This window comes from Procambarus clarkii, chromosome 49 (assembly GCF_040958095.1).
Source record: "Procambarus clarkii isolate CNS0578487 chromosome 49, FALCON_Pclarkii_2.0, whole genome shotgun sequence".
Taxonomy (NCBI): domain Eukaryota; kingdom Metazoa; phylum Arthropoda; class Malacostraca; order Decapoda; family Cambaridae; genus Procambarus; species Procambarus clarkii.
Genome location: NC_091198.1, coordinates 18,410,047 through 18,480,691, shown reverse-complemented (window position 1 = coordinate 18,480,691; position 70,645 = coordinate 18,410,047). Strand labels below are relative to the sequence as shown.

At 43.5% G+C, this 70,645-nt stretch overlaps 5 protein-coding genes across 10 annotated transcripts; 1 reads left to right on the top strand and 4 right to left on the bottom strand.

The window, feature by feature from the left end:
• Positions 1–442: 442 nt before the first annotated feature.
• On the bottom strand, positions 443–20,385 carry LOC123763151 (involucrin). Of its 6 annotated transcripts, none has more exons than XM_045750116.2 (7): positions 20,076–20,385; positions 4,500–6,972; positions 3,707–3,833; positions 3,030–3,288; positions 2,630–2,746; positions 2,080–2,250; positions 443–1,240 (listed from the first exon to the last, which is right to left on the bottom strand). In XM_045750116.2, the coding sequence occupies exons 1-2, from the start codon at positions 20,201–20,203 to the stop codon at positions 5,244–5,246; spliced, it is 1,857 nt and encodes a 618-aa protein (XP_045606072.2). In that variant the 5' UTR covers positions 20,204–20,385; the 3' UTR covers positions 443–1,240; positions 2,080–2,250; positions 2,630–2,746; positions 3,030–3,288; positions 3,707–3,833; positions 4,500–5,243. The 6 variants fall into 6 exon arrangements, with proteins under 6 accessions (XP_045606072.2, XP_045606071.2, XP_045606076.1 ...); XM_045750115.2 differs by having other exon boundaries at positions 3,030–3,157; XM_045750120.2 differs by having other exon boundaries at positions 3,030–3,157; positions 20,025–20,185.
• A 6,762-nt stretch (positions 20,386–27,147) lies between these two features.
• On the bottom strand, positions 27,148–32,844 carry LOC123763420 (uncharacterized). The gene is made up of 6 exons (XM_069303053.1): positions 32,061–32,844; positions 31,710–31,739; positions 31,101–31,161; positions 30,561–30,744; positions 30,161–30,232; positions 27,148–28,903 (listed from the first exon to the last, which is right to left on the bottom strand). The coding sequence occupies exons 1-6, from the start codon at positions 32,178–32,180 to the stop codon at positions 28,690–28,692; spliced, it is 681 nt and encodes a 226-aa protein (XP_069159154.1). The 5' UTR covers positions 32,181–32,844; the 3' UTR covers positions 27,148–28,689.
• A 952-nt stretch (positions 32,845–33,796) lies between these two features.
• LOC123763150 (NECAP-like protein CG9132) lies at positions 33,797–46,439 on the top strand. Its single transcript, XM_045750114.2, has 5 exons — positions 33,797–33,954; positions 34,778–34,983; positions 36,800–36,990; positions 39,325–39,605; positions 39,746–46,439. The coding sequence occupies exons 1-5, from the start codon at positions 33,869–33,871 to the stop codon at positions 39,789–39,791; spliced, it is 810 nt and encodes a 269-aa protein (XP_045606070.1). The 5' UTR covers positions 33,797–33,868; the 3' UTR covers positions 39,792–46,439.
• A 621-nt stretch (positions 46,440–47,060) lies between these two features.
• LOC123763419 (uncharacterized) lies at positions 47,061–51,374 on the bottom strand. The gene is made up of 3 exons (XM_045750573.2): positions 51,248–51,374; positions 50,672–50,766; positions 47,061–50,382 (listed from the first exon to the last, which is right to left on the bottom strand). The coding sequence occupies exons 1-3, from the start codon at positions 51,270–51,272 to the stop codon at positions 49,954–49,956; spliced, it is 549 nt and encodes a 182-aa protein (XP_045606529.1). The 5' UTR covers positions 51,273–51,374; the 3' UTR covers positions 47,061–49,953.
• Positions 51,375–54,936: 3,562 nt separating this feature from the next.
• Positions 54,937–68,212, bottom strand: LOC123763149 (nicotinamide phosphoribosyltransferase). The gene is made up of 12 exons (XM_045750113.2): positions 67,920–68,212; positions 64,297–64,367; positions 63,618–63,780; positions 63,071–63,199; positions 62,117–62,236; positions 61,272–61,352; positions 60,450–60,612; positions 59,901–60,058; positions 56,992–57,106; positions 56,775–56,857; positions 56,368–56,553; positions 54,937–55,404 (listed from the first exon to the last, which is right to left on the bottom strand). The coding sequence occupies exons 1-12, from the start codon at positions 67,968–67,970 to the stop codon at positions 55,270–55,272; spliced, it is 1,455 nt and encodes a 484-aa protein (XP_045606069.2). The 5' UTR covers positions 67,971–68,212; the 3' UTR covers positions 54,937–55,269.
• Positions 68,213–70,645: the final 2,433 nt, after the last annotated feature.

The window sequence follows — 70,645 nt, the reverse complement described above, 5'->3', positions numbered from 1 at the left end:
GACTGTAGGACCCTTAAAAGATGAGACTAAAAGTTATGTACGATGAAAGAGCAACAAACACTGAATAAAGCAGTGTTCACTGGCTACTCAAGGGACTTCCAGTGAATATAGTAAACAGTTACTACAAAAAAAAAAGTTAAAAGGAAAAGAAAACCGCGTGAAAGAATGGCAAAGAAATGACAGGCACATGGAATAAATGGCAGCTTACTAGAATGCATAAAACATTGATTTAAAGAAAGCAAAGGTCTTAAATAGGAAGGATTCTGACTGGAGAAATGTGATGGGGGGGGGGGTCATTTTGGATCCAAGCCTTTGTCATTATACTTCAATGACATGACAAAGTATACAAGTTGGTGCTTTCATCACAAAGTGCACAATTGTTATTTTTATGGTGTAATGCACCTTACTACTTAATAGATAAGAGTATTATAAAAATCACACGACGTTTGATTTGATTTATTTGAAAAAAATAATTCTTGTTTTCATAATTAACAAGTAATATCAAATAGTGTTCACTTTGATATAGACATTGAAGCTGGCAATAGACATGCAGTCAAGAGCATGATGGGGTGGTTGTGTACCATTATCTGTTATAATATATGTGAATGTAGTTCGATATAATAATTGACCTTTTCAACAGTAATTCCAATCTGCATGTAGCAAATGGACTACATTCATGTTATCATTCCGTTCATGTTCACCTCAAAATCTCTTGCCAAGATGGATTTCATGTTATTCTTTTGATCAATTCTTCCATCTTTTAAAGTCGTCAGGTTGGCCCGTGACAACTTAGTCCTAAGTTGGTTGGATTCCTGCACATCTGGATTTGTGGCAAAATTCCTTTGTTGCCCAGATTTCTTGTCAGTTCTTACAACAGCATCCTGTGTTCATTGACTGAATTCAGTTATCATCTTTATGTCTAATATTATCTCTAGTTGGATGTTGTCCACGTGCAAGATGTGTAAGAGGATGCAGCTGGCGTTCGTGTGTAGTGATGGGCGCGGGAGTCACTACCAGCCGGTGTCGGGGAGCTGGAGCACGCATGCCACCATGCACGCTGGAGCACGCAGGGCACAGCCCCGGGAGTCTGGGTGCACGTCACGCTGTCAAGTACCATGGCGTCACCACCCATCACAGGCAATATCAACTCCCGACAAATATCAGGTCCAAACTCTGTACCGTCCAGCTGACACTAATGGATCGTCCGCCACTGCCCAATCCACCTAACTTGCCTTGCACCCTGTGTCAAATGAAAGAAAATTATGAGTATATGATTAAAGTTAAGCAATTTTAATGTTTTAAATTGTTACCTATATCAGAGTTATCGAGGAGGGTATGATTACTAAGCAAGTACCCACTCCATAGTTCTGGGGAATAGCTGGAAAAACTGTCCTCATGTATTTTCATGCATGGAGAACATATGCTGTAAATGCAGACGACAAGGCACAAAAACGTGACTGAAGATATGATCAAACCACGTCAGAAAATTAAGAAACTACGTCGTTTTGGTCCCTCCTGGACCATCACAGAGATGCTCTTACCTTTATGTACACCCTCAGTACCCACTCTTTAACTCTTCTCCTAAGTAGAAAGCTGCCTCGTATGGATCAATTCCTTCGGCAGTTTCAGCTTATTGAAGATTCCTCTAGACCAAATACCGACTCTTTCCAGGATGCAATCTACAGTAGCTGCCTAATTCCAGGTTGTTGTTGTTTTAGATTCAGCTACTCTAAACCAAAACTTCCAATTAGCACGGGCTATGGTGAGCCCGTAGTGGACTTATCTGGCACAGGGGCAACGCTGTAACTGTGTAATTCCAGAGTACCTGTTCACTTATAGGTGAAAGGAAGCATGCCCATCCGACTGTCCTGCCGTGGGAGTCGAACCCAGGACCTCCACTTACTCTCTTCTAAACCCCCAGCCTCCAAAATACCACCAGGAGCTACAATGTCTCCAGAAGAACATTAAAGTCTTACCTATTAGAGACAGGAGGCATTAAATTTGTATGCCAAAATAAAATTATTTAATTACAATATATAATTAAAAAATAAACACTTTTGTAAAGCTCATAAGACTCACATTAACTTGTATAATTGTGTAGTTGAGGGCGAGGAGGTGTGCCCATCTGCCCGGGTGACCCGGAGACGACCAGCTGCCGTAGCCCCCTGAGCGTGCCCTGCTCTGAGCAGGTCGAGTCCCCGTAGTGCTCCTGGGTGTAGGACAGATGCCCCATCTGCGATACCCATACACCTGCAAGTGAACAGGTGCTTAGTGGCTGTGGTACTGACAGGAGTGTTGCCCAGTCACTGACGTACGGACAGGAAGGTTGTCCAGTGACTGGCAACGACAGGAAGTAAAACCAATGACTGGAACAGCTGTCTGGATATGTCGCACAGAGAGCAGCTAAAACTAGCTGTAGGGAAAGTTATCACTCACCACAACGGCTGCAGGGAGGGTAGTCTAAGTGAAGGAGTTAGTGGGAACGTCTTAAACATGGTCTTAGAATTGTCGTATGTAAGGTAATAAGCCTCCAATAAGCGTGATGGAGGTGACATGGGTGAGGTACTGGGCATATTGGAGGTGTGTCGTTAATGAGCTGTTAATTAAGTGTCTGGGAACATGTACGTACGTGTGGTGTAGTCCGACGACCCTCCTGGTGCAGGGACAGGCAGTGGGGCAGAAGGAGCGGCCGCTACGCCACGTACCCGTTCACCTCCACGGCGAGAGGGGCGGGCACCGGCGCCGCCTGCAGGAGACACACACAACGTCAACTAGATCGTCTAGGATGACACACCAGCGTCGGAAGTTACTTCTTTAGTGATAAAAGCCAGTTCATTTACAGAACGTTTAAATTAAACGTCACAATATTAATTATAACAGTCTTGAGCCTCTATAGATTTCCGACTCTTACCAGCTATTTAAAAACAGGATGTGACGAAAATTAGAACATTTTAGAACACATTCTTGTTCTTAGTATGTGTGAAGAGTAGACGTACAGAACAGAATCAAGTTGTACCAGTCCAACTTACAGAGATCAGATTACGTCTCCTGGCCAACGGGGCAAGCACTTGGTGTGACTGAGCCATGGCCACTCACTGGGTGTGGCCGCATAAGTGTAGCAACGCCTCCAGGTAGCTATAGAGTTCTCTGCTGTGCCCTGTCCAGTAGAACTTATAATGATAACTGGGGAAACCTTACCAGCGTCAATGTGAATTTCAGTTTGCATGAAAGGCTTGTAGTATAGTTTACCAAAAAGTGGCTAACGACTCAAGCTTCTGTTTAACATTCCTGTTGGTGCAAATGGCGGTCAGAAATGCAAATGGGTTTGATAAGACGGGTCTATATGGCAAGATATATACTTTTTATTTATTTATTTAAATATATACAAGAGTTCTTACATTCAGCCACTAGCACGTATAGCGTTTTGGGTAAGTCCTTAATCCAAATTATTTTACCCGGAATATGACCCGCCAAATTGTTTAACAACCAGGTACCCATTCACTGCTGGGTGAACAGAGGCTACAGTTAAGGATTGGCGCCCAGTCAATCCAGAATACGAACCCAGGCCAAAGCGCTTGCGAAGCGTGAAGGAACGTCGTCGTTCCTTCAGAGAGACCAAACTCTCACTGCAACATGACAACGTTGGCATAATTGTCCTGCCAATGCCAAGAGTTGCTACAGTGTCTGGTGAGGAGGTGGTCCTTACCTGAAGGCGTCGTGCTCCGGGAGAAGGTGGCTGAAGGTGCCCCTTGATAGCAAGGCTGGCCAAGCAGAACATACCCAGGCCTCACCACATCCCGGCCATCCACCGACGGATCCCCAAGCTACTCCACCTGGAACAACACCTACTCATTACCGGAACACTTTCTTAGTTAGCCTAATCACTTAGAATTGTTCAAAAACTGCTCTAAATTCGCTCCGTGTTAGCTAAAGTACTGCTGAAATTGAAATAAGTTTATTGAGGTAAAATACACACAAAGGGATGAGGTAGCTCAAGCTATTTTCACCCCGTACAGTACAACGTGTTCATACATATATAGACTCACATCACAAACAATAAACATATTGCCGAACATTCTGAGAGATAAACATATACGTTTCCTATACTGCTGAAGGGTTCTGAAAATTACGTATTTTTAAAAGTTTGTGCTGAGTAAATCTTAATAAACAATCAAAGCTTTCTAATCCAGTCAACTTGGATTGGTCGAATTGTGAACATATGTCTGGACATAGACTTTGATTAATATTAAATTATCGTATAAACGGAAAGTGAATACAGTATTTTGGGGTTTGTGTAAAGCCAAAATCTACCATCGCCTGCGCCGGTTTGTGTAAAAATCTGGTTGAAATAGGATTTTATAATATTTTTTATTATATTAAAATATTTATCATTATTTGCTGTGTGAATTAATATTACTACTAGTTGAAGGTTGTGTATGTTCAAAAACATGAATTATTTTAGAGTGCATAAATATACTGGAGTGAAGCCTGAGACTTACCACATGGTGCGAGACGAGGTTTCGGGCTCTCGCGCTGCAACTGGAGGAAGATAAGTTTCAGGCCGGAAGCGCTGTCAACTCTTGACTCAAACACTTCGATGTTATTATTAAGTATTAAGATATATTTTGGTCACATTATTTGACTAAAATTAAATTCAGTCTTGTGTTTTTAGTAACTAGACGTGCAAGATGTTCACTCCGTGGTTCCGGACGAGCCCTGTAGCCTTAGTGCCTTGAGACCCTCTCCATCACATCATCTTGATTAAACTCCTTGTATACAATCTTCTTGTGACTTCCCAGTAGTGCTAAAGAACCTACGGTGAGGTATGCTACTCATCTCACTGACTCACTGACTTCAGCAGTCACTAGTTGATAGTAGAACTTCTTTGATGACTCAAAAATCCTTATCTTCGTAACTCCACTTGTACCTTGCACTCCATCGTCGTAAGCATTATCATATACATCTGCGTGAAACGTTTGACTAAATATAATGCACAGTTTAAGACACGTCGAAAAATACGAGTTAAGTGCGTTAAATGGACATGGATTGACAGTGTGCGGTACAGTGTTCTCTACAGTTCATGTACAACAGTTTACGTACGAGGAATAAATACGAGTCACGGAAGAACAGTAGAACAGCTGTAGTTTGTTTGTGATAGCAAGTGGTCAGAATACCTGGAGTACGTCAATATGTATTCTTATGTGCGACTCCGAAGTGAATATTGTGAAAGTTGCGAAATGTGCTCAGTGAGTCTGCTCTAGGGCCAGCCTCGAGCTTGCAGGACCTAGGATTTTGCTGGTTGGGCCCTTAGCTAACGAGGAAAGACCCTTGTAACTAGTAGCGTGACTCAAGTGTTCTGTTACTGGGCCTCTGTTCAGGTTACTGGGACCTTTGTTAATCCCCGAAGGACCGGTCCGTCTGTCTGAGGGACCAAGGTTTATCTCTGCAGGACCTCTGCTAAGGCAACTGGGGCCCTTCGTTAGCTCGCTAGGACCTTTATTTACATGGCTCGGGCCTTTATGTAGCCAGGCTGGGCCCTTATTTAGGTTTCCAGGGCCTTTCTGTTGCCCTGCAGGACCATGGTGGAGCAGTGATGGTCCCACATTTACCCCAGATGGCCCTTTGCTGAGCCCTAAAGATTTTCGACGTGGTTGTGGATAGAACTGTTTGACTCTATGGTCTTCTGTGGCAACACTACTGAAACTGAAAGATCGAACTCTGTCGACACACTCTTCAACTCTCTTGACCTCGTGTTGGACGTCTGCAACTATCTCCTCCCCTGGACCCTCGACGCTGGCGTCTTGCTGAGCAACAGATGACTCGCTAGCTAATGCTTCAGCCCCTCCCTCCTCGCTCTCTTGTATTTCTTCTTCTGTGGGACTTAAAACATTCTGAAGGAGTTTATTGATGTTATTAAAGGATTCTTTGTCGCTGTCTTCCTCTGAACGTTCGGGTACCTTTTTGACTCGTTGTTTTTCCTGCTGTTCTTGTTCGAGTTTTTTCTGCTTTCGTTCAGCTTCTAACTGTTTCTGCTCTTTTAATTGTTGATTGAACTGATGTTGTTCCTGCTGTAGTTGATGCTGCTGCTGTTGCAATTGAATAAATTGTTGTTGGATTTGATACAGTTGTTGTTGTATAGGGTGCTGCTGCTGTACCTGATGGTATTGTAGTTGTTGTCGTTGTATGTTATGTTGCTCCAACAACTGTTGTTGCACCTGTTGCTGCTGATAAATTAGCTGACGATAGTGTACTTGGTTTTTCTGTATTTGAACAAACCTTTTTTGTTGCTTCAGTAGATCCTCATACTGTATTCTCTGTTGTCTTTGTAAGCTCTCACATTGCTTTCTTTGCTGCTGAGATAGTATCTGCTGCTGCTGTTGTAATTGTTGCTGATGTTGTAGTAAGCTCTGCTGCTGCTGTTGAAATTGCAGCTGTCGTTTCTGAAACTGCTGTTGCTGCTTCTGCTTCTGCCGCCAGTGTGCTACGGTTGCCTGTGGGTCTAAGCTGCTCTCCTCGGCATCAACAGCACCTTGTAAATACAGCACAATATCGCCCAGGTCAGTCTTGCTTGGGGTACTGGAGGAGGAGGACGAGGTGGGCGTGGTTGTTTCCTTCAGAAGCTTCTGTCTGTTTCTCGATGCTTGGATCGTCTTGAAGAATACGCTCCCTGTCGGTGTCTTCGAGCGATGCTGTGGTGAGAGGGAGCGCGAAGGCCCTTGAGGGCGAGGGCTGGATGGGTAAGAGGTCTGAGTAGGCCGAGGAGACAGGGAGCGAGAGGGTCCTTGGGGACGGGGATGAAGGCTATGAGTGGGTTGGGTTGGGACAGGGTCACTCTCCTGGGTTCTCTGGGGCACCCAGGGGTCTTCAAGCTTCTCCGGAGACTTCTTAGCCTTTCGGGATTGGCGGTATTTCCCTGGGCCACGTGGGTCCTCACCCCCACTCATCAATACGTTCTCGCCGTGTTCCGCTCGTCTGTACAATAACAAAGAAAGGTCCCGGACTAAAAATTCAGGCATAAATATAAGTCTTAGGCTTGTGTAAGATCTATTGTGAATGTGTCTCAATGCAAGCTATTTCCGTTCACATTTTTGAGTCAAAACGTTAACAACTGTTCAAAGACGATTAATGAAAACATTACTCAGATGATTGATTACAATAATTCATAAGGAAATGTATTTAAAAATATTATTTTTCTCGGTCATCTGTAAATACGATAATGACAGCTCTGACCATGATGAAGAAATGTATAATTTACTTAAATTACACAATTAAACGGATTAACATCGTAAGTAATATGTGTATGGAACATAATTACAATTTGACGAAAAAATTCAGACGAAGTAAAGCAAGAAATGTCCGTACATACGACAAAGCCTGGTCAACAAAAAGCAAACATACAATGTCGCAGCAAATTATATTATTTTGAAGTGATATGTTCCATGGAGCTACAATTATCAGGACGGATTATTTTATCTTACCTCTGAGCTGCATATATATATATATATATATATATATATATATATATATATATATATATATATATATATATATATATATATGTCGTACCTAATAGCCAGAACGCACTTCTCAGCCTACTATTCAAGGCCCGATTTGCCCAATAAGCCAAGTTTTCATGAATTAATGTTTTTTCGTCTACCTAACCTACCTAACCTAACCTAACCTAGCTTTTTTTGGCTACCTAACCTAACATTACCTATAAATATAGGTTAGGTTAGGTTAGGTAGGGTTGGTTAGGTTCGGTCATATATCTACGTTAATTTTAACTCCAATAAAAAAAATTGACCTCATACATAGAGAAAAGGGTTGCTTTATCATTTCATAAGAAACAAATTATAGTAAATATATTAATTCAGGAAAACTTGGCTTATTAGGCAAATCGGGCCTTGAATAGTAGGCTGAGAAGTGAGTTCTGGCTACTAGGTACGACATATATATATATATATATATATATATATAAATATATATATATATATATATATATATATATATGTATATATATATATATATGTATATATATATATATATGTATATATATATATATATATGTATATATATATATATATATATATATATATATATATATATATATATATATATATATATATGTATATATATATATATGTATATATATATATATATGTGTATATATAACATCTTACCAATCCATAGGTCGGTTACAGCCCCGCTCCTGTGCCAGGTAAGTCCACTACGGGCTCACCATAGCCCGTGCTACTTTGGAACTTTTATTCTAAGTAGCTGGATCTAAAACAACAACAACAATCCTTAGGATATATTGCCTTCATGCTGGTCTCTCGGAGATCATGTCTCTCTCTCTCTCTGCTTCTGCCGGCTGAGTAGACAGCGCTCGGAATTCGTAGTCCTAAGGATCCAGGTTCGATCCCCGGCACAGGCAGAAACAAATGGGCAGAGTTTTTTTCTTACTCTGATGCCCCCTGTTCACCTAGTAGTAAATAGGTACCTGGGAATTAGACAACTGCTACGGACTGCTTCCTTGGTGTAATTACCTAAGTGTAATTACGTAAGTGTAGTTAGAGGATGAGAGCTATGCTCGTGGCAGAGCGTAGTAAGAAAGAATTTAAGTGTGTGGAAAAAAAATAAAATATAAATAGTTAATTGACGGTTGAGAGGCGGGCCCAAAGAGCCAGAGCTCAACCCCCGCAAGCACAACTAGGTATCATAATATACCTTACAGTAATGAAAAACACAGTTAATATACGCAGGCGATGAGTCACAATAACGTGGCTGAAGTATGTTGAGCAGACCACACACTAGAAGGTGAAGGGACGACGACGTTTCGGTCCGTCCTGGACCATTCTCAAGTCGATTGTGAGAATGACACAATCGACTTGAGAATGGTCCAGGACGGACCGAAACGTCGTCGTCCCTTCAATTTCTAGTGTGTGGTCTGGTCAACAGTTAATATATGTGTCCTGCGCAGCCCCACCAGTGTTGACGGCGGCTGTCACCGCCACGTCACTGGGGCCAAGTTAGCACTGACGGAACTTACTAGTCTACCAGGAGAAAAACTAAAGTGTTGAGGAGGTAACAACGTGAAGAGCTTGTAGAGTGGTTCCATGGTACCACACCCGAGTGGTTCCATGGTACCACACCCGAGTGGTTCCATGGTACCACACCCGAGTGGTTCCACTTGTAGAGTGGTTCCATGGTACCACACCCGAGTGGTTCCACTTGTAGAGTGGTTCCATGGTACCACACCCGAGTGGTTCCACTTGTAGAGTGGCTCCATGGTACCACATTCGAGTGGTTCCATGGTACTACACCCGAGTGGTTCCACTTGTAGAGTGGTTCCATAGTACCACACCCGAGTGGTTCCATGGTACCACACCCGAGTGGTTCCATGGTACCACACCCGAGTGGTTCCACTTGTAGAGTGGTTCCATGGTACCCACCTGAGTGGTTCCACTTGTAGAGTGGTTCCATGGTACCCACCCGAGTGGTTCCACTTGTAGAGTGGTTCCATGGTACCCACCCGAGTGGTTCCACCTGTAGAGTGGTTCCACTTGTAGCGTGGTTCCATGGTACCCACCCGAGTGGTTCCACTTGTAGAGTGGTTCCATGGTACCCACCCGAGTGGTTCCACTTGTAGAGTGGTTCCATGGTACCCACCTGAGTGGTTCCACTCGTAGAGTGGTTCCACAGCCGACCAAGGTGTGACTGGCGGCGCCGGCCTGGGTCTTCCCACTCACATAATCAATATACACGAATTCTTTAGCCCGGCGCCAGCCACCGGGGCGGCTCGTACAACTTTTATTTACTAAGTTTAAATACTATTCTTATTAAGCACTATCTACTATTTTTGCTAAGCTCTACTTATAAATGCTTGATTCAATTGATATTTAAGTGAGATGGAGAAGGAGTACAATGCCCGGCCTCTCAGCTTAGCTGAGAGACCGGGCATTGTACCCAGCTGGGAGGCCGGGCATTGTGCTTAGCTGGGAGGCCGGGCATTGTGCTTAGCTGGGAGACCGGGCATTGTGCTTAGCTGGGAGGCCGGGCATTGTGCTTAGCTGAGAGGCCGGGCATTGTACCCAGCTGGGAGGCCGGGCATTGTACCCAGCTGGGAGGCCGGGCATTGTGCTTAGCTGGGAGGCCGGGCATTGTGCTTAGCTGAGAGGCCGGGCATTGTGCTTAGCTGAGAGGCCGGGCATTGTGCTTAGCTGAGAGGCCGGGCATTGTGCTTAGCTGAGAGGCCGGGCATTGTACCCAGCTGGGAGGCTGGGCATTGTGCTTAGCTGAGAGGCCGGGCATTGTACCCAGCTGGGAGGCCGGGCATTGTGCTTAGCTGGGAGGCCGGGCATTGTGCTTAGCTGAGAGGCCGGGCATTGTACCCAGCTGGGAGGCCGGGCATTGTACCCAGCTGGGAGGCCGGGCATTGTGCTTAGCTGGGAGGCCGGGCATTGTGCTTAGCTGAGAGGCCGGGCATTGTACCCAGCTGGGAGGCCGGGCATTGTACCCAGCTGGGAGGCCGGGCATTGTACCCAGCTGGGAGGCCGGGCATTGTGCTTAGCTGGGAGGCCGGGCATTGTGCTTAGCTGAGAGGCCGGGCATTGTACCCAGCTGGGAGGCCGGGCATTGTGCTTAGCTGGGAGGCCGGGCATTGTGCTTAGCTGAGAGGCCGGGCATTGTACCCAGCTCGGAGGCCGGGCATTGTGCTTAGCTGAGAGGCCAGGCATTGTACCCAGCTGGGAGGCCGGGCATTGTACCCAGCTGGGAGGCCGGGCATTGTACCCAGCTGGGAGGCCGGGCATTGTACCCAGCTGGGAGGCCGGGCATTGTGCTTAGATGAGAGGCCGGGCATTGTGCTTAGCTGGGAGGCCGGGCATTGTGCTTAGCTGAGAGGCCGGGCATTGTACCCAACTGAGAGGCCGGACATTGTACCCAGCTGAGAGGCCGGGCATTGTGCTTAGCTGGGAGGCCGGGCATTGTGCTTAGCTGGGAGGCCGGGCATTGTGCTTAGCTGGGAGGCCGGGCATCGTACCCAGCTGGGAAGCCGGGCATTGTGCTTAGCTGAGAGGCCGGGCATTGTGCTTAGCTGAGAGGCCGGGCATTGTGCTTAGCTGGGAGGCCGGGCATTGTGCTTAACTGAGAGGCCGGGCATTGTACCCAGCTGGGAGGCCAGGCATTGTACCCAGCTGGGAGGCCGGGCATTGTACCCAGCTGGGAGGCCGGGCATTGTGCTTAGCTGGGAGGCCGGGCATTGTGCTTAGCTGGGAGGCCTGGCATTGTGCTTAGCTGAGAGGCCGGGCATTGTGCTTAGCTGGGAGGCCGGGCATTGTGCTTAGCTGGGAGGCCGGGCATTGTGCTTAGCCGGGAGCCCGGGCATTGTACCCAGCTGGGAGGCCGGGCATTGTCCTTAGCTGAGAAGCCGGGCATTGTACCCAGCTGGGAGGCCGGGCATTGTACCCAGCTGGGAGGCCGGGCATTGTACCCAGCAGGGAGGCCGGGCATTGTGCTTAGCTGGGAGGCCGGGCATTGTGCTTAGCTGGGAGGCCGGGCATTGTGCTTAGCTGAGAGGCCGGGCATTGTACCCAGCTGGGAGGCCAGGCATTGTGCTTAGCTGAGAGGCCGGGCATTGTACCCAGCTGGGAGACCGGGCATTGTATCCAGCTGGGAGGCCGGGCATTGTACCCAGCTGGGAGGCCGGGCATTGTGCTTAGCTGGGAGGCCGGGCATTGTGCTTAGCTGAGAGGCCGGGCATTGTACCCAGCTGGGAGGCCGGGCATTGTGCTTAGCTGGGAGGACGGGCATTGTGCTTAGCTGAGAGGCCGGGCATTATGCTTAGCTGGGAGGCCGAGCATTGTGCTTAGCTGGGAGGCCGGGCATTGTGCTTAGCTGGGAGGCCGGGCATTGTACTCAGCTGGGAGGCCGGACATTGTGCTTAGCTGGGAGGCCGGGCATTGTGCTTAGCTGAGAGGCCGGCATTGTACCCAGCTGGGAGGCCGGGCATTGTACCCAGCTGGGAGGCCGGGCATTGTGCTTAGCTGAGAGGCCGGGCATTGTGCTTAGCTGAGAGGCCGGGAATTGTACCCAACTGAGAGGCCCGGCATTGTGCTTAGCTGGGGGGTCGGGCATTGTGCTTAGCTGGGAGGCCGGGCATTGTACCCAGCTGGGAGGCCGGGCATTGTGCTTAGCTGAGAGGCCGGGCATTGTACCCAGCTGGGAGGCCGGGCATTGTGCTTAGCTGAGAGGCCGGGCATTGTACCTAGCTGGGAGGCCGGGCATTGTACCCAGCTGGGAGGCCGGGCATTGTGCTTAGCTGGGAGGCCGGGCATTGTGCTTAGCTGGGAGGTCTGGCATTGTGCTTAGCTGAGAGGCCGGGCATTGTGCTTAGCTGGGAGGCCGGGCATTAATTGTGCTTAGCCGGGAGGCCGGGCATTGTGCCCAGCTGGGAGGCCGGACATTGTACCCAGCTAGGAGGCCGGGCATTGTACCCAGCTGGGAGGCCGGGCATTGTACCCAGCTGGGAGGCCTGGCATTGTGCTTAGCTGAGAGGCCGGGCATTGTACCCAGCTGGGAGGCCGGGCATTGTACCCAGCTGGGAGGCCGGGCATTGTGCTTAGCTGAGAGGCCGGGCATTATGCTTAGCTGGGAGGCCGGGCATTGTGCTTAGCTGGGAGGCCGGGCATTGTGCTTAGCTGAGAGGCAGGGCATTTTACCCAGCTGGGAGGCCGGGCATTGTGCTTAGCTGAGAGGCCGGGCATTGTGCTTAGCTGAGAGGCCGGGCATTGTACCCAACTGAGAGGCCGGGCATTGTACCCAGCTGAGAGGCCGGGCATTGTGCTTAGCTGGGAGGCCGGGCATTGTGCTTAGCTGGGAGGCCGGGCATTGTGCTTAGCTGGGAGGCCGGGCATTGTACCCAGCTGGGAGGCCGGGCATTGTGCTTAGCTGAGAGGCCGGGCATTGTGCTTAGCTGGGAGGCCGGGCATTGTGCTTAGCTGAGAGGCCGGGCATTGTGCTTAGCTGGGAGGCCGGGCATTGTGCTTAGCTGAGAGGCCGGGCATTGTGCTTAGCTGGGAGGCCGGGCATTGTACCCAGCAGGGAGGCTGGGCATTGTGCTTAGCTGGGAGGCCGGGCATTGTGCTTAGCTGGGAGGTCTGGCATTGTGCTTAGCTGGGAGGCCGGGCATTGTGCTTAGCTGGGAGGTCTGGCATTGCGCTTAGCTGGGAGGTCTGGCATTGTGCTTAGCTGGGAGGCCGGGCATTGTGCTTAGCTGGGAGGCCGGGCATTGTGCTTAGCTGGGAGGCCGGGCATTGTACCCAGCTGGGAGGCCGGGCATTGTACCCAGGTGGGAGGCAGGACATTGTACCCAGCTGGGAGGCAGGACATTGTACCCAGCTGGGAGGCAGGACATTGTACCCAGCTGGGAGGCAGGGCATTGTACCCAGCTGGGAGGCAGGACATTGTACCCAGCTGGGAGGCAGGACATTGTACCCAGCTGGGAGGCAGGACATTGTACCCAGCTGGGAGGCAGGACATTGTACCCAGCTGGGAGGCAGGGCATTGTACCCAGCTGGGAGGCAGGACATTGTACCCAGCTGGGAGGCAGGACTTTGTACCCAGCTGGGAGGCAGGACATTGTACCCAGCTGGGAGGCAGGACATTGTACCCAGCTGGGAGGCAGGACATTGTACCCAGCTGGGAGGCAGGACATTGTACCCAGCTGGGAGGCAGGACATTGTACCCAGCTGGGAGGCCGGACATTGTACCCAGCTGGGAGGCAGGACATTGTACCCAGCTGGGAGGTAGGACATTGTACCCAGGCGGGAGGCAGGACATTGTACCCAGCTGGGAGGCCGGACATTGTACCCAGCTGGGAGGCAGGACATTGTACCCAGCTGGGAGGCAGGACATTGTACCCAGGTGGGAGGCAGGACATTGTACCCAGGTGGGAGGCAGGACATTGTACCCAGCTGGGAGGCAGGACATTGTACCCAGCTGGGAGGCAGGACATTGTACCCAGCTGGGAGGCAGGACATTGTACCCAGCTGGGAGGCAGGACATTGTACCCAGCTGGGAGGCAGGACATTGTAGCCAGCTGGGAGGCAGGACATTGTAGCCAGCTGGGAGGCAGGACATTGTAGCCAGCTGGGAGGCAGGACATTGTACCCAGCTGGGAGGCAGGACATTGTACCCAGCTGGGAGGCAGGACATTGTACCCAGCTGGGAGGCAGGACATTGTACCCAGCTGGGAGGCAGGACATTGTACCCAGGTGGGAGGCAGGACATTGTACCCAGCTGGGAGGCAGGACATTGTACCCAGCTGGGAGGCAGGACATTGTACCCAGCTGGGAGGCAGGACATTGTACCCAGCTGGGAGGCAGGACATTGTACCCAGCTGGGAGGCAGGACATTGTACCCAGCTGGGAGGCAGGACATTGTACCCAGCTGGGAGGCAGGACATTGTACCCAGCTGGGAGGCAGGACATTGTACCCAGCTGGGAGGCAGGACATTGTACCCAGCTGGGAGGCAGGACATTGTACCCAGCTGGGAGGCAGGACATTGTACCCAGCTGGGAGGCAGGACATTGTACCCAGCTGGGAGGCAGGACATTGTACCCAGCTGGGAGGCAGGACATTGTACGCAGCTGGGAGGCAGGACATTGTACCCAGCTGGGAGGCAGGACATTGTACCCAGCTGGGAGGCAGGACATTGTACCCAGCTGGGAGGCAGGACATTGTACCCAGCTGGGAGGCAGGACATTGTACCCAGCTGGGAGGCAGGACATTGTACCCAGCTGGGAGGCAGGACATTGTACCCAGCTGGGAGGCAGGACATTGTACCCAGCTGGGAGGCAGGACATTGTACCCAGGTGGGAGGCAGGACATTGTACCCAGCTGGGAGGCAGGACATTGTACCCAGCTGGGAGGCAGGACATTGTACCCAGCTGGGAGGCAGGACATTGTACCCAGCTGGGAGGCAGGACATTGTACCCAGGTGGGAGGCAGGACATTGTACCCAGGTGGGAGGCAGGACATTGTACCCAGGTGGGAGGCCGGACATTGTACCCAGCTGGGAGGCAGGACATTGTACCCAGCTGGGAGGCAGGACATTGTACCCAGCTGGGAGGCAGGACATTGTACCCAGCTGGGAGGCAGGACATTGTACCCAGCTGGGAGGCCGGACATTGTACCCAGGTGGGAGGCCGGACATTGTACCCAGCTGGGAGGCCGGACATTGTACCCAGGTGGGAGGCCGGACATTGTACCCAGGTGGGAGGCAGGACATTGTGCCCAGCTGGGAGGCAGGACATTGTACCCAGGTGGGAGGCCGGGCATTGTACCCAGCTGGGAGGCCGGGCATTGTACCCAGCTGGGAGGCCGGGCATTGTACCCAGCTGGGAGGCCGGACATTGTACCCAGCTGGGAGGCCGGACATTGTACCCAGGTGGGAGGCAGGACATTGTACCCAGGTGGGAGGCCGGGCATTGTACCCAGCTGGGAGGCCGGGCATTGTACCCAGCTGGGAGGCCGGGCATTGTACCCAGCTGGGAGGCCGGGCATTGTACCCAGCTGGGAGGCAGGACATTGTACCCAGCTGGGAGGCCGGGCATTGTACCCAGCTGGGAGGCAGGACATTGTACCCAGCTGGGAGGCCGGGCATTGTACCCAGCTGGGAGGCAGGACATTGTACCCAGCTGGGAGGCCGGGCATTGTACCCAGCTGGGAGGCAGGACATTGTACCCAGCTGGGAGGCCGGGCATTGTACCCAGCTGGGAGGCCGGGCATTGTACCCAGCTGGGAGGCAGGACATTGTACCCAGCTGGGAGGCCGGGCATTGTACCCCGCTGGGAGGCAGGACATTGTACCCAGCTGGGAGGCCGGGCATTGTACCCAGCTGGGAGGCCGGACATTGTACCCAGCTGGGAGGCCGGGCATTGTACCCAGCTGGGAGGCAGGACATTGTACCCAGCTGGGAGGCAGGACATTGTACCCAGCTGGGAGGCCGGGCATTGTACTCAGCTGGGAGGCAGGACATTGTACCCAGCTGGGAGGCCGGGCATTGTACCCAGCTGGGAGGCCGGACATTGTACCCAGCTGGGAGGCCGGGCATTGTACCCAGCTGGGAGGCAGGACATTGTACCCAGCTGGGAGGCCGGACATTGTACCCAGCTGGGAGGCAGGACATTGTACCCAGCTGGGAGGCCGGGCATTGTACCCAGCTGGGAGGCAGGACATTGTACCCAGCTGGGAGGCAGGACATTGTACCCAGCTGGGAGGCAGGACATTGTACCCAGCTGGGAGGCCGGGCATTGTACCCAGCAGGGAGGCAGGACATTGTGCCCAGCTGGGAGGCCGGGCATTGTACCCAGCTGGGAGGCCGGGCATTGTACCCAGCAGGGAGGCAGGACATTGTACCCAGCAGGGAGGCCGGACATAATGGTGTTGTCTGGGAGTAAGCCAGAAGTGAGGTGCTTCCCAACAGGTGCAAAGCAGGTTAATTAATTATTGGTTCTATCTGAGAATGTTAAAAACAAATTAAGAAAACTTCTTTACTTCTTTAAAATTATTTACTTCGTTTTCTGTGGAATTATATAAACAAATAATATTTCTCAGGTATACATGTGGTAATAATTATACTTCTCATGTATATATGTGTCAATGAATCACATACATATAACGCTTCTCAATGACTCTTCACTACCATTATTGAATCTGATAAACGACTCTTAGCGTCTCTAATAGATCCATTAACGACCCTTAGCGTCTCCTCATTAGAGCTATGAACGACCCCCTCCTTAACTTATTTTCCACAGAGCCATTAACGACCACAAGACAGCACAACATTGACAGAAGGAAGGTTGCCAGAGAGCACCTGACCCTGTCCTTGTGAGAAGTGCTGTGGTAACTGGAGACAACGAGCTCTTGAAGGGCAGAACCACCTCACGGAGTGACGTAAATACATTCCCCATGCAGAAGGAGAATTGGGTTGTTAGGACACTGTGAGAAAATGTGAAGAATGAATGTGAGGAGTAAAAGTTAGAAGAGAATGAATGACTGAAAAGGTGGTTTTTGAACAGAAAAAAAAACCCTGGACAGGGATAGTCCTTAGATAGTCTTGAGACCTGCTATGTGGAAGATATTAAGAAGGTGCGACTAGCGTGAGACAACCCGTTCTCGCAAATTTAATAAGTCAATATTGACTTATTAGTTGCGTGCATAGGTGACATACTAAACATAATAGTTTCCCTTGAAAAGCTTCATAGAAAACACCGACCTTACCTAACCTACTTAGTATGTTAAAATAAGCATCTTATTGCTTCGTAATTACAATTGTTACTTAACTTATTATAGGTATAGGTTAGGTAATAATTGTAATTACGAAGCAATAAGATGCTTATCTTAACATACTAAGTAGGTTAGGTAAGGTCGGTGTTTTTTATGAAGCTTTTCAAGGGAAACTATTATGTTAAGTATGTCACCTATGCACATATTTAATAAGTCAATATTGACTTATTAAATTTGCGAGAACGGGTTGCGTGAGAACAGTAGGAAGGCTGGGAAGAAGTAGGCCTGGCGGAGAGGGAGAACTTACTTGAGCCTATGGAGTAGTTTCCAGATTGTGTTCTTACAGACTACCCTCAGAGTCCGTTTTCAAAGGCAGTCTTTTATTAACTGTAGGATGGAGCCAGATACCAAGTGCTTGAAGCACTGGCTGTATTTACCTAAATTTACCTCAGGGTAAACTGATCAAGTGGCCTTGGTGGGGACAGGAAGCCGACGGTCCCCCATTAACCTGATGACTTTTGGTATGGGATTATTGTCTGAAGATTTTTTCCAGTAATTGACAGCAGTAATATTGGTCTGTAGTTGCTGAACTCTGAACGTCTCCTCTAGTGGAGTGCAACTACATCGACCTCCTGCTCTAGACACTGTAGAGGCACCAGGGACTGACAACTAAGCTTGAAGCTTGTGGTACCCATGGCTCCGGTCACTAACTCACTGGTCTCCAGTGAGTTAATGAGACAGTGAGAGTTAGAGAGATAATAAAATGTTGTTATCTCTCTTAACTCTCTCTCTCTCTTGTCTCTGTTTCTGTCTTTGGCTCTTGCCTCTTCCCCCTGCACTGTTCATAGTTAATAAGACTTACGACACGTGGTTAAGTCTTAAGTCTAACATTAACGTAATCAGGCGCAACTGTTTGTGCCTCTGACAGCTGTCAACTCTGCCGTTGGTGTCTAGTACAGGTACTCTAACACACAAGTTTAGCGTCTCTAAATAATCTCTATATTTTTAGTTGCACACTAAACATGAACAATGGTGCACACAAACATGAACAATGGTGCACACAAACATGAACAATGGTGCACACAAACATGAACAATGGTGCACACAAACAAAAGACCTCTGGCAAAACCAAATCATTCATGTACAAACACAATTCGCATCACTGGGTCAAGATTAATTTATGAACTAGAAAGTTAAAATTAAAAAAAAAATGATTTCCAATTGTGTCAATTACTATTATTTCCGTAACTCAACTAATAACATTTACTGCTGGGTGAACAGAGGCATCAGGTCTGAAGGAAGCGTGTCCAATTAATCGTCTCCGTTCAACCGCGTGAATGGAACCCGGCACCTCTTGACTGTGACAAGGATGTTTCGTTTGTTTTTTGCATAAAATAATTATGCAATTTTTTTTGCATAATTTAATTAGTTTAAATAAAATAATTATGAAAGGGACGATTTTCTATATCCGATTCGACCTCAAGTCCTAGGATCCGCGTGCTAGGATCAACGTCCTAGGCTCCACATCCTAGATAGGATCCAAGACTAGGATACAAACGGCTGTGAGGAATTCAAATGACGACACACATTGATAAGGAAGGCTTACCGGAATTGATATTCGCTGGTAATAATCTTGTATTGTTGAGCTGATGTCAGGCCACATACAAAACAACGGAAGCAAGTACAAGAGCGGCGTAAAATAATCAAATAAAACCGAACAAGGTTTTGTTTTGGGTGTACTTTTGTTTTTGTTTTTGGGTGTAAATACGCATAAAACCGAACAAGGTTTTGTTTTGGGTGTACTTTTGTTTTTGTTTTTGGGTGTAAATACGCCTGAGTGTTTACGGCGTATTTTGTTGTCAACACGTCGGCGTTCTCGCGTCTCTCGTTATGGGTGCTGGGAACAACCCAGGTGTTGTTATGGGTGCTGGGAAAAACCCCATGTGTTGTTATGGGTGCTGGGAACAACCCAGGTGGTGTTATGGGTGCTGGGAACAACCCAGGTGGTGTTATGGGTGCTGGGAACAACCCAGGTGGTGTTATGGGTGCTGGGAACAACCCAGGTGGTGTTATGGGTGCTGGGAAGTTTTCACAGCTGTACCAGGTACTAACACCTGCAGGAACGTCGACAAGTGAGCCAGGCACTAACACCTGTCAGAGGCGCCAGCGCTCGACACAATACACCTGCTGAGGTATTGAGCCGACAGCTGTTGGCTGCGTAAGGCGGCAACGCCGAGTCTGGTGGCACTAGTCTCCTGCCTCTGCCAACACTGGCAGGGTGTGAACCTTTGCCAACACTGGCAGGATGACAGCTTTTGCCAACACTGGTCGAATGTCAACGTCTATCAACACTGGTAGTGTTAACCTCTGCCAACACTGGTAGTGTCAGCGTATGCCAACACTGGGTAGTGTCAGCCTCCTTCACTGACAGGGGTGGGCGGGGCGCCCCTACACAAGGTATTATGGCTCCGGATATACACAATATCCGGAGCCATTAAGAGCCGTTTTATCCGGAGACCTACGACGCCTCACCATCCGTAATGTGACGCTACAAGACGTCTTCTGAGAGACAGATCACGGCGGCTCACAGGAGCAAGCTCGCACTAATATATCATGGATCTCTGTGCATGTGAAAGCACACAGGAATTTTGTGACTGACGATATCATTAATGTGTCTTAAAACACTTTGGTTTCCTCGCCAAAGCTTATTTAGAGCTCTGATTCTATGCCATTACCTGTGACGAGAAAACCAACACGACACAGATTAGTCGAGCAAACACACTAACAGGAAGATGGACCAGCTGTTGGGCTGGAGGTGGTTGAGGGCGTGACGGGCAGGACGCAGCACACGACAGCCTCCACCTCCGACCACCACCAAGGTCGTCGGCGCACTGAGTGCCTCATTCATTCTCATCCTTTCTGGGAGCTGGTCGATTCGTACACAACCGTTTCGGATAACGTCGGTTCGGTACACAAAAATAAGTTCGCTCACTGATTATTTTGTATACACGAACCGTTTCGTATATACATATGCGCTGGCTTGTGTTCGCTGCTGTTCTCGTCTTCAAAGACAATAAAATGACTAAAAACGAGGCAATAGAAGTTGATAATAAGTTAAGAATATGAAAAAATAGATGGCACATTATCATATAATTAGCCTATGTCTTCAAATAATATGTTTGTTACACTCTATTAATTTGTCCTTATACAATTTAATGAATAAAAAGGCTTTCCTGCCTTAACATCTTTATATTATAATAATCACATCAACATATCTGCATTAAAATCAGGGAGGAAATCCGGGTTTGGCCCCACCACCTCCTCCCGTGTTCCCACCGTCTACCACTCTGTAGGCGTTCACTTTACAATGTTTTTCTCGGCAGCTTTATTTCCTTCGTTTCCGAAATGTTTTCTTTAGCTTGTATGATGTAATATGCATGAATAGAGCTCCGAATGAATAATAATAATAATAATAATAATAATAATAATAATAATAATAATAATAATAATAATAATAATAATTTTTATTTAGGCAAAGGTACATACATAAAGAGATTTTACAAAGTTTGTTGGCTTTATAGATAGAGCTAGTACATACAATGCCTAAAGCCACTATTACGCAAAGCGTTTCGGGCAGAAATGATAGAGCTGATAAGTTTGCCAGAGAATCTGCCTTTAAAGGAGCCGTTGAGTGTAACCTTGGAGTGTCAATGAGCAATCTGAGAGCAGCAGTACACCGAGAACTTCAACAAGATCTTGTAGATCTGAGGGAAAGTGAAATTGACATTAGCAATTCCATCTATCATCATACTACCATGCAAGTGGAGCCACACATCTATGGATCATCCAATAAAATCAGCAGACTTCTAGATGTTACTACTGCTCGGCTTAGACTCTGTTACAAGTATCTCTGGGAATTCTCATTATCTGCTGATGTAGACCTGACCAAATGTAAACTGTGTCAACAAAATTATTCGCACACCCTCCGTCACTATGTGATTGAGTGCGAAAATATACGTGAATTTAGAGACAATTTTATAACTAATGTTCCAACGATGTGTAAATATTTCATTCAAAATGATCTGCTACCAGAAATTTTAGCCAAATATCTCCAGTTTGCTAACTGTAGGTAGTAACTGAGTGATTGTAACCTATCCACCGCTGCCCACTGGATGGGGGGCGGTGTGCAGGACAAACATATAAATTGTGACACTAGCTCTCTACATGTCAGTTGCTTAATTTAGAAACTGTACTTGTGGTCGATCTCGAGCCCATTGTTGATTTGACGACTTATATTGAATTTTGTAACTAGCTCATCAAGATTGTAACTTGCTTAGCTAAATAAATTGTGGGGTTCAGTCCCTGAGCCCATTATGTGCCTCTGTAACCCTTTCCACTACCGCCCACAAGATGGGTATGGGGTGCATAATAAATGAACTAAACTAAACTATGTTGTAATAAACTATTCCTACAGTTACAGTTGTTCCTCCTTGTGAAGATGCTTACAAAATTGTGCTTTTAAGGGCGGCAAAGTTCAGCCTGTCCAGGGCGGCCCCGGCAGCCCTTGGAGCTGCCCTCGGGGCGGCCCCGGCAGCCCTTGGAGCTGCCCTCGGGGCGGCCCAGGCAGCTCCCAGTCTCACGCCCTAGCTTGTTCCACCTTTGTGGGACCTTAGTATAAGCCTAACGTGTATATATACACTGGCTGCCTGTCCCCCTTCACAGTGATGTATTATTAACTATATATAAATTGCTACAGTATACATTGCTAAAGCGAAAACAGAACAGTTTCGTCATAGGAGAGTCCTAGATTGGAATTCACTACCAAATTTCAATATCAAGTATTTTTTAGTGTGAAATGCTGTTATAATCTGCATAATTTGCTGTTTTAATAATATTACGGACTGATGTTTAATTTATTTGGAAATATATCACATCCCAACAAAGATCATTACATCCTAACTAGACATCTCAGAATGTTTGGTAATATGTTTATTGTTTGTGATATGTGTATATGTATGTATTAACACGATGTATTGAACGGGGTGAGAGTAGCTTGAGCTACCTCATCCCTTTGTGTGTATTTTACCTCAATAAACTTATTTCAATTTCAACTAGACGTTACATGATGATATCATCACTACTATCATCATTATTACTATTACATCATCATTACTATGTACTCTTAACCCCCCACATACCTTCTTGTATATAAATAAATAAATAAATATCCTCAACAGTAGATAAAAAAGTAATTGTAGAACTCCAGTTACCTAATACCAACAAGGTATAAAACTAGCTTATCATAAGCTAAGGGATTTGTAGATCATTGTTTAAAGGAAATTCGGAAGTAATAATAATACAGCTGATGCCATCTGTTGACAGAAAAGAACACTATCAACTAACTAGTCATTAGTAGCAATAAGATACAGCTAATGCCATCTGTTGACAGAAAAGAACACTATCAACTGGCTGGTCAACAGTGGACATAAGATACAGCTTATGCCATCTGTTGACAACAAATTTCACTATTAACACGCCAGCCTACTAAATACAGCTGGCGCCATCTGTTGCGTCGACCAGGAACTATCAATAGCCAAACATCAGCCCATAAGGCGGGTTGTTGTGCTCAAGTAGGAATTCTCGCGCTGGCATCTCATTGGTAGATATTCTTTGTTGACATTCACCACAACAGCCAATCACAGGAAGGGATCAGCTAAGGGTTCCATCCACTTAATAAATCATCTTTGTTCAGCACACCAGCCCTGCTTATGACATTCTGCTTTAACTTTAATCTACCCAAAAAGCGAAATTTTAATTATTTAAAAGTATTAATAAAGTGATTATTAAATATTGCAGGATATAACAGGCGGAGGCCCCTAAGGCCCACTAAAAATTAATGGGCCTTAGAAATAATCGAAACATTATAATAATATTGTTGTATTATAATTCACTTTTGTTGTATTAAAAATATAAATAAACCCATGGCTAATCCATCTATCTGCGTATATACGTCTCCCAAAAGGGTTGTGAATGGGGTCATCTTGGTGCAAATCTCAAGAAGATTACGGAGGTATAAAGGAATAATGGTATAACACTCCCTCCCATTAAACTCTATTACAAAATCCACTATGAGCTGTCTTTAATGAATTTAGCCATTTTGTATAACAACTTTTTTTTATCTCATACTTTTAATTACCATAGTAATCGAGAAATTTAAATTTTGGATATACAAGTGGTGAAACAGAAAACCATGAGCTAGATTGGTGTACTAACCGCTCTGAGGAGGCGGGGCTTTTAGCAAATACCTTCTTGTGATTGGCTGTTGCAGGGAATGCCAACACTATTTCTATGAATGAAAGGAAACTGATGACGTCACAAGTTAGGTAGCCAGCAGGCCAGTTTTCTGTAACACATGTTATATCCTGCAATATTTAATTCTCACTTTATTAATACTTTTAAATAATTAACACTTCACTTTTTGGGTAGATTAAAGTTAAAGCAGAATGTCATAAGCAGGGCTGGTGTGCTGAACAAAGATGTTTTATTAAGTGCATGGAACCTTTAGCGGATCCCTTCCTGTGATTGGCTGTTGTGGTGAATGTCAACAACGAACATTCACCAATGAAATGCCAGCGCGAGAATTCCTACTTGAGCACAATAACCCGCCTTATGGGCTGCTGTTTGGCTGTTGATAGTTCCTGGTCGACGCAACAGATGGCGCCAGCTGTATTTAGTAGGCTGGCGTGTTAATAGTGTTCTTTTCTGTCAACAGATGGCATCAGCTGTATCTTATGGCTAATGTTGACCAGCTAGATGATAGTGTACTTTTCTGTCAACAGATGGCGTCAGCTGTATCTTATTGCTACTGATGACCAGTTAGGTGATAGTGTTCTTTTCTGTCAACAGATGGCATCAGCTGTATCTTATGGCTAATGTTGACCAGCTAGATGATAGTGTACTTTTCTGCCAACAGATGGCATCAGCTGTATTATTACTACTACCGAATTCCCTTTAAACACTTGTCTATGAATAAGAGGTGGGAGACGCCCAGGTGCAGGGTGGGCGGGGTGGTGGGGTGGCAGGAGGTATACCGTATATACCAAACTAGAAATGCTCTACAAATCAAGGGACCCAGAATGTGGAGTGGTCTCCCCAATGATGTCAAAGGCTGTTCCTCTCTTAACCAGTTAAGAGTAAAACCAAGTACTGTACTAAATAGTTCAAGTTAAAGTATGTTTATTGAGACAAGAAAGAAATACATCTCAAAGGGATAGAGTAGCTTGGACTATTTCTACCCCCCCCCCCTGTACTACATAAGTAACTCCATGTAACCTATCTTATCCCTAAATGTCAACCCATGTCTTGCTATTTTTAAACAATGCTGTTTGTTCACCAACTTGTATAATTGTTCATTTCTGCCATGCCCTCCCCCTTTTTATTTTTTATTCCTTTTTTCAACACAATTTATACTTTAATCCCAATTACTATTAAGTTTTAGTCTGTTTTTCCCCCACACCTTGCCCGGAACGCTGTGCGTATTAGTGGCTTTAGGTATTGTATGTACTACCTCTATCTATAAGTCCAACATTATGTTTGTAAATCAACTTTGTATGTACTTTTCCTGAATACAAAAATTAATTTAATAACAGTGATAGGGTGAGGCCGGCGGGCGCACCACTTACAGCCCCGCTCCTGTGCCAGGTAAGTCCACTACGGGCTCACCATAGCCCGTGCTACTTGCCCCGCTCCTGTGCCAGGTAAGTCCACTACGGGCTCACCATAGCCCGTGCTACTTGCCCCGCTCCTGTGCCAGGTAAGTCCACTACGGGCTCGCCATAGCCCGTGCTACTTGCCCCGCTCCTGTGCCAGGTAAGTCCACTACGGGCTCACCATAGTCCGTGCTACTTGCCCCGCTCCTGTGCCAGGTAAGTCCACTACGGGCTCGCCATAGCCCGTGCTACTTGCCCCGCTCCTGTGCCAGGTAAGTCCACTACGGGCTCACCATAGTCCGTGCTACTTGCCCCGCTCCTGTGCCAGGTAAGTCCACTACGGGCTCACCATAGTCCGTGCTACTTGCCCCGCTCCTGTGCCGGGTAAGTCCACTACGGGCTCACCATAGCCCGTGCTACTTACCCCGCTCCTGTGCCAGGTAAGTCCACTACGGGCTCACCATAGCCCGTGCTACTTACCCCGCTCCTGTGCCAGGTAAGTCCACTACGGGCTCACCATAGCCCGTGCTACTTACCCCGCTCCTGTGCCAGGTAAGTCCACTACGGGCTCACCATAGCCCGTGCTACTTGCCCCGCTCCTCTGCCAGGTAAGTCCACTACGGGCTCACCATAGCTCGTGCTACTTACCCCGCTCCTGTGCCAGGTAAGTCCATCACGGGCTCACCATAGCCCGTGCTACTTGGAACTTTTTGTTCCCAGTAGCTGAATCTTAAACAACAACAACAACAGCCAACGGAGAGGGGGGGGGGGGTGTGTGATAAGCTGGAGGATGAAAGAATTCAGTCTAACTGCATTAAAGAAAAGCACGACCAGAGGGGGACATGATGACGAGATATAAGATACTGAGGGGAATAGAGAAGTGGAAAGATATATTTTTCCAGGTAAGGGAAAAGTAACCAGAAGTCCCAGACAGAAATCAGGAACACAGACGAGTCTGATACATAAGTAACTACTTGTACTTAAGGCTGGGGGCGAGGAAGTAACCTTTACTTATAATTTCAAAAAGAACAATTGCCATGAGGCGGAGCCCAAGAACTGGAGCTCCTCCCCCGCAAACTGGTGAGTCAGAGCGAGTTATGACTCAGCAGTGAGCTTGACAGCCAATCAATACTCAACTAGTAACGAAGCCTTTAACTGCTGCATCCCCAGAGCTGACAAGCTAACTAGGTGATCTGCGCACTAACAACGTGTCTTATATTGACAGTAGTTAGTGACACCGCATTTGTCCTGGTAGTTTATGCCTCCACACGTGTCCTGGCGCTTGATCCTCCTTCAGGAGCATTAAACCTCACTCACAGTGTTCGATCCTCCTTTAGGATCACAGAGACATCGCGGACTCTCCAGGAATCGATCTATCGTTCAGGGTCAGACACCAGCAGCATCTGCAGGCGTGGCCACATGGTCCTGGAAGATTTCATCTCGTTTCAAGTATCAGATGAACACTATCTCAACTAAATTTGTAAACTAAATTCAAACCAAGCTACTCTCAAAACGTGCACCCAAAACACTCACAAGCACTCACGCTCACAAGCACTCACAGACACTCACAAACACCCACCAACACTGACAAGCACTCACAAACACTCACAAGCCAGCCACAAGCACTCACAAACGCCTACAAACACTCAGAATGCAGTTTCAACACAAGTAGGGCCCTAGGAGGGAGTGGGGAAGGGTACGTATCCTGGCTGTAGTGGAGCCACACCCCCAGCAACCACACCATAGTGACCCACACTACACAGTCTCTTGTTTGGTGTAGGGCTGAGGGCTGTCACCCTGGCGGAGGGTTATTAAGGCCACCACAACACCCTACCGACCCCCAGCAAGTGTAACTCAGTCCTGACCATTGTACAGGACTAAAGTATGCTCTCAGTGTATATGTACAGTATATGTATACACTGAGAAGCGGGGTATACCTCTCAGACTATACACCTCTGATATACCTCATACCTCCATGCTGCATCGTGCAACATTGCTCTGATAGACAGCAACAACGCCACATATTGTTCAGTGTTATCATATATAACTTTAAATACAACAAAATATATATCCCAGACCTTTTTTGAAGATACAATATAGAAATACAACAATACAACAGGATCTGTTTCACGGGAGAGTTAAATGCAGGTAATAATTAGTGTTTTATTTGTGACATTAGTTCAGAAAATCACAGAGATTTTACAATAATTTTAGTTAATATTTCTCATTTTGTTTATCATGATTTTGAATTTACTGTTAGGAAAGATTAAGACTAAAATAGAAAATTTAGAACAATGGGCTTTTGAACACACTTCAAGCTAATGTGATTGTCAATGACACACACACACACCCCTTGGGGGGGCCTCGTGGATGAGTGGACAGCGCTAAGTAGTCGTAGTCCTAAGGGACTGGGTTCCATTCCTGCTGCAGTGATCACCACCAGCTTCTCCTGCCTGGCCTGCTAGCTACAGGGAGCCCCTGCCTGGCCTGCTAGCTGCAGGGAGCTCCTGCCTGGCCTGCTAGCTGCAGGGAGCCCCTGCCTGGCCTGCTAGCTACAGGGAGCTTCTGCCTGGCCTGCTAGCTGCAGGGAGCTCCTGCCTGGCCTGCTAGCTGCAGGGAGCTCCTGCCTGGCCTGCTAGCTGCAGGGAGCTTCTGCCTGGCCTGCTAGCTGCAGGGAGCCCCTGCCTGGCCTGCTAGCTGCAGGGAGCTCCTGCCTGGCCTGCTAGCTGCAGGGAGCTCCTGCCTGGCCTGCTAGCTGCAGGGAGCCCCTGCCTGGCCTGCTAGCTACAGAGAGCTCCTGCCTGGCCTGCTAGCTGCAGGGAGCCCCTGCCTGGCCTGCTAGCTGCAGGGAGCCCCTGCCTGGCCTGCTAGCTACAGGGAGCCCCTGCCTGGCCTGCTAGCTGCAGGGAGCCCCTGCCTGGCCTGCTAGCTACAGGGAGCCCCTGCCTGGCCTGCTAGCTACAGGGAGCCCCTGCCTGGCCTGCTAGCTACAGGGAGCCCCTGCCTGGCCTGCTAGCTGCAGGGAGCGAGTACTGTTACTTCATTGATCCATCTTCGATGTCCGTTTTCTGTGTTTTTTTTTTTACAATGTATAGTACTTCAAGATGGTGGTGAGGGGGAGGGGGTAGGGTGGTGGATGTGGGGGGGGGGCAGCGTGGTACTCGGTTGTGCTTGCGGGGGTTGAGCTCTGGCTCTTCGGTCCCGCTTCTCAACCGTCAATCAACAGGTGTACAGGTTCCTGAGCCTACTGGGCTCTATCATATCTACACTTGAAACTGTGTATGGAGTCAGCCTCCACCACATCACTGCCTAATGCATTCCACCTGTTAACTACTCTGACACCTGAATAGGTTCAGGAACCTGTACACCAGTTGACTGACAATTGAGAGGCGGGACCAATGAGCTGAAGCTTGAACCCCCCCCCCCCAAATTAGGTGACCAAGACCTGCTGAGCAAGCCCAGGACAGTGTAGCCAGCTCAGGGGTCAGGCCTTGGAAGAGGAGGTGACCAAGACCTGCTGAGCAAGCCCAGTACAGTGTAGCCAGCTCAGGGGTCAGGCCTTGGAAGAGGAGGTGACCAAGACCTGCTGAGCAAGCCCAGGACAGTGTAGCCAGCTCAGGGGTCAGGCCTTGGAAGAGGAGGTGACCAAGACCTGCTGAGCAAGCCCAGGACAGTGTAGCCAGCTCAGGGGTCAGGCCTTGGAAGAGGAATGGGCAGCATCACTGTAGAAAAGAAACTTGGTGTCGTCGCCTGGGTATCCCGGGGCACGGACGGGGCTGGACACGAAGGAGAGGATGCCGTGCAAGTAGCAGGAGGCCAGCACGAACGCCAGCACGGCCAGCACCACCCCCAGCGACCTCAGCATGGCTATAGGGGACACTTCTTGGTACGACGCTCCGCTTTCTCTGCAGACATCAACACTCATGTTAGCAGCGGTATGCGCGCCTTTCAACACATGCGCCTCACAACACATGCATCTCACAACACACGCCTCCACGGTACCGTGGACCTCCACGGTAAGGTTAGGTTAAGGTTTGGTTAGGTTACGTTAAGTTTCATTACATTTGGTTACAATAATATGGCGTATAATTGACAATAATGTGAAATATGGATTTTGAAAAACTATTTCAGTGTGCCCGAGGATTCCGTTTACATAAAACGAATTTTTCAAAGAAAAAGTTTTCAGCATTCAACTTTTATAGTTTAAACCAACGATTAATAATAAAATAAAGTTATACCGTGAGAATAATCTGTGTTTAGGACCAAGGTTCACTTCCCAGTTTACAAGTAGACTATTCACAGAGAGTAATCACACTAACGTGATGACCGAAACGTCGCCGTCTCCTCATATTCTGGTGTGAGTGGTTTAGTCATCATCTAGATAACTCTCCAGGTGATTTTAAGGGGCAGTTTGTTGCTCGAGTTAATGGACCTACAGTGAGGACGGACTCCACAACACACACCTAGCTCACAACTGTGAGTCAGAGGGACCAGGGGCCAGATTCACAAAGCAGTTACGTAAGTACTTACGAACCTGTACATCTTTTATCGATCTTTGGCGGCTTTGTTTACAATTATTAAACAGTTAATGAGCTCCGAAGCACCAGGAGGCTGTTTATAACAATAACAACAGTTGATTGGCAAGTTTTCATGCTTGTAAACTGTTTAATAAATGTAACCAAAGCCGTCAAAGATCAAGGAAAGATGTACACGTTCGTAAGTACTTGCGTAACTGCTTCGTGAATCTGGCCCCTGAACTTCTGTGGTTCTTTCTTGTACCTGAGGTTCTGGGGCCAGATTCACGAAGCAGTTACGCAAGTACTTACGAACGTGTACATCTTTCCTGAATCTTTGACGGCTTTGGTTACATTTATTAAACAGTTTACAAGCATGAAAACTTGCCAATCAACTGTTGTTATTGTTATAAACAGCCTCCTGGTGCTTCGGAGCTCATTAACTGTTTAATAATTGTAAACACAGCAGCCAAAGATTGAGAAAAGATGGACAGGTTCGTAAGTGCTTGCGTAACTTCTTCGTGAATCTAGCCCAACTTCTTCGTGAATCTAGCCCCTGGCTACTTACCTGAGGTTCTGGCTACTTACCTGAGGTTCTGGCTACTTACCTGAGGTTCTGGCTACTTACCTGAGGTTCTGGCTACTTACCTGAGGTTTTCCTTTGAGGTGATGGTGAGGAACTTGATCCAGGCCACCACCATGATCACTGCCAGACACTCCCTGCAGGAGGAACAACATTACATGGAAACCAAAAAGAACTACGAAGTTCGTACAGAAGGCAAAGACGAATCCTGAAGATTCGTGTAGGTATATTAAGCAAAATTTGGGAGAAGTAAGGCCCATTAAAAAGGGAGATAGGTCATGGTTACTAATTTTATAAGTGTTATATGTAAGTACTTTGTACTTACAACAGAAGAACGTGTCATGTCTTCAGATGAATTCATCTCTGTAAGTGGTGGAAGGATTGACGTGTTTAGTGGTTAAACTGTACTTCACCAGTATTCACTATAGGCCTCATCAGTACTCACCAGGTCTCACGAGTACTCACCAAGCCTCGTGGTAGTCGAAGGGGCTTGGGTACCGGGAGCTGGAACTCTCGGTGTTGTCTGAGGTCATGACGAAGTTGGAGTTGTTCTTCACCATAGTTCTGATGAGTCTGATGATCAGGTAGATGAGGAAGGTCAGGTAGCACCCCACAGCCACCGACGTCACTGCCCGCACCACCACACTCTCTGTAACACACTCTATATTCAAATTCAAATTCAAATTTAACCTCCCGCTTATTTACCCCCCCGAAATTTATCCACCCCGCACATCCATGCTGTCTGGCATCTCAATCCATCTAAAAAAAAAAGAGGAGCCCTTTCCTCCTGTTCTCTTGACTTTGGAAATACTTTGAATTTCAAATTACACAAGAGTTTGTACTGTGAGGACTCATAACAGGACCGTTACATCATGGCAGCACTGTCTCACCGTCACAACACCCCCAAACACCATGATAACATCGTCACAACCGTTACAACACCGTTACTACACTCACAATATCCTCACAACACCACAACACCACAACAACAACCTCACAACTTACCAACCGCCCTCTGCCGTACTGTGAGGATGACCGTTAGAATGGCGGGAACCAGGAAGGTTGACTGAAGAGAACCCAATTATGAATAATTAAAATATCACCATTTATAAGTTATCACCATATATTATCAGTTATCACCAAATATTTTAGAAGTATATCAGCAAATAAATCTGTCAAAAACTCGGAAATTATATAGTTAAGTATTTTTAAGGATGGATAAGAAAGAATAGGCTTCGTTCATTCAAGTTATCGTTTAGTGATTGTAAGATTAATGTGACACTCGTTCAGTGATTGTAAGATTAATGTGACACTCGTTCAGTGATTGTAAGATTAATGTGACACTCGTTCAGTGATTGTAAGATTAATGTCATGCTATTTTCCTGTGAATGTAAGCCTAGTGGTATGCTTTATTCTTGTATTTATTAGCTTAGTGTTAAGTTATCTTCCTATGATTGTTAGCTTGGCGTCAGGTTATCTTCCTGTAATTGTAAGCTTAGTAGTAGTGGTAGTGTTGGTTGTAGTAGTAGTGGAGGTTGTAGTAGTAGTAATGGTAGTTGTAATTGTGGTAGTGGTGGTTGTATTAGTGGTACCTAATACAGAAACAATACTCACCACCCAGATGAAGGCGTCAGGCCTCCCCACCTGAAGAGAGAGAGAGGAGAATATCAGTTGCTGACGTACACTTTAACTAAGACCAAAAATCCTCGCACTAGAAAATGGCAGCGGCTTGCGAAATTGACATAATGTCCCGCTTTTTGTTTTGGGTCCTCTGGTAGGTTATGATAAAGGAACTTTAGGCCTTGACTAGCCTGGAGGTAGGCCGTGACTAGCCTGGAGGTAGGCCGTGACTAGCCTGGAGGTAGGCCGTGACTAGCCTGGAGGTAGGCCGTGACTAGCCTGGAGGTAGGCCGTGACTAGCCTGGAGGTAGGCCGTGACTAGCCTGGAGGTAGGCCGTGACTAACCTGGAGGTAGGCCGTCAGGAGCATGATACAGGCGACGACAAGGTTGATGAAACGACCCAGGAGGTTCCAGAGAGCGACCATGGACCATTCCTGACTCCTTCTCTTCGGACTGGCCGCCATCACTCTGTTGCTGACCGGTTCTCCTCCCTGCTGACGGCTTCTGCTTCCTGCTGACCGGTTCTCCTCCCTGCTGACGGCTTCTGCTTCCTGCTGACCGCTTCTCCTCGCTGCTGACACCTCTTATCCTGCTGCCCTGGCAAATGTCTCTCCTCTACACCCTCAGCTGGTACACTTATAAGGTGTAGCAGACCTACGTACAGCTACGCGATGCTAAAGATGTCTGCTGTTCACAAGTTAAATGAACATTTCCCCGGGTCAATATACTTGTTTCATCACTAGGGATCATCAATGTGTGAGGGTCCGCAGGGAACCTCAGACAGGCACAGGTTTTGTGGTCCGTGAGACGCAGTGACACAGCTCACCACAGCACACAGTGTAAGAGACACAGTTCGCCTCCACAGCACCGGACGTGGACTGCAGTAGCCAACCGGACCTTGGAAACGGACTCACGATGACCGCCGTATATAACAAGTTATCGCTACATAAACACCCTGAAGCCTCCCACACGTCATCAAAAACATTACTCCAACATTTACGTCATGTAAAATGTTTATAAATGAAGTAATTGACGGATGTTTTTGGGCTGAGTTTATGTGTTGCTATGTGTAATGTGTTGTGTGTGTGTGTGGTCACCTATGGCAACCTACAGCCGGGCCCCGACACAACTACACTCTCTGGTACACTTCTGGTACACTTCTGGTACACCTCTGGTAGACCTGTTACCCCTTCAGCCACGTTATTGACTCATCATCTGCATACAGCTTTATAATCTTACATATAACTTTATAATTGCCCGAAACGCTATGCGTATTAGTGGCTTTAGGTATTGTATGTACTAGCTCTATCTATAAATCTAACATTATGTTTGTAAATCAATTATGTATGTACTTTTCGTGAATTAAAAATTTAATTTAATTTAATTTAATTATCTACAGCCGAATTATGGCAACATCTGCATGTTAGACTACCAATTCAGTTTAATTATGTTTTAGTCTTTAAAAATCTAAATTTCCCCTGAATCAGAATAAAAGTTTAAGAACGTTATATGTAGATTATAATCATAATTATTATAACATCATTTAGACATTGTAATTTCAATATTATTTAGGGTCTAATTGATATTGCCTTAGTATTTTGTAAAATAATATACAAATAGGCTTCAATGTCTAATTCACTGAATTGAAAGTGGTAACATGAGAGGGTTTCAGAGCGCCTGAAACCATAGATGAGATATTTTGACTGAATTAAGAACATTGTCATTAGTAATATTGGTATTGCCCGAAACGCTATGCGTACTAGTGGCTTTAGGTATTGTATGTACTAGCTCTGTCTATAAATCAATCAGAATATGTGTAACTCTGCATTTATGTATGTACTTTCCTAAATAAAATATTATTAATATTATTATTATTATTATTATTGGTATAATTGAATTTCCCGGTCAAGGTCTTTATCGTGTTTACGCCCTTACTTCCGGATGCTGTTCTCGACTTCTCTTAGTCTCATTTATCACCATCAGTATCTTATATTTTACTAACTATTATTTAAATATTAAGTAAAACTAACATTTAAACTTTTATTGTTTATTTAGAAACGGGTATACATTTGAAAAGTTTGTTAAAATAACTCAAATATGTTAAACTTGAGACGGACTTGAGAGGTGCCATAGTGTGTGAGAAGTGTCAGCAATGGATGACTACGAGAGCGTATTGCTTGTCAAGTCCGAGGTCTTCGTCTACAAAATACCTCCTCGAGCCACTAACAGAGGCTACAGGTAATGTACTCGCCTCTACTGCACCTGTCATGAGCTAAGTAACACAATATGGGGTGACGTAGAGGGTTTTATAAAGGTAGAAACTCTGACCAACTGCCCCTCTGCTGACCTTCTTGGGGGGCGTTGCAGCTCCTCTACTGCCACTTGACATTTAACTTGAGTCATTAATGTACTTGGCACTATACAAAAGCTCTGTGCTGCTTGTCCTTGTGTCAAGTATCATATAAGATTATGTCATGTGTAACGTGCTTGAAAGCTATTTCTGCAACTCGAGTTGTTTTTGTCTCAAGATTTTGCAAGCTAATTTCCCGTGATTGGCTTCCATTCTCTATTGAATATTGAGTTATATTATACTTTATTAGCGGTGTGAGGGATGTGTATGTCACTTGTCTAGGCAGGTAAAGCACCTTGGGTCTGGCCAGTAAGTAAATGGGTGAGAACAATTTATAACACAATTTATACCTAATCCCAATTACTATTAAGTTTTAGTCTGTACTTTCCCCCCCCCCCTCCACCTTGCTGAAATGCTATGCGTATTAGTGGCTTAGGTATTGTATGTACAGTACGAGCTCTATCTATAAATCTAATTTTGTTTGTAAATCATCTATGTATGCACGTTTCCTGAATAAAAAATTTGAATTTGAATGTATAATAATGAAATTTACTTAATGATCTCAAAGGATTAAGTAAAATATCAACTTTGTATATATTAACTGTTGTAACCCACACCTTGTGACCAGACAGATCTTAAACCCTTATCAGGTTTCATTGTTTTCTCTCATGGCCATTATCTGCATAAGAAACATTTGTATATATTTTCCAGAGCAGCAGATTGGAACCTCGGAACCCCAGACTGGACTGGACGTATGCGGCTCGTTAACAAAAAAAATGAGTGTATCGTCAAACTAGAAGACAAGACGACGGGCGAGCTGTTTGCCAAGTGTCCTATCGATAAATACCCAGGAGTGGCCATCGAATCTGTTACAGATTCTTCACGTTATTTTGTTCTTAGAATACAGGATGAAGGAGGTAATGTTACAGACTTTTGATTAAGATTTCTTTGTCAGGGGTACAGCATATTCCTAAGATGAATGGCTGGTTTCAAGGGTAAAGGTCTACACTGAATTTGATTTGATATTTTAAAAATTAACTGACTGAAAATTACTGTACAGTACTGTAGTTTTAACCACAAAAATTCTTTAATATGCAGTAAATGCAAACAAGAAATTCCAAGATATAAAAAATGTTTGATGTATATGGTACAAATATAATAAAAATCTAAAATTTTTATTTTTTACATGAACACTATTATTATTAATTGACAAAAAATCTTCAGTTCTTTTTCTGTATGAGCTCCTTTGATGCTACATGACAAGCTGCACTCAATTCATTCCCTGCCAGACTCTTGAGTCATATATGAGTCTTCCTGGGACCAGAGGCCAAAACCAGAGGCATCCTGGTCTTTAGTTTGGTCTGAGTGTTTCCTCTACTCAGGTATTGGTTACCTCTTGGTCCAGGATTGTTTCTTCAAGGACTTGGTTTTCATGGCCCTCATTCCTTATATCTTGGTTGGGGAGCTTCACGCTCTCCTCTGGAAGTTAGTGTTATGCTCTTTTGGTCCTGGGAGTCATTTTCTTTGTTTATAGCCCTGTCCATCCTTTCTGGCCAAGAATGAGATGGCTGGCTTCCTGAGGAGCCCTTTGGTGATTGATGCTTGGTTGGTTTTGCCAGGGGTGTCACATTATGTCTGGTTGAAGCCAAATGACATTACCTTGCCATGCTACTAATGGTGTGTGTGGGAGAACACTGTTGTGTATCTAGAGTCCTTGGTTCCTTGTTCCAGAGCATGTTTGTCTGTGTCTATAGTGTCAAGTTTAGCCAACCTGCAGTCGACCCTAAGGCCCATGAGGTTTGTAATTTTATGGCTCTGCTGGCAGCTTTATCGAATATGTCTTGGGCAAATATTCAGGCCCAGGGATTTGGTAGTCAAACAGGGTTCTGGCAGCTCATTACTTTGTGAACATTCTTTGTATGTGTGTGGTTTTTGTGACCTTGGGGGCATTTTCTGGAGCTCTCCTCTACCCCCTGTTGAGTACTGTTTTGCTTTTTCGCAGTGGTGACATAGCACCAAGTAGACCTCCCAAAAAGCAAGCGTTCAGCATAATGAAATGCTTCTTTCTTGGGGGGTCCCTGGTGGCTCCTCAGACCCTCCTTCCCTTGGTCAGGGGCTTCGGTTTTCATCTTATTTGCTATACTGTATATAACTGAGATGGTAAGGTTGATGGATTGAGGAGGAAAGTATGCAGTCCCCTGGTGGTGTATAGGTGGATATCAGGAAAAAGTACTAAGCCATTACTGCTATATAGCACTTGAAGGGAACCAAGAAAAGAATCTGGGATGAGACGGGGAGAAGGAATAAACACGAGAATAGTTTCACCACTGAGTTGATCATGAATGTTGGGGTTTCGCTGTCCCATTTTTTATGGTTTGTCTACCTTGCTGTCGTCTACTTGATTTGCTCCCTTCTAGCCTTTTCTTAGGGTGATTTATAATCCCCCTGTTCCTTGTGCCTCTTAGAGGGGGCCAACTTTTTGCCTTTGGTTCATGGTAGGCTTGTATATGACTCTAAGGCCTAGTGTGGATTGAATTGGGAAGAGCTTGCCAGGCAGCAAGCACCAAGGAGCCACCGCCACCTGAAAGAGGTGTTTTGTTATATTCAACGCTGGTTTTACTTAGATGTTATCATTAAGAAATATGAGTATAATTCTGTTAATCCTGTTATTAATTGATAGAAAACATGAAGTTTTTCAATAGTTAACTTCAAATTTTATTGATGTTTCTTCAGGAAGAGCGGCATTCATTGGGATAGGATTTGGAGATAGGTCTGACAGCTTTGACTTAAATGTAGCACTTCAAGATCACTTCAAATGGGTCAAGAAAGAAGAAGAAGCAGAGAAAGAGAAAGAAGAGGGAAAACCCAGCCTTGATCTAGGTTTCAAGGATGGTCAGACTATTAAAATCAATATGAAAATAACAGTAAGTGAAATTGTATAGTTCTTCTAATAGGTCTTTTTTGTGTGTATAAAAAAAAACACAAACTTGTGTAAACGTTTTCTTGTGTGTAAAAAAAAAAGTATATTTAGTTTAATAGTTACAAGGCACATTTATCTTAAGGTGTAGCTTTTCTCTATCTCTTACCTTGTAAAAAGTACTGTACAGCACAAAAATATTGGTCCAGTGGACAGTGGACATTTTGTTCTGTGTTGTATTTGAAAACAGTTTTGCAAGAATTTGTGTTAATTCTTCATCTCCTCTTGTGGTACCAATTGACTTCACATATTCTGGTGCTTTTCCATTCTTGGAAAGGAACTGGATATTCAAATGAACAAATCCACAAGGGACGTGACGAGGATTCGAACCTGCGTCCGGGAGCATCCCGGCAGTGTCTGGGATGCTCCCGGACGCAGGTTCGAATCCTCGTCACGACCCTTGTGGATTTGTTCGTTTGATACATCACGTTAGTGTGATTTTTGTGTGTGGATATTCAAATGTTTTCATGCCTCTATTTTGTTCATCTTAAACCCTTGATTAAAGACCGTCATATTCATCCAACATTAGCAGTAGACTGGAGAGTAGATCCAGCAGTGGTTTAGCAAAAAAAAAAAAAAATCTGCTACTCTCTTAGCTCTTCTTGATGAGTCATATGACTCCTATTCCATTTCCATACAAGACTGGTTCATCCTATATATGTTTGAGAATGTTGATTTGATATAAACTAGAGTAGTGTGAGATATATAGCCTTACCTTCCTACATCAGCAGGCAGAGGAGTCAGGAAAGATTATTATGATCTTTTTGTTGATGCAAATAATGGTGCATCACATCATGTTTTGAAAGAGGGGCGTTAGAGGTTGACATACTAAACGACAGAGCCCGAGTGCATGGGGGGGATTGTGTGAAACTCCGATTCGGCTTCAGGGGAAGCCTCGGGACCCTTGGGTGCAGTACCTCTACTGTAGTACCCCAGGTTGCAATTCTTACCATGTCGAGATGCAGTCTACTAGAGCGTGCATCTGGGAACACCCAGCGCATAGGTTCAAACTCTCATCATGGCTCATCATGGTTTGAAGGCTTTGAAGTTGGTTTCTGACTTGTTATACTTTATTTTTAAATCTTCCTCTGTGGGTTCTGCCTTGGTTGTGGTTTGGTCTAAATAGCCAGCCTCTGCTTCTTGTTCACGTCTCTCAATCTGAGGCGGTCACACAGGCTCTGTTGCTGATGTCTTAGTGGTGGTGATGTTTTGAGTCTGTGCTCATTACACCAGCCTGTGCATATTACTCAAGCCTGTGCATAGTATACCAGCTAAGCAAACTTCTTTTTCCGCTGAATTCTAAGAAAGTATATACAGTACTGGTATTAATAATTTCCTGTAATATACCGGTATTCCAGTATTAATAATTAATTAATAATTATACCAATAATTATCTGAAATAATTATCTGAAATCAGATAATTATACCAATTATCTGAATTTATCAAATGTTTCAATGGATTCATAAATTCTTGTACATGAAACAAATCTATAATCTGTATCTTGAGGTTATCTTGAGATGATTTCGGGGCTTTTTAGTGTCCCCGCGGCCCGGTCCTCGACCAGGCCTCCACCCCCAGGAAGCAGCCCGTGACAGCTGACTAACACCCAGGTACCTATTTTACTGCTAGGTAACAGGGGCATAGGGTGAAAGAAACTCTGCCCAATGTTTCTCGCCGGCGCCTGGGATCGAACCCAGGACCACAGGATCACAAGTCCGCTGTCCGCTTGGCCGACCAGCTCCCATACAGTAAAGGACTCCCGTACAGCTCTGTATACAGTAAAGGGCAATATAAATTCCCAAAATTGAAGGATGAGAGCTTGTGGTGTCCTGTCTTCCCATCACTCTTTGTCATATAGCGTTTTTAAACTATTGGCGGTTTTGGCTTCGACCACTTTCTCACCCTGTTCCAACCATCTACACTCTGTGAAAGTATAAATTTTGTCGATTCCCGTTATTATAAAGTACGTAGTGATCATATTGCCTCTTTTTCTTCTATCTTCTAGTTTTGGCATGTTTAATGCCTCTAACCTGTCCTTGTAGCTCTAGTCTTTCACTTCCAGGAGTCATTTGGTTACATGTCTTTGCACCTTTTCCAGTTTGTTGATGTGCTTCATAAAATATGGGCACCATACTACCACTGCATATTCCAGCTTTGGTCTCACAAAGGTCATGAACAATTTCTTTAGTATTTCACCATTCATGTGAAGGGGTTATTTCCTAATCATATCATATACAGTACACAAGTTTTAAGTTATCCTGAAAATCTTTCACCCAACAGAAAAAGGAGGGCCAAGAAGGAATCAACCGACCAAAACCCAAAGGAGGTGCAGGTGGTTTAGGGCTGTTGCCACCGCCACCAGGGGGAGTGAAATTAGCACCTCCTCCAGGTCCTGCAGGCATAACTACATCATCACCTCCATCTGCAGCTAGTAATTTAGATATACTGGGAGATTTATCAGATGCCCCGAGCAGTCCTGCATCTCAAACAGGAGCAGGAAGCGGTACTGGTGAATCTTGGGGTGATTTTGCCAGTGCTGCTGTCAAGCCACCACCTCCCAGGTTAGATTATTACTTACAGACTTCAGCATTATAATTTTATCATTTAAAAGCCTGCCGAATTATTATCTTTTGGACTTTGAGGAACTTGGCCAATTCGTGTATCTGATATTAATCTCCATATTTAATGTTTTCCTCTGCAGTAATCCACCAAGTGGAGGCTCTGGAAGTGGCTGGGTGACCTTTTAAGCTTCCAACATACATGGACAAGTTCTGTTGCAGTTACTACAAGAAAACAGTGCATGAAGAACAATTTTCCATCTGTAGATAGTATTCTTAGGTACTTGAAATGGATGTCTCAGTGGTACAGTTACTTGCCATGTACATATGATTCTAGTTTGTTATATTGATCTATTGGGATCTAAACAAAAAATGTTTAAGTTTTTATTTTTTATTTTATACATTTAATGAGGTGTGCTGGAATATTTAGCTGAAAGTGTTTTCACATTTAACTTGAAAAGCTATTACATTACAGTACTGTATTTCAGAGTTTATGTAAACACACAAGCATACAGTATATGCAAAAACTGTGCTTTCTCCCACATATAACACTAGATCATTGGGAAGCATTATTTTTTAAAGCACTTTTTTTTTTATTCCCAAGTGTTTCAATAATCAATAGGTTTAAGAGAGCCTTAACATACTTAGAATCAGGTTCTTCATCGTTTCTAGTGTGTTGTTTAACATTTTAAATCGTTCATAGCCTTAGACGTAAACTAGGTGCAATTCTGAGGCATTATTCAAAGATTTATTCTCGAGCAGCTTGTAAATCGGTGCATTTATTTTGTTTGTGTTAAACTTGTGTAAATTGGGAGATTAAATAGAACTCTTCATGAGGCTGTGTAGAACTACAACCACACCAGGCACCTTAGGCCCACTTGCTCTTGGATGACATTTAATTGGAACCAGCTGATTAAACACCATTTTTGTTGATATATTAACCAGTGTACTTAAGACGAGGCAGTTTTCTCTCATTTTTATGATAGGGTTGAGGTAGCCATTGTATCTACTCTTTAGTCTCTTACTTGCTGGTATGAATTTTGCTGGTCATATACCAGTAGTTTTCTCAAAAATAAAGATCAATCCGATTTTATATTTTATTTTGCAGACTGAATATTAAATGTCATAAACTTACAGTATGTGAGTTTAATTTGGCCAGAAATGTGAAACACTTTGGATATATATGATTTTGAGTTATACTGATGACAAGGTCTTCTGCCATCACTGACCTCTTGGTTAACAATTGTTGTTTATACAAAAATTTGGTTTCACAAGAAATTGGTTATGAAGTATTTACTGTATATTATTTGAAAGTAATCTTTTATTAGCATCAAGGTATGGACAATAAAGGTATCATATATTGTTGGCATTAATGAGTAAATGATTTAAATACAGAAATCTATAAGTAGTCATTTATTTCTTTATTTCTGAAACCACTTAACTAGTCTATCAGATAGAGTAGAAGTTGCATACATCATACTTAAATATGAGCAAGAAGTCACTTAATAGTATATAAATGTTCCATTTTCCTTGTTTTATTAAAATTACCTGGCTGGTTATTTTATTTTTGCATTTCAAGTGTACTTAAATGATTTCATTACAAATGACCCTCTTCAGAAATGTTCTTATATTTTATTATTAAAAAATATAAGGTGATAATTAAACCACTGAAGTGGCTCTGTAGATGTGCATTGTTTGCTCAGTATATTTAACATTTGATATGGATGCTGAGAACTGTATGAACTTGGCCTCATTTGTGACTAAACCACACTTTGGACTGGGTCATGGTGATCAACCCCTAATGCTGGGGTAGGTCTAAAAATCAGTGATGTAATAAAGATTTTTGGGAAGTGTGTGTGTGTGTGTTCCCAAACAGTCAGTTGACCTAAGAAAAATTCTTAATATTTGTTCTGATAAATATTTTGTTTACAGTTAATGCTGAGCAAAGTATAGTTATATACCTAAGGATGTTAGTCCAGGTGAAACTTTCTCCCTGCACTTCCCAAAATATTAAGGATAATTTAGAATATATTGAAACAGAGAAATGTTCCAGTGCAAAGAAAAGCATTCCTGCTAATATAGATGTAGCATCTTTCCCAGACACTTCAGCTGACATTTTCAGTTGACTTTTAAAGGTATAGATGAATAATTTGCCAAAGAAGTGATGTTGGTTTAGCTATCACTTAGGCAAAGCAGTCGCCATGTGTTTGTACTGATAAATGATTTTGGAAAGGATGAGGATTGTCTTGCAGCAACAATATACAAGTGGTAAAATACAAGAAAAATGGTTGAAGACAAAAATATTCAGTGGAATTTCAATGTGGAGATGAAAAACCCATATCTGACCACTGAGTGGTGCTGCAGTGTGAGAATAGACTCGGGAGTGTAAAATAAGTTTGCCCCTTTATATTCCGAAAGGTAGTGTTTTCATTTGGCAGCCGAGGCCGGGCTGTTTACTATCTGCTTATACACACACACCTACAGTTGCATGTGTGATGTACAATTCCTTGGCTTATTAATTTGGTACAGTAACAATGCAAGTACAGTACACTTGCTCTGATGCATCTTTTACAAATTAATGTTACCTATTTAGTGTTCAATGCTAATTCATCTGTGTAAGTCATTGAGATAAACCATATCATGCATAATACATTTCTGATAGGGGATGATTATTTTCTTTGGATTACATACTTTGACTCCATTGAATTGAGTTACAAATTGTCTTACTTAGCTTAAAATGGTGGAATATTGATCTATAATTATTCCATGTTTTATATTTTCATTATAATGAAAACCGAGATGATTCTTATAAATTGTTACGTATCGTTAATTCTGAACATAATATTGTTATTGGCAGTTGTGCAGATATAGTGAATGATGTATGGTATATATCGTATAACTAAACTATTGTTATCAGTAGGTAATTAAGAACGTGTTACTGGTGTGAATCATGAGCGTAAATTTTGTTAGGTTAGTTGTATAACGACCTTTGAATTAAAGGAAACCCGTGCTTATTTAGTTGTTAAGTCAAATTGTTTAGAATAATAGATTGAGAGATTCTCAGAAGACCTGAAGTATTGCCTTTGTTGTCCCAAATTTCCTTCCCTTGTAGGGAAGTTAATTGTTGTACTGTACAGTATTTTGGAGTTAAACTAACTACTTAGTAAGCCAGTCTTGTCATGTTTAAGCAGTGTGTGATCCTGTATCATTCCTGTATATAAACATTGGTGTAATGTTAGAACCCCATTTTCCCTAATATTACTGTAGAAAATTTATATATTGTGTTCATTTTGTAAGAATTACTTTAGTAATGGATATGAAGAATATCAGTTTGTGTTCATTGGAATTAAAAACAAAATTGTTTTTCGTAGTAATGATTTTATATGGGGAATGCAACTTCATGCTTGCCGTGTGGTGTGTGCCTTGAGGGTGAAACCTGTCAGTTGAGGGAAGCAATATTATAATGTACTGTGGAGAGTGTGGTTAGTGAATTCTCCACTGTTGTACATACCTGGAGGATAAGATTGGGTTCTTCCCTGTTGTATGTTCTCAGAGGATATGATTGGGTTCTTCCCTGTTGTATGTTCTCAGAGGATATGATTGGGTTCTTCCCTGTTGTATGTTTTGGGAGGGTAAAATAGGTTTTTTCCTGCTGTCAAAGTAATACAGACAGGGATATAGAGAAATGTCAAGTAGAGTACACTTTATTGAAGGTGACATTTCACCTGTAAGAATTTTTATCAAATTAAAGCCTTATTCTCTACTCGGTATTTCTTTAAATCATTCATGGAACTTTGTGCTCCATTCAACCAAATGACCAGGAATATTTTGTTTCCTTTTTCATCAATTTTACACTGCAAATGCTGTGCAAGTTATTTGTACAAAAATATATATAATTAATTGCCTTGGTAGGCGATTTTAAAGAAATATAAATGGTCATTGCCTTCTAAAGCTGAGATACAACCTTAAAAGTGAATACAGTATAGTTCCCATTTCCCACAGGAAAACTCCCCCACAAAAGTGAGACGTTGTACATGCCACCAGAGTTATGGGTAAAGCATGTGATGCAGCCAGGTGCAATATACCGTGTTCAAAAAAGTTGAGTGAAGATTGGTTATGGTGATTCAAGTGGATGATACGAGTTATGCAAGAACATGATGAACAAGGTCTGAGTGTGTTAGGGGTATTTTCTTAGATGATTCAAAATTAATAAATTTTAGATTAGGGCAGAGGATCATTTTTGCATGATAAGGTATTTTCCTAGATAATATTTTAAGTCCTTAATTTTTGCAGTGAATAATTTTTGTAAAAGTGAAAATTTGGATGTTCAATTAACCTAATAAGAGAGTTGAGTGTAAAGGAGGTGTGGTAAAGTTGAAGGGTTTAATCTGAGTATAGCAGAGAGAAGGTTTAGTGAGAGTGCTCTTGAATCTCGTCATTTAAATTGGTGGTTTCCAAACTTTCTTGGATAAACTCATCCCAGTGTCCCTTTTAACAGGGCGGTCATAAATAAGTGATGAAGACTTATCACTTGGAGGGGCTCGCCTCCTTGGTGCCCTCTTAAGTCATCCCATTCACTTTGGGACCTACTGCTTTAAATGAAAGTGAATTTATGGATATAGTGCATGATTTGTGTATATGATTTCCACACCTGTCAGTTGTGTAGGCTGCTGCTCTTGGGGTGGGCAATTGTAGCGTAATTCATAGTTCCCAAGTAGTTGAGAAGTTGTGTGTGCACAGCAGATTATATGAACACTGTGCATATGGTAATTTATCTAACCGAATGGAGTTTTTAAGAGAAAAAAAATGGATTTATTGCAATCCTTAATGAACCCGATTCTCCTTGGCATTCTGCAAAAATAAGTTCAAGTTGCATTAAGAATTTCTTACATTGTGCTTTTACTGAAAAGCTGAAGAGTTTTTTTTTATATATATTTGGATTAATTGCCCTAAATTGTGTTATAATATCTGCCCTCTAAAGAAATTTAGAAGAATTTCCATGTTTATTTTTTTTGCCATTTATAAGACAAATCATCAACTTTTAGCTGTCTAATGTTGACTGCAAGTCATCATGTAAGGTATAATTAACTGACATTACAATAAAAAATTAAAAACCATTCATTACCATTTTCTTGAGTATTTTAAATACTACATTATTTCTTATGATGGTAGTCAGCTTTAGTTACAAGATAGTAACACATGCCGAGGTCAGTTCATTTGTTTAAAATGGATCTTCAAGCAGGTTCGTGAACCACTAAAAGTATGCAGTAGCATTTCTAAAGGATGAATGGAGGGCTGGCTGAAATTTATTTGTGCTAACCCAGCCTCGATAATTGGAGGTACGATTGAATGGTGTGATAATGCAGAAGGTACCTGGTGAGAAGACGTTTTGAGAACCTCTGGTTTAAAGGGATAGTAGTTGTGACATCATTGTTTTGTCATGAGCATAATAGTTTGACCAGACCACACACTAGAAGGTGAAGGGACGACGACATTTCGGTCCATCCTGGACCATTCTCAAGTTGATTGTGAATCGACTTGAGAATGGTCCAGGACGGACCGAAACGTCGTCATCCCTTCACCTTCTAGTGTGTGGTCTGGTCAGACAACTTCAGCCACGTTATTGTGACTCATCGCCTGCATGAGCATAATAGATTTTTTATTAAATGTCTCTATGGTGTACTAATGTCAAGCAAAACCCTGGATGGAACTGTCCATTAAGAGAAGCCATATCCCAAGTTTGGATGTTTATGGCTGTCAATATATCTATGCAAAGCAGCTACCTTCAATTGTATAACTTTGTTAATAATATATTGATCCCTCTTATAAATTTAGATAAAGAAAATATCAAATTAATTGGAAATAACTGCATAAAGGAAAATTTAGCTTACATTGATATATATTAGTGGTCATTCAAACAGAAATAGGCAAAAAGCTGGATATTATAGCTTTCTGTGGCAGAAAAAGGCACAGACTTGGGGCATAATATTCAAATGTTAATTCACTGTCACTTTTACTAGTACTGTACTGTACTATTGTTTTTTAACTGGTTTTATATAAACATGAAATGAGGTGTATATAATGTAATTTTATTTTTATTGAGTAAGTTAGGAATATATTTCAAGCAAAAATTGTCAAATTATTTTTATTTAAATTTACAAGTAATTCGTTGGGGAGTTTCCATTGTGCTGTAAGGTGAAAAAATTCATGTTAAAACACTGTAAGCTGTCTGGTTTGTCATTCAATAAAATATTATCTGAGAGCATTGAGAAGGTAAGACTTGAGGTTGTGGTGTGGTTTTATCGAAGGTCATCCTAAACCTATTGTAATGTAGAAACAAACACTGTATATATAAAGTAATATGTGGATGAGAAAAGTCTCTTAATAAAATTACCTATGTATCTCTTAAGGGTGATGCAAGTCATTGCTTTTTAATTGTAATGCAACAAGTGTGTGCTCTTATTTTGCGGCTAAAAATTTAATACCAGCATATAATAGTACTGTACATATATCTGTATATCAGTGTACAGTGTTTAAATAATTTACTGAGCTTTGTAATTCTTGCTCATAAAAATAAGTTGAATGTCTTTGACATGACAGGTGCAGCAACATGTCTGCAACAATGCAAGTATCAGGCAGAACCACATTTCTCATACTAGATCCTGCAAGGAGATTGTGTCTTCCATAAACCTTTATTATTTTTTCCCAAGTTTTATTTTCAGCTCTTGAGTAAACGATTATATATGATGTCTTTGCCAGGGTAACTTCTATATGTAATGCTTTGGAGAGACTACGGACTTTAGTGGTTGTGCAGACATGAATAAAGACTAAGTTGGCTTTCAGGTCTTTTTATTTCCAGTTTAAGTGATAAAATTTGATTAAGTTAGGTGGTGAAAGATAAAATAAAAGTTTTAGGATTCTTGTATTAATTAGTATACTGTATTTATATATTTTGTAATTCTTATGTTTATGCAAGTACAGTACTGTACTGTAAGTGAATCAGCTGTTTGGTTTAACATGTTCAAGTAATTTCATTCTGCAATTCTGAACTCTTCTTTTCCATATGAATGAAATTGTTATAAAATAAATAGCCACAATTTGTAATTTTAATTATGCACATACAGTACAATTATACTTTAATACTTTAGCAGTCTCCGTGGTGTAGTGGTAAGACACTCGCCTGGCGTTCCGCGAGCGCTATGTCATGGGTTCGTATCCTGGCCGGGGAGGATTTACTGGGCGCAATTCCTTAACTGTAGCCTCTGTTAAACGCAACAGTAAAATGTGTACTTGGATGAAAAAACGATTCTTCGCGGCAGGGGATCGTATTCCAGGGACCATACATAGGATTAAGGACTTGCCCGAAACGCTACGCGTACTAGTGGCTGTACAAGAATGTAACAACTCTTGTATATATCTCAAAAAAAAAAAAAAAAAAAAAAAAAAAAAAAAAAAAAAAAAAAAAAAAAATTACACTAAGGGTAGGGTATTCCAGAGCTCGGTAACATCTAGGATCACATGATTAGTACCAGCACTAGTTCTATTGATGATAAGTGGGGTGGATTGTCTTGGGCCAAGCATAACCAGTTTTGATGTTTTAAGTCTTTATTTGTTAATTACTTCATCCTGGTTAGAGCATAGAATTGATTTAATGGATAATAAGAGTTGATAGATAAGTTGTTTCCCCACTTGGTATAATATCTATAAAAGTGACTATTATTGCACCAATGTTTTATATACTGGTTTCAAGTTCCCTAATGGGTGTTGACTTAACTTGGAGGAGGGGCTCGTGTGTCATTCTTGGGCAGGTGTGTGTAGCTTCAGCTCCCCTCTCCTGCCTGTTGTGGCAGCGTACAAGTGTTAATGCCCACTGTGCCTTGTTTAATCTGGACACCTGATAGAGGATTCTCCTGTGACGGGCCCCTGTGTACTCACCTAATTGTGCTTGCGGGGGTTGAGCTTTAGCTCTTTGGTGTGTGGGTAGATTTTTGAGTCGACTGGGTTGTGAGGGTGGAGAGGGATCAGCATCTGAGCCGGCGAACTGTGTGGATCAGTGATCTTCCCCGTTGAAAAGCGAGTGCCACTAGGAACGAGGTATCATGTCTGCACCAGCTCAAACGTGGCTTCCCTCACTGCTCTGGTAAGTTGTATCCCATGACCCATGGCTCTAATCTGGTTCTTTCCTTACCCATGGAACTTTCATCCTCTATTTCTAACGTGGGGCTTGAGGGCATTATTCGAGCCTAGCAGGCTCTGTTGGCTGGTTCCTTCAGAGCATGCTGGGAAAGTATAAAGCTCGACCAAACCTGTCAACGACTTTCCTACCCATACATGGTTAATGGTTAGGTGGTCATGGTACTGTGTACACCAGGGGGTGAGCTCTGGTAATGCAGGTTCGAACTCTGGTTCGGTCATAGAGTTCTTAAATGATTTATGACTTGGGGACCATTCTAGCTTTCTGTTACATGTATTATATATCACGAATGCGGATTAAGGCTGGCGAAGAGATTACGTCGCAAGGTCTTGTTGATAGACGACGGTGTAAGCTGAGAAGGAAGTTGGGGGGGGGTTGTTTGCTTATCTAGATCGACCCTCATGTCCTCTGTTTGTAGAGGGAGAATGATGACGGTGGTGTAATTACCTAAGTGTAGTTACAGGATTAGAGCTACGCTCGTGGTGTCCCGCCTTCCCAGTACTCTGTCATATAACGCATTGAAACTACTGACGGTTTTGGCTTCTACCATCTTCTCACTTAACTTGTTCCAACCATCTACCACTCTGCAAAAGAAAACTTTCTAGAATTTTTTCGGGACCTTTGTTTCCTTAACTTGAATCTGTGTTCTTGAAGTTGCTGGTTTCAGGAATTCCTCTTTGTCAATATGGTTGATTCCTGTTATTATTTTGTAAGTGGTGATCATTTAAGAAAAGGATCTTGGAGTAAAAACCTACCACTCACTAAAAGGAACACAACAAGAGCAGCAGTCAGAAAAGCTAATCAAACTCTTGGAATAATCAAGCGTACTTTTGACTTTAAGGAAAATAAGGTAATGATTAAACTGTAAAAATCTCTGGTATATCCCCCTTTGGATAATTGTATCCATGCATGGCGACCTCATTTTCAGAAGGACATAGCTGCTCTGGAGAAAGTGCAGCACCGGGCAATAAAAGTCATTCCAGAGCTAAGTCAACTCTTGTATCAGGAACGGTTGAGGGCTACAGGACTAACACTGCAAACCAGACATGACAGTGCGGATCTCATTGAAACTTAAAATACTGAACAAGTTACAGGATACTGATCCGGACAATTTCATCAAAAAGTCAGATGTAACGCAAAGAGCGACGGTTTCAAGCTCAACAAGCCACAATATAGGATTGATAATGGGAGATGCTTTTTCACCCACAGGGTTATAAACCCATGGAACTGCCTTCCCACCGAAGCCGTAAATGCCAAAACTTTGTTAACTTTTAAAGTACAACTAGAAAAGTTCAAGGCAAATGGGGGGACCTTCGACAAGTCGCCGGCTTCCTGTCCTCGTCGTGGTCACTAGTGTTAGTGGCTTTCAGGTAAACATTTTGACTGGAGAGTCTACCCCAAGGTTCCGCCTCCATGTCACTTGTCAGGCTGGAGGGTCATGGGGCAAGACGAAGCCAACTGTTCTTAGGGCAAAAAATGTACTGTGTAAGATGTCTGACATTAGGTGATAAAAACTGATGACTTACTGACCCTATGCACACAGCGAAGGAAAGGATCGAGATGTTGACCAACCACACACTAGAAGGTGAAGGGACGACGACGTTTCGGTCCGTCCTGGACCATTCACAATCGACTTGAGAATGGTCCAGGAATGGACCGAAACGTCGTCGTCCCTTCACCTTCTAGTGTGTGTTCTGGTCAACATACTTCAGCCACGTTATTGTGACTCATCGTCTACAAAGGATCGAGATCTCCTGAGTTTTACATTTGAATCGTAGTCTATATATCAAACTGTCAAAGTATGAGCCCACCTACTCTTCACTGACTCAAAATCAGCTGTAAAACCTCACCATAATCTTCCAAAACCCCTCACACATTTCTAAACCTCTCCCTGAACCCTGGCACTCTACATAGATAAACACTGGAGGAACCTTATATGTCTGTGCTCTCAACTCCAGGAGGTACTAAAGAACAGAGGTCAAGTCCACGACAAGCTCTCGATTGTTACAAAGGAAGAGAGGAAGACAACCTTTCTTGAATTGTTACATGGTGGTGGTGGCCCATGCAGGAAAATCTCTAAGAAAAATAAATATTGTTACCATGGTTATCAACCCTTGTTACCATGTTCAACGCAGAGGTGATGACCATACAACACAGCTAGTGCTCCAGGGCGGTAGTGTCTAGGTCGGGGGGATGGGGGTGAACCGTCACGCTAACCGTTCGTTGGGGCTTGAGGGAAAGCTTCTTCAGGATTCTGTAGGTACGCGGAGACGGTAGTGGCTTCATGGAACGTTTCTTCGTATGATTGCCTATAGGTTCCGTGATCTTAACGGAGACCATTTTCTGGATCCTGTAGTTTCGTGGAGGCATCGGGGGCTTGAGAGAGAGCTTCTTCAGGGTCCGGTGGCTCCGTAGAGGCAGGGAGGGTTTAAGGGAAAGCTTCTTCCGAATCTTGTAGTTACGTGGAGGCGTTGGAGGCTTTGGTGGGATTGACGGGGCCATCGTAGAAGGAGGTCGTAATTCGCTGACCAGCTGACATTGCTGTTTCTTTGATGGCTTTTCCAACTGACGCAGCACCAGCAAGCACTGCCGATAGTGACGATGATTAAGGAACAGCCTCATGCAACACGATACTTATGTGTCAGTAAAGGCACTTGCATATATTTCTAAATATTTGTTCTTACTATTATCAACCTACCTCTCTGTGTACATATGTGAGAAACTCACATAATTATCTTACTCTTGACTGAACTTCTAAATGAAAACTATCACAGATTTTGTTTATCTCACGTTTATAATTAATCTCACCAAAACGCTAGAAATAAATAACAGGTCGATTTCGTCAGTAGATGACGCCTAATTTGTAGGTATGTACCTGCTTAGCTGATGTCCATCGCTGGTAATACCTGAAGGCCAGGCAGAGGGCAAGGCAGAGGAAGAGAAGCAGCGTCGCCACCGCCGCCACCAACCCTGATAATATAAGTAAATATATAAATAAATATTTACTTAGGTAACAGTACATATATACAAGATGAGTTACAAACAAAATGTTGGATTTATAGATAGAACTAGTACATACTATGCCTAAGGTCACTAATACGCATAGCGTTTCGGCCAAGATGTGGGAAAATGCTTAAAACTACAAGACTTGAGAATGGTCCAGGACGGACCGAAACGTCGTCGTCCTTTCACTTTCTAGTGTGTGGTTTGGTCAACATAAAACTAAAATATTCGTGTTACTCAAGTGTGACGCTATTAGCCATACAACACACAAAACAAGTATAATAAATAACTCACAATTAAACACAGGGAATTATTAGCACAGTGAAACATATTGAAATATAAACATTCTTTGCTTGGCTTCCTCCTCCCTTCACCCTGGCCTGCAGCTAATACTGTGCAGACCTCAGACATGTTGGAACACGTAAGGTAAAGCTACAACGGTTCTTACAATACACGTCGATGTTGGAACACATGACACAACGTCACAGTCCTCGCTGGTGATGGAACACGTAAAGGAGAACGAGTCACTCCTGCACTCTGAGAAGAATCTTATCTCCAACTGAGTGGTGTTGTGGAGGTGGTATCCACTTCCTCCATCTTGCCCGCCTTCCTTCCAAGAAAATATATCATTCACGTTTGATAAGAATATCTCGTTTACCTTTATCAAACACATTCCATTTTAATAACAGGAAGGACGGCGTGCTTGATATTTGTTTTTCAAAAATGTTCAACACTTATTTATGTAAACTAGTTTGTAAAATACGAAATGCATTAATGTGAATCACTTTTAATGTGGCTTGTAAAACAAAGTTGTGATAAACTGGACAAAATCCTCAGAGAGTCACTACAGACGCGTGCCTTATTGATAACCACGATATCCTAAGCCATAATATGTGATAAACTCTTATGTATATTTTTTCAATATATAGCTCCTCTTTGCCTTGTGTAAGGAATATTGACATACCACATACTGAGTGACTAAATTAATCTAGGTTAAAACAAACTTGTCTAAGACGAAGACCCAGAATTGCAAACTAAAGAGGCTCTGATCTCTTATTTCTTAGAAAGTTTCTGGGCTATTTAAGAATAAAGAGGCACTTAGCTTTTTGTATTTAAAGTCTTAGATTTTTGTATTTAAACAATGAACAGTATTTTAGGTAAGGTCAGGTAATTTTCAGGAGAAAGTACTAAGTCATTACGACTATATTCCGCTTGGAAGGGATATGAGGCTAAGGGTTTAGGAAAAAAATAAGTGAAGGAATGGTGCCCAACCAATTAGACGGTCGGGGATTGAACACCGACCTGCATGAAGCGAGACCGTCGTCCAGCCAAAGTGTTTTCCTCATCAGTAATCAAATCAAATCAAATGTTTATTTAGGTAAGGTACATACATACAAGAGATTTTACAAAGAGTGATGGATTAATAGTTAGGGCTAGTACATACAATGCCTAAAGCCACTATTACGCAAAGCGTTTCGGGCATGAAAAACTTAAATGACTAAAGCTTAATACTAATTGAGCATAAAGAGTAAAATGAAACATGGAATGAAAACATAGCTGAAAAAGCAGCACAAATACAATTCTGTCGACAAACAGCGCTCTTAAAAAAAAAACAGACATTGGTTGACAATAGAGGGGTAAGCTAGGTTACAGGGAATTTATTAGGTATAGCTTCGTTTTTATCTTAAACTGGTTGAGAGAGGTACAGTCTTTAACATGGTTGGGAAGGTCATTCCACAATCTGGATCCCTTGATTTGTAGAGCATTTCTAGTTTGATTAAGTCGTACTCTAGGAATATCAAAACTGTATTTATTTCTGGTGTGGTGCTCATGGGTTCTGTTACAACCTTCTATGAAGCTTTTGAGGTCAGGATTGGCATTATAGTAGTTTTTATACGTTTATTTTATCCCTGAAAAAAACTGAGTGATTGCAATGTTTGTGTTATTTCACTATTACATGGCGACAATAGAAGGTTCTGATGTTCTGGTTTAGATAACCTTATCTCCTTCATTCCCTACAAAAAAGTATCCATTGATGTCTAGTTTGCAGATGAGGAGTCACAATAACATGGCTGAAATATGTTGACGAAACCACACACTAGAAAGTGAAGGGACGACGACGTTTCGGTCCGTCCTGGACCATTCTCAAGTCGATTGTGACCATTCTCACAATCGACTTGAGAATGGTCAGGACGGGCCGAAACGTCGTCGTCCCTTCACTTTCCAGTGTATGGTTTGGTCAACATGTATAGTTTCCTTCATAGGCTTCCAACTTTCCAGAAAATACATTACTGTAAGAGTTGTTCTACCTGTGGTTGTGACATTCTGAAAACCATTCAATTATAGTGCTAGTGTACTGCAGGGTAGTGTGCTAAGTCCTTTGTTGTGGAATGTTTACATTAACGAGCTACTGCGCTACAATCCCATTAAGTGCAGGATCAATGAAACTCTGAGCAATGAGAATTATGAGAGTTTACTTGGAAAAATTTATGAGAAATAGTTTTATATTACCAGATGGAACACGTACGGAGTTGGAACTCCGTATTAAGATCGGAGTTCTGGGAAAATATAGGCAAATTTAATCTGCGGATATCATTTCATGTATGTACTAAAGTAATACGTAGTTACTTAGCCTTAGATATATATAGACAGTTTGCCATCTTGAATCGCATGTTATGTATTGTGTATTAAGTGCATTGCCAGACGTAAAAGTATATTATAGTCTATAGTATCCAGTGTTATAGCCAGTAGTACCCAGTACCCGTTATTGTGATGTTTTGACTGATGGTCTCATAGCTAAGATGTTACATTAACGCTAGGAATTGACTCCGGTGGCGTTTGAGGTTGTCGAGTGTGTTTTGCGTGGGTGTGTCGGCGGTACGATAATTGCACAACCCGGCGCCACCTACATGAAGTGAGGAACATTCTTCAGCGCGTGGGGCCCTATGGAGGTGTCCTGGGTCACTGAGTGCATGTCCTGGTTACATAGCTTTTCTGCGTTAGTATTTAGAACCACCGGGTCTGTGTTTATGACTGTTTTGGAGACCGTTCAACACAGGACAATAAAACTCATTCCAGAACTAATTCGCCCTCCATACCAGGGACGACTGAGGGGCTAACATGATGTCTTGTTAGGTTACTTTTGCTAAGTTCGGCAAGGGTTTGTCGAGCGAGGTAGTAAATAGGAAGTTTGAGCAGACCACACACTAGAAGGTGAAGGGACGACGACGTTTCGGTCGGTCCTGGACCATTCACAAGTCGAAACGTCGTCGTCCCTTCACCTTCTAGTGTGTGGTCTGGTCAAACTACTTCAGCCACGTTATTGTGACTCATCGCCTGCATAGTAAATAGGAAGGTGTCGCAGCTCAAATTGGTGTAAGGAGTGATGGAGACCCATTACAACTGCCCAGCGGGTGGGGGCTCATCCGGACCCCTCCCCCACCCGCAACAATCAGCCCCCACTACCTATTAACATTTGCTGCATAACGGCATTAAACATTCTCTCACGTTAAGCATGCTGAGCTCTAGTGCGCTCCCTCACGTAATGTGGGCGCTCAATATCAAACTAGGTTCGCGTAAGCGTCATGAATATTCCTGTGACACATTTTCTTTAATCACGTTTTCGTTTAATTCTAAGCGCTCAATAAGCAATAAATGCTTAATAAAGACTCAATAAGCCTTTAATGTGATCTTTAGTTGGCACGCAAGTATTTTACTGATATTTAAGTTTTATAACTTACCATAGTGTTATTTATCTACCTCACTATATACTGTAATCAGGCTATAGTTCCCGGTGAAAGCTAATTACAGTTATGCATTAATTACAGGTTATACATTATCAATTAGTTGAGTTAATTCAATTATAATGCAACTATATATTTTACGCCAAATTTTATACTTATCTACTTTCAGTTGTATTTAAACAAAAAATTACTTTTACTTATTAAAATAATTTGTTTAGCTCGGCACGAGTATCAACAGCCTAGCCGAAAATAAATAAGAATAACCTCTTCACAACACGTATATATGTATTATTAAATATGACTCAACAGTTAGAGCAATGGCACTAGAACGAGTCTTTTCTATAATTCTTATGTTCTTTACCTGGGAAGGAAGTTGAAAAATTAACTATCCAAAATTATTTTTACTGTTTTATTAGGCCGACACATGTCGCTGAAGGACGCATTTTGTTGAAGGTATCTTCAACATGTATATATGTAGCCAGTGGGTACATAGTGTTGACCAGACCACACACTAGAAGGTGAAGGGACGATCACGACGTTTCGGTCCGTCCTGGACCATTCTCAAGTCACAATCAACTTGAGAATGGTCCAGGACGGACCGAAACGTCGTCGTCCCTTCACCTTCTAGTGTGTGGTCTGGTCAACATAGTGTCTGGGAGTACATTACATATACCAAGTGGTGAAGTGTCTGAGGTGAAGTGAGAGGTTACATATAGTCAACAGAGATTTAATCATCTCTGTCCTCCTCCAGAAACTTAATGACGTCGAAGTCGTTGGGCACAGTCTGTGCTCTCTCCTGGACTTCTTCGAACGTGTAGTCCACCAAAAGTTTTCCGTTCTCGAATACCGGTACAAGAAGGTCCTGAAATACAAAACCTGGTTCAGAATAACAGCTCCTGGTGTATATATTTACCTGAGGGCCACTTATACTAGTGGCTTCGACGAGGACAGGAAGCCGGTCGCTTGTCAAAGGTCCCCCAATTTTCCGGAAGCTTTTCTAGTTAAATTTTAAAACCCAACAGAGTTTTAGCATTTGCAGCTTAGGCGGGTAAGTGGTTCCATGGGTTTATAGCCCTGTGGGTGAAAAAGCATCTCTCAAACATCTCACCACTTACGTCTAAGCTTTCAGAGTTTTCATAAACTGGTAAAGAACTAATGCTAAATTAATAGTTCTTATTGCGATTTTTTGTGTAGTCTTAATTTTCAATATTGCATCTTTTAAATAGCGTCGATCAACACGTGTCCAACATAATGAGCTATTACAAACTCCCTGACCTCCACAAAGAAGACAACTGCACCCATTAATATTGCACGTCTCTAAGAGTGAAGAGTTTGTACTAGATCACAACCCACTCTCGTCCATTGGTGCCAATAATCTTAAATACTGCAACCTCTGGATCTTGCATGTTGCAAAGCCCCACTAACACCAACCTCATACAGCTTTATCGCGAATTAGTGAAGGTTTATGTAGGACTGGTTCCCAGTCGACCGTGAAAATACCGGGTCCCTGTCTGACCTTAATCACTATAAGGTCAAGCTTAATGTAACCAGAACCTAGTTCCCTCTCTGACCTTTGAGGGGAACAATGGGTTCCAAGTGTAACTATATGATGTAAATATGTGCAGACGATGAGTCACAATAACGTGGCTGAAATATGTTGACCAAACCACACACTAGAAGGTGAAGGGACGACGACGTTTTGGTCCGTCCTGGACTATTCTCAAGTCGATTGTGGTCCAGGACGGACCGAAACGTCGTCGTCCCTTCACTTTCTAGTGTGTGGTTTGGTCAACATGTAAATATGTGATCCGTGTAGATGCCTGACCTTAGTGGGGTCGCCCTTGCCGGCCTGGAGAGTGTTGTAGAGGCCGTGGTCACAGTGGAGGGAGAGACGTCCCCGCTTGCTCTTCTTGCCAGAGTCCGTGATGGGCTCCTTGTGCACATCGATGCCTTGCCCCGCCACCTCCGCGTAGCTCACCTTGTATGCGCACTTCTGCGTGTCTCGGTTAATCTATAACAAATAGAGAAGTGTTGTGTAGTGAACACCTGTAATAGCTTAGCAAGATAAATATAGTTAATGGCTAAGCAGAAGCCGTAATCTCTGTGATGGCTTAGCTGCTGGCCTGTGCAGCTAGTGTAAGACACGAAAGGATGTCTATAAGTAGTTGCATATTAGGAGGATGGACTGCAAAGAGGAGGTAGTGGAGAGAGCAAACAAGGATGGACACTCACCTTCTGGAGCAGTGAGGCTCCGGCGCCGAAATAGGTGTTGGCTGTGCTCCAGCTGTTGTTCTTGAGGTGTTCTAGCAAGGACCCTGCAGCGAGAATTGTGCTCATATAATTCCCAGTGTCGGGAGTAGGGTCTAAAACCTCAACAAAATATCACCACTCAGCGTCATTGCTACTCAACCCAACGTAAAGTGTGTTGGTGGCGTGTGAGCCTACTTACAGAGTGACTGGTGGCTGATGCCGTCAGCACTAATGACCCTTAGGTAAGGAGGAAGCATTTTGTAGCCCTTAGAGTTCGTCTCAGTACCATAGGCCTCGCCCAGGATCTCCAGACTCTGGGGAATAAAAAAATGTATGTTACACACAGAAATCACAATAGTGTGATGTATCAAATGAACAAATCCACAAGGGCCATCCAGTAAGTTCAGTAGCACTTCGGTTTCAACTCTTTTTACCATGTCGTAGCTCAGTCGATTAAGGCAGCGTCTGAGATGCTCTCAGACGCAGGTTCGAATCCTCGTCACGGCCCTTGTGGCTTTGCTCATTTAAAACGTATGTTGCTATCATATGCAACCTGTCCTCTCGCATAACACATCGTATTTTGACGTAAAAATACCCACCGTTAAGAATGTATTAAAAATCATACTGGCTCGTAAAAGTGACTTTATGTTCCGTTTTCTAATAGTTTGTCCTCGGCTAGGATAGGTTCGGGCAATATAGTACAGTGTAGTGACGGTGTGACCACTAGAGAGGAGGGCTGTTGTTATAGATTCAGCTACTCGGAACAAGTTCCAAGTAGCACGGGCTATGGTGATCCCGTAGTGGACTTACCTGGCACAGGAGCGGGGCAAGTAGCACGGGCTATGGTGAGCCCGTAGTGGACTTACCTGACACAGGAGCGGTGCAAGTAGCACGGGCTATGGTGAGCCCGTAGTGGACTTACCTGACACAGGAGCGGGGCAAGTAGCACGGGCTATGGTGAGCCCGTAGTGGACTTACCTGGCACAGAAGCGGGGCAAGTAGCACGGGCTATGGTGAGCCCGTAGTGGACTTACCTGGCACAGGAGCGGGGCAAGTAGCACGGGCTATGGTGAGCCCGTAGTGGACTTACCTGGCACAGGAGCGGGGCAAGTAGCACGGGCTATGGTGAGCCCGTAGTGGACTTACCTGGCACAGGAGCGGGGCAAGTAGCACGGGCTATGGTGAGCCCGTAGTGGACTTACCTGGCACAGGAGCGGGGCAAGTAGCACGGGCTATGGTGAGCCCGTAGTGGACTTACCTGGCACAGGAGCGGTGCCAGGACGGGCTGATCATATAGTGATTATCAAGGGGAAGGGGGCCTTGCGCCCCCTCACCCCTTGATGTGCCTTAATGTGTTAAAACTACATCAGTGACTCATTAAATGAGATCTAGTGGAATCTTTGCATCGTATAACAATTTCCCCATTTGTCTAATTACATACATGTCCGTGGCAAGTTGAGAAAGAAGTTTCAGGAAACTGAAACTTACCCCAGGTCAACTATTGGCCAATTTAGATTGAGACCCCTTTTTAATTTGTATATTTTCTCAACCCATTTTATACTCTAATCTCAATTAGTATTAAGATTTAGTCTTTAGTGTTTATCCTGCCCGAAACGCTTTGCGTAATAGTGGCTTTAGGCATTGTATGTACTAGCTCTATCTATAAATTCATCAATATTTGTATCACCCCGTATGTATGTACTTTACCTGAATAAACATTTGAATTTGAATTTGAACAGTTTAACGATTATTTTAACTGAACGAGAAGTTGCAGTGACAATAGAAAGACAAATATTTCATGAATTTTCTGTTATGAAATCCTAAAAATGCAAGAAATCATTATATATTGTAATAGTTCAAATTGTGTATATTATCATATTTGGTTAAATATGACCACATTGCTGGTCTTGCTGATCTTATAGTGTAAGCTCTCTATGCCTCTATCTTCTTAGTGTCAGTATTAAGAAAAACAATCAAGTTACCAGAATTCATGGCAAAGGAACTAGTAATTACTGAAGGATTTAATTTCTACGAAGTTTCCTCTCCTCTCTGGAACATCTTAAGGTTAAGCATGAATACATAAGGTACATGTTGACCAGACCACACACTAGAAGGTGAAGGGACGACGACGTTTCGGTCCGTCCTGGACCATTCTCCTGGACAATCGACTTGAGAATGGTCCAGGACAGACCGAAACGTCGTCGTCCCTTCACCGTCTAGTGTGTGGTCTGGTCAACATTCTTCAGCCACGTTGTTGTGACTCATCGCCTGCATATAAGATACATTTTTTGGGTTAAATGCACATGGGAAAGAGTGGAAGGAGAGTTGGCCAAGATGATGGGGCAATCAAACATAGGGTAAAGGTATATGACCTATTATACAGCGTAAGGGTGTAGGACCAATCAAAGGGAAAGTGGGTAGGACAGTGGGTAAAGTTCTGGGGCCAGATTCACGAAGCAGTTACGCAAGCACTTACGAACGAGTACGTCTTTCCTCAATCTTTGACGGCTTTGGTTTCATTTATTAAACAGTTTACAAGCATTAAAAATTTGCCAATCAACTGTTGTTATTGTTATAAACAGCCTCCTGGTGCTTCGGAGCTCATTAACTGTTTAATAATTGTAAACAAAGCCACCAAAGATTGAGAAAAGATGTACAGGTTCGTAAGTGCTTGAGTAACTGCTTGGTGAATCTGGCCCCTGGTAATCGTGGATGGGTAACACAAAATCCTTGTGTTTTCTGTGAATAATCTCCGAACAAAAATTAAACGTACATTGTTAATTGGTTAACAGTGCATCAAAAACATTTGTTAATTAGACATATTATTACGATTATTATACATGAACCGACATTTCTTTCTGCTAATATTTTATAATTTCTTAAGTTTCCCCTTACTGTCATAGAAGATTTGGTTTCTTATTCACTGAGACAGGAATCCTATTCAGCTCATAGAGATGCCACGTACCGCCCCCCTTTGCTAAGAACTGAATTTTACCAGGATATATCGCACAACAACACCCTAGCTCCCGGGTACCTATTCCACAGAGGCGTTGGGTATAAAGAAACGTTACCTTTCCTTACAACATTTGCAACTAAACTAGAAGTTACCTTAAGCGTCACCTCCTTGGGGTCACCACTGTCCGGTCGGAGGTAGATACAGCCGCCCTTTCTGCCTCGCTGGAGCACCAAGTCCTTCAGCTCCTGGCCCCAGCACTCCTTCAGGCACCGCCAGATGTCGTAAGAGTCGCACACACACCCGACGTCTCCTGGGGGTGGAATCTCATTCACGAAGCAGTTACGCAAGTACTTACGAACGTGTACATCTTTCCTCAATCTTTGACGGCTTTGGTTACATTTATTAAACAGTTTACAAGCATGAAAACTTGCCAATCAACTGTTGTTATTGTTATAAACAGCCTCCTGGTGCTTCGGAGCTCATTAACTGTTTCATAACTGTAAACAAAGCCGCCAAAGATTAAGGAAAGATGTACAGGTTCGTAAGTGCTTGAGTAACTGCTTCGTGAATCTGGCGCCTTGTCTTCAAGAAAGAACAGTACATTCTCCGTAAATTCTTAATGCATTGACTTATATTAGATTTTCCTATAAACTATCCCAGAGATAATCCATCACACTTCTAGTTCATTCTTGCCATCTTACCTTCGGGGTAGGTCTGGAGCATGTGTCTATGGGAGTCCACCTCCCTCTCCTTGCCCCAAGTGATGACGTTGGAATGCTCTAAGGAGGGCGTGGAGAAGCCTGCCACCGTCTTGAGGTGGTAGTACTTCCTCAACAGTGATGTCCCCGACACAGTGTCTGACGACTTCAGTGTTTGCATAAAGTCAGTATAGGATTTATAATGTTTCTGTGTATTTCGTGTATTCTCAGCAATGTATATATGAATAAGGGATGATGCTGTAGCACATGTGAATAGTGTATGATCTCTGGTATATGATCTATCTCCTAGCACATGTGAATAGTGTATGATCTCTAGTACATGATCTATCTCCTAGCACATGTGAATAGTGTATGATCTATCTCTAGTACATGAAAATATATGTGAATAGTGCATTCTCTCTCTCTCTCTCTCTCTCTCTCTCTCTCTCTCTCTCTCTCTCTCTCTCTCTCTCTCTCTCTCTCTCTCTCTCTCTCTCTCTCTCTCTCTCTCTCTCTCTCTCGCTCTCTCTCTCTCTCTCTCTCTCTCTTTCTCTCTCTTTCTCTCACTCTGTCTTTTTCTGTGTCTCTCTCTCTGTCTCTCTCTCTCTCTCTCTCTCTCTCTCTCTCTCTCTCTCTCTCTCTCTCTCTCTCTCTCTCTCTCTCTCTCTCTCTCTCTCTCTCTCTCTCACTCTGTCTCTCTCTGTGTCTCTGTCTCTGTATCTGTCTCTGTCTCTCTCTCAAAGCAGAGAAGTAGGGAAGCCACAATACAAGACACAGGGCGGTCCAATACAGTAACTAGTATGCCGAGAAGCGTGCGGTACTGACCTTAAAGTTAATCATGTGCGCCGCGCCGCCCAGAGCGCTGGACTCTACAGAAGACACGCCCCGGTACCCACAGTCGTGTAGCTGTGGACACAACCAGGATCTTTATACACACGTCTACTCAAAAACTATTATGTATTAACGATAAGACCTACCATTAATGTATGATGACTTACTGTAAAGATGTAGCTCTTGTAATAGCACTTTCTCTGTAACTAGCTGACATTGTATCTATAAGGTGTGAAGGATTGAAGAAATTGTTTATGTAATAATCTAAGATGAGGTCTGATAAAGACCTTTTGTGCCCTCTGTAATGCTTTTGCGCTACCGCTCACAGGATGAGTATGGGGTGCACAATAAACTAGCCGCCTTCGGCGGCAACAATCAAACGTCTACTCAAGTTTAACAAATCCAAACTTTAGTTGATTGCTTTTCTGTAAACTTGTAGTCTTACAGTTCGTGACCTATAACTTGTAATTTGTATTTCGGATTCTTCTAAGTTCATTTTTGTTTTGCTCTTGCAAGCCACTCGCCCCTCACACCTAACCTTCCCCCCTTGAGACTGGCGGATAACCCAGAGACTGTGATGTTGACCAGACCACACACTAGAAGGTGAAGGGACGACGACGTTTCGGTCCGTCCTGGACCATTCTCAAGTCGATCAATCGACTTGAGAATGGTCCCGTCGACAATCGACTTGAGAATGGTCCAGGACGGACCGAAACGTCGTCGTCCCTTCACCTTCTAGTGTGTGGTTTGGTCAACATACTTCAGCCACGTTACTGTAACTCGTCGCCTGCACTGTGATGTTATGCAGTGCAGACTGTGAAGAGAGGGAGAGATCTTACGGAGAAGTCGAGAGTGTCGGTGTTGTCGTGGGTGAGGTCCATGTAGTGGCGGAGGATCTGCTTGTAGATGTGGGAGTTGGTAGCCACCGTCATCGGGTACCAAGTCTGCACCAGCAGCGTCTGCAGCAATGTTATCATTCTTAAGTCACACTTCTGTAAACTCAGTCATTTGAGTAATACCTCCTTAATTTACATTATTATTTATACAACATATATTCTTATATCGAGACTTCGTTTACACACGAAATTTACGCATTTCCAACAAATCTCTTCGAGTCTAACACGGTGGTTCTGTCGTAGTGTACTAGTCAGCCATTATATAATATGGTTGACTAGTACATTACATAATATTGCTAGCAATATGAAGGTAAACATATCGCAATGATCAACATTATGATGACTTTGGCGAATCAAAACTCAGCATTAATAAGTCGGGGAACCTAACTAGGCTTCCCTCTGCCATGAAGCGAGGCTTCACACATCACATTGTGGGAGGATTAGAAACCATGCTATTTGGTCAAATCTACAAGGGCCGTGACGAGGATTTGAACCTACGTCCGAGAGCATCCCAGACGCTGCCTTAATCGACTGAGCTACGACATGGTAGCTCAGTTCTCACGGCCCTTGTGGATTTGTTCATTTGATACATCACGCTATTGTGATTTCTGTGTGTAATGTTATTTGGTAGAACAGAAGAAGAATTGTATATCCATTTAGCTCACTAAGCGGGGCATAAAATGCACGAAATCTTTGTAATATGACAAAACATGCTAGCACTTTGGCCGGGATTGAGAGAACACTTACGAGGTATGCACTACCGATAGCGATCATGGCGCCTTAGTTGGTAATAATTAGAGTTTACGAGGTCGTCCATAACACGAGTGTAAGAGGTACAGGTCTCGTAAGTGTAGACGTGAGTGCCGTCGTACACCTGGCTTACGACCTCGTACTTACCTCGAAGAAGCCGGTGACCCAGGGAAGAGCCGGGTCGGTATTCTCCACGGTAAAGAGGACGTTCTTTGTAGGGACGACCGTGCCCTCGGGTACAGCCTTGACGCGCAGGGGCAGCCGACCCCCGTGATGCTGGTGAAGGGGCACCATGGGCACACACGACGGTGGTGGGCGCCATTGGAGGTGAGAGAAAGAAGAGGATATTCAGCAAGGCAAAGACGATATTAGCTTGAAGTAAACAAATGCTAAGTAACAACAGCAAGTTGGAAAAAAGTATTTTAGAAAAAAGACTTAAAATTGAATATCGCAAAATTATCCAAAATAAAGAAAACGTGTACATTGCTATAACATGTGAAATTATATTACTGTATATTAAATTTTCTCCAGAATATATGCAAGACATTGCAAAGAATTAGAGTGATTAAATACAAGGAAAATTAAACTAGCTATATTTTGTCTCACTATCCAAATGAGCTGAGTTGCATATTGGCATTGATGATGCTCTGATCGCCTTAATTCATACGAAACTAATTAGCTGTCATCGCTTCACCTCGACCAGATAGTTCCAGCCTTCTTCGTTGAAGACATCGTCCCTCTTGAAGACAGCGTTGATGACCTCCTTGGCTTCCTCGACCATGGCTCGCGTCACCACTGGCCCACACAACCATCGCTTCAGTATGTACTGCAGCCCGAAGAACACCGTGTACGGAAACCTGTCGGACCCAACTGCAGTGAAAATCTGTCGGAGCAAGTCCGCCTGCTGTAGGTAGTAGATGTACATGATTGTAAACTTTGGATGGGTGTGAGGTTTGGACGTCCCATTTGATAAGTTTTCCCAAACAGATCATTGACATATATGTCAAGATTATTCGCGTTTACGTAAAGACAGATTATCGCCGTATACGGGTTCCCAGCATATTATCTGAGTATGTATGACCTTGACAGATTATTCATTTATACATGCTTCCAGCAGATTATTCGCTTACACATGCTTCTGGCAGATTATTTGTCTATACATAACTTGGCAGATAATTCACATCCTTCGTCTTATCACTGGCACCTACTTGCTCCATCATGGGTTACCTTGAGGTGTTCTCGGGGCTTGGCATCCCCGAGGCCCGGTCCTCGACCAGGCCTGGGTTGACCAAGTACTTGTTTCTTTCAGCACTGACACAATTTATCCCTCACAAGCACACACTACAGGTAATTACGGAAGGACTGGTACTCACTTGCCGCCTCTGGACTCGAAGTATGCGTAGAGTGTGGTAGTGCCAGGAGGGTAGACCTTGTAGTGAGACGACTGTAGGGAAGATCACATGTTTGGGTGCCATGAATACTTAATGTGGAACTGCACCAAAATAAATTGTTTCGCAACATTATATATATTACAGTATATTCTTTATACTCATTTAGTATTAAGTATTAGTCATTAAAGTTTTTCCTGCCCGAAACGCTTTGCGTAATAGTGGCTTTAGGCATTGTATGTACTAGCTCTATCTATAAATCTATCAATTTATGTAAAATCTCTTGTATGTATGTATCTTACCTGAATAAACATTTTACTTTATTTTTATTATTTTTTATTAACAAGAGTGATGGAAAACTGCGACCTATGCTCGCAAGCTTAACCCTTAGACGACGGCTTACGTCATGTGATGTATTTCAGTTCATCCAGATTAAGTTCTACATGCGTCTTATGAATTTTTCACTATAGAAATGCAAGAAAATTGGGTTTTGATTGTAAATTGTTATAAATACAATGATTTTTACATCAGGCTATTATTTCTTAGTAAATTATAAACTTTGCTACTGTACATCAAAGTAATTAATTATAAGAATTTTCAGTCCATACCGTTTTGGTAGTACTTATAGTAACGATGAGGCATAGTACATATACCGTCGTACAACACAATTAGAAAGTAGAAATTGGCACGGTTGAGTTGGACAAACCAGAAAACTATTTTCTACTTATGTTTGAAAGACAGACTAAACTAAATTAAGCTAATCTTCCTAGGCCTAATAAATGACTATCTGAGGCCCTAATACAGTACATATACGTGCTATACTAGGCCTAGGAATATTTAAGTTTGTTTTCTTAGCTTAATTTTTTCAGATTCAATAAAGTGAATAGTACCAAAGTTCTACTATTTTATTGCTTACAACGTCAATCTTTGTACTATGGTGCACATAGTTACAAGAACTACTATCTAAACAGGAGAATGGGTTGGAATTTTCAAGCGTGTAGCACTATCACAATAACAAAATAATAATAAGACCATTTCCGTTTTCTTTGAATCCTACAATAACTGAAAGCGAAAAATTAAGGTATCCAAATTTTAGGACTTGACATGAATATCAGAATGTAATGATTTTGAAATTCTACATATAAAAAAGTAATTTTTTTAATATTTTAAATGTGCAAAAACGAAACTGGTGACCCTAAAGCCGAGAGAATCGGGCATTTCAAGGGTTAACTACCCTGAGACTAATGTTTAACTGATAATTACCTAAGTGTAGTTACAGGATGAGAGCTACGCTCGTGGTGTCCCGTCTTCCCAGCACTCTTAATTTGTCATATAACGCTTTGAAACTACTGACGGTCTTCTCCTGGTCAACAAAGGTGTCCAGCAGCTGGACACCCTCATAAAGACTGTGAAGCAGTATCCTCCCCCGCGATAACAGCTTGATGGTTAAATGCAACCTCAGAATACTGAGAAAAAAAAATTGTACCACTTACGGGCTATTCATGCCCGTGCCACCTCTTGGGTGGCTTAATCTTTATCTATCAATCAATCACTGACGGTCTTGGCCTCCACCACCTTCTCACCTAACTTGTTCCAACCGTCTACCACTCTGTTTGCGAAAGTAAATTTTCTTATATTTCTTCGGCATCTGTGTTTAGCTAGTTTAAATCTATGACCTCTTGTTCTTAAAGTTCCAGGTCTCAGGAAATCTTCCCTATCGATTTTATCAATTCCTGTTACTACTTTGTATGTAGTGATCATATCACCTCTTTTTCTTCTCTCTTCTAGTTTTGGCATATTTAATGCCTCTAACCTCTCCTCGTAGCTCTTGCCCTTCAATTCTGGGAGCCACTTAGTAGCATGTCTTTGCACCTTTTCCAGTTTGTTGATGTGCTTCTTAAGATATGGGCATCACACAACCGCTGCATATTCTAGCTTTGGCCTAACAAAAGTCGTGAACAATTTCTTTAGTATATCGCCATCCATGTATTTAAAAGCAATTCTGAAGTTAGAAATCGTGGCATAGGCTCCTCGCACAATATTCTTTATGTGGTCCTCAGGTGATAGTTTTCTAGATATGGGGTACTACTCAACTCAAATCAACTCAACTACTCCAAATCTACTACAAATTACAACTACTACAAATCAACTACTACAAATCAACTACTCAACTCAACTACCCCTTACTCAAATCTCTGAATATGTTAGACATTAAGTCACTGCACATTCTCTCATGTGTATTATACATATATAAAACGCTGAACTGTAATGCCAATCCTGACCTCAAAAGCTTCAATGAAGGTTGTAACAGAACCCATGAGCACCACACCAGAAATAAATACAGTTTTGATATTCCTAGAGTACGACTTAATCAAACTAGAAATGCTCTGCAGATCAAGGGACCCAGAATGTGGAATGACCTTCCCAACCATGTTAAAGACTGTACCTCTCTTAACCAGTTTAAGATAAAAACGAAGCACTACCTAATAAATTCCCTGTAACCTACCTTACCCCTCTATTGTCAACCCAAGTTTTTTTTTTTTAAACAACGCTGTTTGTTCGACCTATTTGTATCTGTGCTGCTTTTTCAGCCATGTTCCCCCCTTTTTATCTTTATTTTTTAATTGTTCTCAACACATTTTATTCTTTATACTCAATTAGTATTAAGCTTTAGTCATTAATGTTTTTCCTGCCCGAAACGCTTTGCGTAATAGTGGCTTTGGGCATTGTATGTACTAGCTCTATCTATAAATCGATCAATCTTTGTAAAATCTCTTGTATGTATGTACCTTACCTAAATAAACATTTATTTATTTTATTTATTTATTTATTTATTTATTTATTTATTTATTTATTTATTTATTTAAATATTTCTCCACACTATATATGTTGAACTAGGACTTAGTCAATATTATATATAATACAAGAAGGGGTAACCGGTGATACCCGGGTCTCTGTGTGCATGTAGGATCAGGTTGTTAAATAATTGTTAACCAGCCTATCAGTTATGGCTGAACACGAGCGAATAGTTACGGATTGGAGGCGAGGAGTCACAATAACGTGGCTGAAGTATGTTGACCAAACAACACACTAGAAAATGAAGGGACGACGACGTTTCGGTCCGTCCTGGACCATTCTCAAGTCGATTGTGTCAGGTCAATAATCGACTTGAGAATGGTCCAGGACGGACCGAAACGTCGTCGTTCACTTTCTAGTGTGTGGATTGGTCAACGTTACCGATTGGTGTCCAATGGATTCGAGCCCCGTTTCACTGTCATCCTTGTAAACACCTATATACACCTGTCATCCTCCCCTCTGTTTAATGTTCGTTGTATTCAAGATTTGTATGATAAAGAATTATTATTATTGTTGTTCAGACAAATTTGGAACAATTTGCATTAGTTATGACGAATAAAGCGTCCTGTTCTGATTACGAACAAACTATTAACCACCCGCGAAAAGCATAACCTACAACTATATAAATTTACAATTGCTGCACTACACTTCGGTCGACAGTCGCGGGTATATCACACTATAACGCAAACACAAATAAGTTAATATAACAATTACACTCAATATTATTTGTGACTTGCTGTTAGACGTCCTACCTTATAACAGTCGGCCAGAAGGATGACATTATCAACAGCTCCGGCAGACATTGTCCTCTGTGGGGCCCAGCAGGGAGCTGAATGATCAACTCTGCTCCGCTGTCTGGCCTTCAGACTCCTGCTGTCTTGCCTTGTTGACACTTTTAGTCTGCGATTTCATTTCCCTGTCATGGACGATGGTATTTCTTGTCTGGTATAGAAGAACAAAGTGTAATTTTATAACGGGTCTGTTGTGGGAATTGTGTGTAGTGATTATGTATGGTGTTTACGTGCTAAAATGAGGCTCTGACACTCCTGTCGTGTGTGGAGGATGCACACATTAGCGTTCATTAGTGCCGCGAGCCCCGCCGTTAACAACACCACACAATGTAATATCCGAAACCCACATTACTAGCTTTGTATTTGGTCGTAAATTATAATGGGAGTAAATTGTTATGGGGTTCAGTCCCTGAGCCCATTATGTGCCTCTGTAACCCTTTCCACTACCTCACACACTGTAACACTGTAAAAGTGTTTGGTTTAGTTTAATACATACATAGAGTACAGGAGTCACAGACAGGGATTAGAGAAGGCGCCAGTTTGTCCACCGGAAAGTCACACCTCTAAAAGTTAATGACCCCAAGTGACCTGAGGTCAGATCATGAGAATTTCACCTTGCTTCCGCTAAGCTTATAATTGGAGCCGGGTAGCCTTCAAACATGCCGACGTTTAAGGAGTGGCTTGATAGAGTGCCGGAGGCTATCTACTTGTGGGCGGAGTTAGCTACTAGGTTCCCCAATATAAACTCGGAGAGCTATCGAGCTTGAAGCATTAACAAGACAGAGAAGAACGGCAGTCAGCAGAGCAGAGCAGACGGCCCTAGCAGGGAGGCTGTCGGCCGGCAGGGCGGGAGTCTCCGTCAACTACAGACCCCCCCCCCTCTCTATCCAGCTATAGGCACACACTTGGTGAGTTGAGCAGTAAGGTGACTTGGTCGTGTTTTACAAGTGTTGTGTGAAGATCAAGGGCAGTCAATTGTAGTGTTCTCAGATTCTTGGAGGATGACTCACTTTGAATATTAATCTTTAACATTTTAATTGGATTGCTTAAGTTATGATACTTATCATGAAAAATATAATTGTTGAATTTATTATTTAAATGGACTTTATTTTGTTCCCTAGAGATTTTGAGTTGAGGTGAGAAAGCCTCTGTGGTTACTGGTTTCATGGTTTAGAATGAGTACATGATAAAGATGGGACCATACTAATAATGATCTCTTGATAACATCTTTTGAGAATTTGGTGATACAGACAAGTTCCATTCCTTGTCTTGTATGTAATGATCATGAATGGATGGTGGCAGTATTTCGTCTTCTACTATCTACTTTCTACTTCTACTAGCTACTCTTCTACTTCTACCTATCTACACCTCTCCCTCCATCCCTCTCTGAACTCTCACTTTCAACTAATGACCCTCCTCGCTCCTCCCACCTCCCTACCTCTCACCCCAAACCCTCACTAATTACTTTACTATTCATTTCTTTCCTTTCGTTTTCTCTTATACGTTTGTGGCAATGATTATGTATTCTAGAGTTCTCTCTAGAGTTTCGGGTAACTGATCAAGTGACGGCGCCTTGTAGTCTTAGCACCTAGGTAGTCGAATACCTAGGTTACAAGGTGTTGAACGAGAGAGGTTGCCTTAGGATCTCTGGGAGCGCTCTAGAATAGTTAGCTAACTGGGGACGGGATAACGGACTAGAGAGAGCCGTTTCCCCCGGCCTCGTTAGTTAACTGGGGGGTGGAATAATGGACAAGATAGAGCTATTTCCCCCACCCCCCGTTACAACACGATGGGTATGGGGTGTATAATAACTGAACTAAATTAAAGAGACAATTCGAAAAAAATCACAGGAATAATTGGGAGGGCTTTGGTAAGCCGCCGGCTTTCTGTCCCCATTGAATCACTATTGAGATGGTGGCCCTCAGTTAAATCTAGGTAAATAATTTAAAGTACGATAATGTGTGAAATATATATATATATATATATATATATATATATATATATATATATATATATATATATATATATATATATATATATATATATATATATATATATATGCGAACAAGCCTGAATGGTCCCCAGGCAACTGGTAACTACAGGGCGCCTTAATCCACTTGACCATCACGGCCGTCAAAAGGAAGTGATAGCCAAGGCTATTTGAGCCACTTCCCCAACGGCAACTCGGATGGTAATCTTGGGCATAGCATTTCACCAAATCACCTCATTCTTTGGGGCACACGTGAGGAACACAAATGCGAACAAGCCTGAATGGTCCCCAGGACGGCCGTGATGGTTAAGTGGATTAAGGCGCCCTGTAGTTACCAGTTGCTTTGCTCCTGGGAGTGTGGGTTCGAGTCACTTCTGGGGTGTGAGTTTTCATTCGCATATAGTCCTGGGGACCATTCAGGCTTGTTCGCATTTGTGTTCCTCACGTGTGCCCCAAAGAATGAGGTGATTTGGTGAAATGCTATGCCCAAGATTACCATCTGAGTTGCCGTTGGGGAAGTGGCTCAAATAGCCTTGGCTATCACTTCCTTTTGACGGCCGTGATGGTCAAGTGGATTAAGGCGCCCTGTAGTTACCAGTTGCGTTGCTCCTGGGAGTATGGGTTCGAGTCACTTCTGGGGTGTGAGTTTTCATATTCATATATATATATATATATATATATATATATATATATATAT

Bases quoted from the DNA above. Each gene is read 5' to 3' on its own strand.
- LOC123763149 (XM_045750113.2), bottom strand. From the start codon at position 67,970: ATGTCTGCCGGAGCTGTTGATAATGTCATCCTTCTGGCCGACTGTTAT. The intron at 64,368-67,919 runs GTAGGACGTCTA...TCTTCCCTACAG, and splicing joins TTCTGGCCGACTGTTATAAG to TCGTCTCACTACAAGGTCTA. The intron at 55,405-56,367 runs GTCAGGCATCTA...TTTGTATTTCAG, and splicing joins GCAAGGGCGACCCCACTAAG to GACCTTCTTGTACCGGTATT.
- LOC123763151 (XM_045750116.2), bottom strand. From the start codon at position 20,203: ATGAGAATGAATGAGGCACTCAGTGCGCCGACGACCTTGGTGGTGGTC. The intron at 6,973-20,075 runs GTTAGTGTGTTT...GTTATTGTACAG, and splicing joins AACAGCTGGTCCATCTTCCT to ACGAGCGGAACACGGCGAGA.
- LOC123763420 (XM_069303053.1), bottom strand. From the start codon at position 32,180: ATGGCGGCCAGTCCGAAGAGAAGGAGTCAGGAATGGTCCATGGTCGCT. The intron at 31,740-32,060 runs GTTAGTCACGGC...CTCTCTCTTCAG, and splicing joins TCCTGACGGCCTACCTCCAG to GTGGGGAGGCCTGACGCCTT. The intron at 30,233-30,560 runs GTGAGTACTCGT...TTCCTCCTGCAG, and splicing joins TTCGACTACCACGAGGCTTG to GGAGTGTCTGGCAGTGATCA.
- LOC123763150 (XM_045750114.2), top strand. From the start codon at position 33,869: ATGGATGACTACGAGAGCGTATTGCTTGTCAAGTCCGAGGTCTTCGTC. The intron at 34,984-36,799 runs GTAATGTTACAG...ATGTTTCTTCAG, and splicing joins TAGAATACAGGATGAAGGAG to GAAGAGCGGCATTCATTGGG. The intron at 36,991-39,324 runs GTAAGTGAAATT...TTCACCCAACAG, and splicing joins AAATCAATATGAAAATAACA to AAAAAGGAGGGCCAAGAAGG.
- LOC123763419 (XM_045750573.2), bottom strand. From the start codon at position 51,272: ATGTGTTCCAACATCGACGTGTATT. The intron at 50,767-51,247 runs GTAAGAACCGTT...TTATATTATCAG, and splicing joins TTCCAACATCGACGTGTATT to GGTTGGTGGCGGCGGTGGCG. The intron at 50,383-50,671 runs GTACATACCTAC...CACTATCGGCAG, and splicing joins GATGGACATCAGCTAAGCAG to TGCTTGCTGGTGCTGCGTCA.